The sequence below is a fragment of the Furipterus horrens genome, unplaced genomic scaffold (genome assembly GCF_987537825.1).
Source record: "Furipterus horrens unplaced genomic scaffold, mFurHor1.1.pri manual_scaffold_8, whole genome shotgun sequence".
In the NCBI taxonomy this organism is placed as follows: Eukaryota; Metazoa; Chordata; class Mammalia; order Chiroptera; family Furipteridae; genus Furipterus; species Furipterus horrens.
The window spans coordinates 72230901-72302989 of record NW_028327178.1 but is presented as its reverse complement, the minus strand read 5'-3'; the positions used below and the strand labels follow the sequence as shown (position 1 = coordinate 72302989).

At 42.6% G+C, this 72089-nt stretch overlaps 1 protein-coding gene and 1 pseudogene across 3 annotated transcripts; one reads left to right on the top strand and one right to left on the bottom strand.

Moving 5' to 3' along the window:
- Positions 1-25485: 25485 nt before the first annotated feature.
- LOC150003146 (large ribosomal subunit protein eL21 pseudogene) lies at positions 25486-26042 on the top strand (annotated as a pseudogene).
- A 76-nt stretch (positions 26043-26118) lies between these two features.
- On the bottom strand, positions 26119-59861 carry OVOL2 (ovo like zinc finger 2). Of its 3 annotated transcripts, none has more exons than XM_090286012.1 (4): positions 59329-59849; positions 58453-58673; positions 47164-47353; positions 26119-26797 (listed from the first exon to the last, which is right to left on the bottom strand). In XM_090286012.1, exons 1-4 carry the CDS (start codon positions 59426-59428, stop codon positions 26484-26486), a joined length of 825 nt encoding a protein of 274 aa, XP_090142138.1. In that variant the 5' UTR covers positions 59429-59849; the 3' UTR covers positions 26119-26483. The 3 variants fall into 3 exon arrangements, with proteins under 3 accessions (XP_090142138.1, XP_090142140.1, XP_090142139.1); XM_090286013.1 differs by lacking the exon at positions 26119-26797 and adding an exon at positions 45132-45850 and having other exon boundaries at positions 59329-59861; XM_090286014.1 differs by lacking the exon at positions 59329-59849 and having other exon boundaries at positions 26119-26857; positions 58453-58695.
- Positions 59862-72089: the final 12228 nt, after the last annotated feature.

Genomic DNA, 72089 nt, shown 5'->3' with positions numbered 1-72089 from the left:
AACTCTAAATTAACAGCATATTCAGGTAATTTTTTCTTTATTTTCCTTTGTATGTACATTTTGTATAGTTTTTGGGAGACAAGGAGGGTATCCTGTACCTTAAAAAGTTGACGTGCTAGAGAAAAACCAGTGTCATTTTTGGATTCAGATGCCAAAAGTTAGTCATAAACAAGTGTCAGATCTAACTCAACGAAAATTGTGTTCCCCAGTGTAATGTACAGTTGTGCTTTCTCTGTTTTTGGATTTTGCTTGCTTTGTCTCAACACTTATTTTTGAGATCTCTCCAAGTGACCACTTCCAGATCTGTATTTCCTTATGCTCCATTGTCTCACCATTGGGCTGATAAGCTAATTAACAATATTTTGTAACTATAGACAATGCTGCAGTGAACAACACCGTCGTGTGCATGTTTCCTGGCACCCAGGAGGCAGGTGCAATGTGGTGGAAGCAGGATGTGGATTGTGGTTCTGCCACTTACTGGCTCTGTGACCTTATGGCAAGTTACCTAACCTTTCTGTGCCTAATTTCTTCATTTTTAAATTGGGGAGAAATAATAGTATCTACTATTAGGGTAGAGTAGTACTATGATGAAAGCACTTAGGACAGTGCCTGGCACAACATGGGAACAAAATAAATGTTAGCCATCATTATCATCAAATGAGCACACCTGGATGCATCTTTGCTGGCCTAGGATGTGCACAGCTTAAACATTACTGCCAAGTTCCTCCCCCAAATCAGTGATGTCTGGAATTTTCTTTCTCACGTATTCATTAACACAAGAATTTTAAGGCTTTTCTTTTTTCCAGCATGATGGGGTGAAAACAGTTCATTTCAACTTTTTGTTTTGAACAGCATATTTCCTGAATAAAATCTGCTTGAAAACAGGATTGCCACCCTGGCTGGCATGGCTTAGTGGGTTGAGCACCGGCCTGCAAACCAAAAGGTTGCTAATTCAATTCCCGGTCAGGGCATGTGCCTGTGTTGCTGTCGGGGTCCTTGGTTAGGGGCGTTGGAGAGGCAACCAATCGATGTTTTTTTCTCCCTTCCACTCTCTAAAAAATAAATAAATAAATAAATAAATAATTTGGGGGGAGAAAGAAAACAGGATTGCCATCTAGTGGTGGGAGAAGTAGACTGTAGTTATTGGGCAGAAACCAAATATGGGTAGACCTATATGTGTCTTGGGAAATTGTGGCATTTTAGTTCCTAACACAGATCTGGTTTGAATTAAAGTAAATGCATGAGAATATTTCTGTTATCTCCTCCCAATTTTTAGGCAGCTTGATGACTTTCTTCTCACTTTTCCTAGTATGGCAACATGGAGACCTGTCTGCGTAGCCCTGTGCGGCTTCCTACAGCTAAATGAATCTGGGTCACTGGCTCAGAAAAGAGAAGTGAGATAGATTAGGAACAATGCTATTTACCGGCAGGAGACTGTGGTTCCAAGCAGGGTAGGCTATTCTTGAGCAATCTTAACCCACTACTGGAGGGATGGTCAAGTGCATGTATCAGGGCTGAGCTCAGTTAACTTCTTTCCAAATCATTGGCTTGGACAGTTTGCTGCAAAGACTTCTAAAGTCATACATAGTCTAAAAAGAAATCTAAAAAGATTTCAGGGTGCATGAAAATGTTAGATATTAGTCATCAAAAACATAGATACATTTTTAAGGATCCATACAGAAATGTTCCATGAAAGACAAGAGTGTAAAATAAAGCAAAGTTGCTGAACTGTTATATAGCATGTCTTTAAATACAATCACTAAGTTAATGGGCTATTAAAAGTTAAGAAAAGGAAACAGTCTAAACAAGAAGCAAAGCTCATCCATTCAGACTGATCACAACTCCCACAGCACCAGGCTCTTGTTTATGTTGATGCTTTTGCCTAAAATAATTCCCTTCAACTCTTTGGTCAGCCAAATCTTAGTTTTCTAAGTGCTTGGACATGAACCCTAATCCTACCTTATACTCAAGTCTTTAACTCTGCCTGAAAGGAGATGCTGTAAGTACAGAAGGTAGGAGCCTCAGGATCAAGCAGACAAGGGTTGAAACCCAACCCTGCAATGTTAGCTGAGTCATCTTTCTGCATACCTACTTCCTCATCAGTAATTCGGGGTAAGCACTGGGCAATATTTGTTCCTTCTTCCTTGGAACTGACTCCAATAAGCAGATGATGATTCCACCCTTCACTGACTTCCTAAGGGGCCATTATTTTTACCACCCGCATTGATTCTTGTTTGTATTCTACCTCTGTCACTTAGCAATTTCAGATGTGTATATCATCTGTATATCCCAGTCATTGGGATACATCAAATAGCACTGGACAAATGTGAAATATTCATTACATATACACTGCTTGTTTAAAAAAAAAAAAAAAAAACTGTCCTGCATGTCAATGCTTCCTTTTCCATTACCATAATAAGCAGTTACACATAAATGGTGTTTTTTTGTTTTTGTTTTATTGTAAATACAAGACTTGGGTAATAACTGCAGAACATGATACACAGCACAGGTGGTCACAAATTGAGAGAACGGGTGCATCTTGATTTCAAAATCAAGCAAGTGAAAGAAGGAGACAAAAGACACACAGGACAGTTTCAAGAGAGATAAGTGGGGGGGGGGGGGGGACAACAAAGGGAAACTGCTCTGCCCTAGAAAAACAAAAAGATCTGGGCTCAAACTGGCCCACCAGAGACATTGGTTAGTTCTGGGCAGCCCTTTGCCTAGAGACTGTAGGTTCTGTGAGCTGAGCGATTTGAAAGTAGATACAAAACTAGAGGAGCCAGATGGTGAACCAAGAATTGTGAAATGGGACTTGTGCAGCAGTAGAGATGGAGAAGGTGGTATAAAAAGCACAGTTGTGAATTAAAGGTTATTCATCGCTTTACCCCACAAACTGAGTGTCTATTTTGTGCCAGCTTGTGCAAGATACTGAAGTTCTAGACAGACATGGGACAGACATGGAGTTTATGGTCTAGAGGAGGGGCAGGTGAAAAAGTAGTAAGAAAACTACAGATTGAGAAGCATCATGAAGAACCAGAATCACTGAGTCAGGTAAGGGATGGCAGTTTTGGATCAGGTGGTCAGAGAGGGCTCATCTGAGGGGTGACATGTAAAATGAAACCTGAAAGATGAAAATAGGCCAATGTAAAAAGCCACAGGAAGAATATTCTCATAGCCTAGAAGTAAGAAAGTTTACAGTCTAGAGGAGGGACATCAGTAACAAGACAGGGGAGGTCAGGAAGCAGTGAGGAAAAGGAAGGAATGGCAGATTAGGGCAGGTGGGAAGCCAGGTGATACCAAACTCAATAGGCCATGAAAGAACATTGGATTTATTCTAAGGATGATAGAAAGGCAGGATAAGCAGGGGAATAAAGTCATCCCATCCCCTTTCAAGATCAGTCTTGTTGGGAGAGCAGAAAGCGGGCAAGAGGTGAGGCAGAGACCATGGACAGCTATTGCAATAGTCTTGCTCATGAGTCAGTGTACTATGGCCCATGGACCAAATCTGGCCTGCTGTCTGTTTCTGCACAATCTGTGTGCTAAGAATTATTTTCACATGTCACGTGGAATTGACAGAGGCCTCTGCCCCCTTCTGGTGTAGCTTTCTTTTTGAAAACCTGGGGATCATTAACATAGTTTGGAATTCTAGCTGTTTCATATCACAGATGGCAGCTACCACATGAGTGCAGAGACTGAACTGTTTTTTAAAATATATATATTCCTTTTTTATTTATTGATTTTAGAGAGGAAGGGAGAGAGAAACATTGATTTGTCATTCCACTTATTTATGCATTCACTGGTTGATTCTTGCATGTGCCCTGACCAGGGATTGAGCCCACAACCTTGGTGTATCAGGACAAAGATTTAACCAACTGAACTACTCAACCAAGGCAAGACTCTGAACTGCTAATGATACATACGTGACCCTCAACTTGTATCTGGCTCTCAAGACTCAGCTCATGTTCCCTGTTCTGTAATCTTCCTGGTCCCTTCAGTGGTGATCTACCTCCCACAGAATTTGACACGGACCTCTGCATTAGTGTTCACATCTACTTGTACATCCATCTCCCCCAGTAGACAATGGGCAAGGGTCCAGTTTCATATTTCCTCTGCAAAGGGCCTGACTCATGGCAGACACACAGGCTGTGCTGGTTCATGTAGCAACACTGTCTTGCCCTGTCCATCTCCCATCAGTACTCATTGTTCCAAATGATGGTGCGATGAAGTTTGGGTCCCCCAAAATTCCTAGGTTGAAGCCCCAACCCCAATGTGATGGTATTTGGAGGTGGGGTCTTTGGGGGTTATTAAGTCCTGAGGCTGAAGATTAGTGCCCTTATAAGAAGCCAGAGAGCTACCTTGCTCCTTTTTCACCGTGTGAGGACACAACAAGGAGTCAGTGGCAGTCTGCACACCAGAAGAGGGCCCTCAGTAGAACTCAACCATGTTGGCTCTCTGATCTCAGACTCAGCCTGTGAGAAAGAAATTTCTATTGTTTACCAGATGCCCAGTCAATGGTATTTGTTACAGTAGCCCAAGCTAAGACAGATAGCTTCTTAGAAAAACCTGAGAACTGCCTGAAGATTTTATCTAGCTGCAGGGCAGGCCAAACTTCCACGGACTTAATTCCATTGGCCAATGAAACACAGGAGTTAATGGCTAGAGAACCTAGCTTCCTCACCCCTGGGGTGGGACAGCTTTGGGGCACGTTTTATATAGCTGCCCAGAGCTTCCCAGTTGACTGAGGCCTAGCAGTAACCTGCCCATTAACACACCTATATTGGCTGTCTTCTCTTCCCTGTTTCACTTCCCTGTGACAATATTGGTAATAAACCACTGTCTCAGGGTCTATTTCTGGGGCAGTTGTTGAGATGGTTGGTTGGATGTATGGGTGAGAATGTTTAGCAGCAAAGAAAGAAATGGAAGTCAGCTTATCCGCTGTCCCTGCTACTGCTTCCCCAGTACATCTAGATTACACTGGAGCATGTGCATAGCCAACAATTCCAACACAGGAAAAAGCACTCCTCAGCTGTCCTCACCATCCTACTATTTGCCATGCCATCCATCTGCTGTCTCCATGAAACACTCGCCCACATTAGCTAAAATGGGGCACTGGGCATGAAATTGATTGAGAAAACATCAGGCATATAGGAGAGAACCCAAATAACAATTGTGTGGACCGTGGTGGCAGCCACACAAATCTGCCCCTTGATATAGAAAGCAGGACTCCTGGTGCCCAGAAGTCTCTCTAAAGAAATTATTAGGTAGTGGGAGTGTGGAACAAGCCCTGGGACTCATGAGCAGCTGGGTCAGTGCACTCCATTCATCTCCTCCCTGGTACTTTGTGCTCCGCACCCCTTCCTCCAGCTGGCTTTGCATCAGCTACTTCTTGTCCCCTCTTTGGGAACACAGGCGATTCTCCAAAAACAGAACTGAATTTATTTAAAGTTGCTGTTATTTTTAAGTGTTTATCTGTTAGTTTTCCAGTCAGTCTTCCATGTAGCAGGAGTTCAATAAAAGTGTGTGGATTTTGATGCCTGAGGTTAGTTATAGGATGTTCCTTACAGAACAGTGTATGTCGCTGAGAGATGGGGATTAGATGTTTTTTCCTCAGAGGGAAAGAGTCATTCTAAAACCAAGGCTATCTTGATCTTAGAAGGGTGGATACTTATATATTCATTCATTGGACAAAAACTTATTGAGTGTCTGTTAGGACCCAGGCACTGTCCTGAGGTCCAGGAATAAAGCAATGAGCAGAACAAGCAAAATTCTTCACCACACAGAGATTATAGCCCAGTGGGATAGATGGACAGTAAACAAATGCATGTTAAACATCAGGAAAGTTTCAGTGCTGTGAAGAAAAACAAAGGAAAGGAAATAGCCAGAGGCTACAATCTGAGTTGGGGTGGTCAGGGCAAGTGTTCCCATTACTTGTAGCTATGTGACAAAACACCTCAAAACTAGGTGATTAAAACAAAAATCATTTTAATAGATCTCAAATTCTGTGTACTGACTGCGCTCTTCTAGGTGGTTTTGCTCTTCAGATTTTTGCTGGAGCTGCAGGGTTCTTTCTGCAGCTTTACTGGCCTTGAATGTCTGGGTGACTCATTACACATCTGGTGTCTTGGCAAAGAAGGCAAGAAGGCTGGGCTCCTCTGGGATGTCCATGTAGTCTCAGGACCTTTCCTTCTCCAGGAGACCTGTCTCTTTGGCCTCTCACATGGCCTTTCCAGCAGACTAGTCAGACCTCTCACATTGTAGCTCAGTGCTCCCTGTATTCATAAGCAGAAGCTGCCAGGCCATCGTAGGGCTTAGGCCTGGAGTTGGTCCAACATCACCTCTGAGACATTCTGTTGGTTAAGGTGAGTCACAGGGCCCATGCAGATTCAGCACAAAAGGTGAACCCTGGGAGGCAGGGTTCACCATGCAAAGACCCTGAGACAGGAATGCGCTTGGCATGTGTGAGGAAAGCAGAGTCCACTGTGACTGGAGCTGAGTGGTGAGAGATGAGGTCAGGAGGCAGCCAGGGGCCAGACCCCATCACTGCTGCAGGCCATGGAAAGGGATTTGGAAGTTATTCTTAGTGTAATGGGAAGCCCTGGATGAGCCAGGTTTCACAATAGTCCCTGATCTGGATGCTGCTGGATCCTGAGCGTGCAGGTGGACATTCCCCCTCATCTTGACATTGAGGCCTCCCAAAATCACCCTGTTTAAAATGCAGCCTTCTCTCCCTTGCACTCTCCATGTACCTTCTCTGTTTGATGATTTCCCACAACCTCTAGCATCACCTACATTCTCATATTTTACTAATTTTTTAAATCTATACTTTCTCTCTAGAAGATAAACTCAAAATTGGCAGGGATTTTTGTCTGTAGGCTCACAACTAATATTTGTATGAATGAACTAAGAAGTCACTCTCTGTAGCCCCCACTGGGTGTAACACAATGCTTGGGACACATGAACGACTGATTGATTTGGCAACAAAGTAATTTCTATAGTTCTACTCCTCTTATTCAAAAGTTACATTCCAGTAAGGAATTATCCAGGGAAAATGAAGAAGAAACAACAAGACTTCAAGGCAGCCTAAATAGTGACTAATGGTCACAGGACAGTTCCTTACTTCATCTATAGTTCTAGTGTGCCCAATAAACCTGTTAGCAAAAAAATTGTAGCCTGGAAAGCCCTGGATTAAAGGAGGAGTGGCTGCAATAAAATAAGAAGGAAAGTGACCAGAAACTCAAAAAGAAGACTGAAGGTGCAGAACAGACTGGTCTGTAGGGCACAGGGACAAGCCATGCCTAAAAAAGGGTATGACCATGGGCAATATTTACAATGATGACTATGTCACTTTTAATAGCAGATGGGATTTATTGTCTTGTGTTTAAGATGAGGAAGAAAACATATCTAAGAAAGAGTCTCATTCAAAGCAAACAGCAGGCACCCTAGTGGTGACAGAAAACACCTCTCAAAGGGTGACAGCCCCCACCCTACCCCCAACCTCCTTTTCTATGGCAGCTCCTTCCTGTTCTTCATGTTGGTTCCTCTTCAGTTCCCAGTGGCAACACCAGTCTGCCCAGGGCTCTTCTCATCACTGCAATGATTTCTTCCAGCTTTATGGCTTCATGCCTTCTGTGGTCCAGCAACTACTGGATTTCCCATCTCTACTTCACACCCTATCCCCAAACTCGCACCTCCTACTTAATTGTCGTTGTGCTCACAAGACACTTGGAAATCTCTTAAGCAACTTGAAAAGATCCAAACCAGAATTCCTGATCCCATTTCTCCCCTGACCCAGCTCCTCAGGCACAGTGACTCTTCCAGTTGCTCAGGCCAAAAGCTTTGAGGCCATTCTTGACTCCTCTTTTTCTCATAAACAGTGTGACCATGTCATTCGTTATATAAATTGGAACTGTCCGAGATAAATAAGGTTGTATGATCTGTCCATTAAACCACATCCAGTTCATCAACAAACCTAGTTAGCACTGTCTTTAAAAACATATCCAGCATCTGACTGTTCTCACCACCTCTTGCACTATCACCCTGGCCCAAGTATTCATGGTGTCCAGCCTTTATTTTTGCAATGACCTCCTAACTGATCTTCGCACTTCCACCCATGCCTATTGTCTCTAAATCTGTTCTCACTGCAGTGACAACAAGTCCATTAAAACATAAGTGAATAACTTCTGGCCAGATAGAGACCTAGACAGACACGCTGTGTCTCCCTCCACAACTAAGAAGGAATTAAACTACCTCAAAACTAGAGACAACAAGAAGTTCCAGAAAATCAAGCTGCATGGAAGTCCAACAAACAAAGATACAAAGAAGAAATGCTCATCCAGACAGGTAGGAGCGGCAGAGCTGGGGCAGAGAGGACGCAGTATGGTGGCGGCAGCAGTGGTGGCAGCAGAAGGCTGCAGAAAAGTTCAGTCACACATTTCAAAAAGTCAGGAGGGACACCTGGGGAGTACTTCCAGCACCAGACCAGACCACGCAACTCATGGTCCCTGCACCAGGGAAAATCAAGCCTCATTGCTTCTGACTGTGCAAACCAGTGAGGGTCAGGGCAGAGGAAGAAAGAGCCAGTTTCTCACCAGAGTCCGCTTGTTTAAAGGGCCCCCACAGTACTAGAACATCCTCAGACCCACCCACTCCAGAAATGACAGCCAGAGCAAAAACTAGAGAGGCACCAGTCCCATACAAAGTGGGAGAAGGGCCTGGAAAAGGCGCGAGTGCTGAGCAAGCGACATTGTTCCCTCTCAGACCCCTCCCCCACATACAGCGTCATAACGTGGTGAAACAGGTCGCCCTGTACTGACAAATCCCTAAGGCTCCGCCCCTTACAATGTAACAGGGACGACAGCTCTACCTAAGACACAGAGGCAAACAGACACAGGAGCCTGTCAAGATGAGGAGACAGAGAAGTATGGCCCCCAAAAGGAAATGGATCAAAGTTCCAGTGGGAAAACTAAGAGATGAAGGGATAGTAAACCTAACAGATGCAGAGTTCAAAATGCTGGTGATAAAGATGCTCACAGGCTTGACAGATATGCTTGAGCACGGCAAACACATAAAGGAAGAAGTGAAGGCTATGCTAAGTGAAACGAAGGAAAATCCACACAAAACCAATGGTGAAGGGAAGGAAACCGGGGTTCAATTCAATGATTTGGATCATAAGGAGGAAAACAACAATCAACTGGTACAGAATGAAGAAACAGGAATGGAAAAAAATGAGGAGGGGCTTAGGAACCTCTGGGACGACTTGAAACATGCAAACATCCAAACCAAAGGGGTGCCAGAAGGAGAAGAAGAAGAGCAAGAAATTGAAAACGTACGTGAGAAAATAATGAAACAAAACTCCCCATATTTGGTGAAGGAAATAGACATACAAGTCCAGGAACAAGCTAGACCCAAGACACATCATAATTAAAATGCCAAAGGTTCAAGATAAAAAGGGAATCTTAAAGGTAGCAAGAGAAAAGCAGACAGTTACCTACAAAGGGGTGCCTATGAGACTATCAGTTGATTTCTCAAAAGAAACTTTGCAGGCAAGAAGTATTCAATGTGATGAAAAGCAAGGACTTACAACCAAGATTACTCTATCCAGAAAAGCTATCATCTAGAATGGAAGGGCAGATGAAGTGCTTCCCAGACAAGGTAAGGCTAAAGGAGCTCATCATCACCAAGCTATTATTATATGAAATGTCAAAGGGACTTACTTAAGAAATAGAAGATCAAAATTATGAACATTAAAATGACAACAAACTTACAACTACCAGCAACTGAATCTAAAAAATAAAAACAAAATCCAACTAAGCAAACCAGAGTAGAAACAGAATCATAGGTATAGGAATCATTTGGAGGGTTATCAGCTGGGAGGGGGAATGGGGAGAAATGAGGTAATGGTGCAGGGATCAAGAAGCATAATTGATAAATACAAAATAGGGGTAAGGAAGTTAAGAATAATATAGGAAAGGGTAAAGCCAAAGAACGTATATGCATGACCCATGGACATGAACTAAGGGGAGTGGGATTGCTGGAGGGAAGGCGGGGTACTGGGCAGAGGGGAGCAAAGGAGAAAAGTTTTGAAACTACTGTAACAACATAATCAATAAAATGTACTTTAAAGAAATAAAAAGTAAAAAATATAAAAAATAAGTGAATAAATAAAATCTTTTAAAAGAAAAAATTATAAGCAAGATAACATTACTCCTCTACTTAAAACTCTCAATGGTTTCCCAATTCACTCAGAGGAAAAACCAGTCTTTACTATATCCTGCACTAGTGACCTGTTCCCCATGACCTCTGACCTAGTTTACACACGCTCTCCCTTTCTTTTCTCACTCCATCCTCCTACTCTTCAAATAAGTCAAATGTACCCCTACTTCCTGGACTTTGCCTTTGCTGTTTCCTCTGTCCGGGACACTTCCCCAGATAACCACAGAGCTTATTACCCCTCTTCCTTCAAGCCGCACATCCCTGAACACCTAATCTCGATTGACTTCACATATCCATTCTCATCCCAGCCCTTTTTGCCTTATGTGAAAGATTTTATTTTCTAAAAGTGGCTATATTTTCTCCCTTGAGGCCTTCTTGTCAAGATGGAAGCATAGGTAAGCACACTTTGCCTCCTCGTACAATTACTGCAAAAATTACAACTAGACCACAAAACAAATATCACCCAGATTCATCAGAAAATTGATCTATAAGGAAGTCCAGTAACCAAGGATTTAAATAAGCCACATTCATCCACATGGGGTGGAGACATGGAGAGGCACAGAGAGGTAGAAAGGCAAGAAGAGGTGGTGAAACAGGCAGTCTCACATTCATATGTGGAGAATAAAAATTGAGAAGGATACCCTGCGAGCGAGCAATCCCAGCCCCAGACCAGACCACCCAGCCCAGGGTTCCAGCACCAGGATGATAAGTACCCATAACTTCTGACTATAAAAACAAGTGGGGGTTGGGGCAGTAGAAGAAACTGCAGGATTTCAGGAGACTCTTCTTTAAGGCCCCACAGAGATCTCAGGACTTACACAGACCCACACTTCTGGAATTCAGCACCAGGACAACAGCTGGAAGGGCACAAGTAGCATAGAAGAGAAAGTGAAGTGAATGGTAACAGGGTGAGACTAGGAGACAGCTTTCTCCTGAGCAAATCTCCAGAGGCCAGGCAATGGCACTGTCTCCTCTCCAAGCCCTCCCCTACAGAGCCACAAAGCAGTGAAACGGGTTGCCCACCCCAGTGATTACCTAAGGCTCCACCCCACACAATTTACAGGTGCCTTTTCTACAATAGGCCACACTACTAAGATAGGAAGTCAAAGCAGCTCCACCCAATACACAGGAACAAACACAGAGAGGCTGCTAAATTGAGAAGACAAGAGATATGGCCCAAATAAAAGAACAAAACAACTCTCCAGAAAAATAACTAAAAGAATTAAGGATAAGAAACCTATCAGATACAGAATTCAAAACAATGGTTATCAGGATGCTCAAAGAACTCATTGGATACTGCAACAGCATAAAAAAGACCCAGACAGAAATGAAGGCTGCATTAAATGAAATAAAGAAACATCCACAGGGAACCAACAACAGAGGGGGTAACGCTGAGAATGAAATCAATGAATTGGAATATAAGGAAGAAAAGAGCATTGAATCAGAACAGCAAGAAGAAAAAATAATTAAAAAATAAAAACCACAGGGTAGTATAAGGAGCCTCTGGGACATCTTCAAATGTACCAACATCTGAATCATAGGGGTGCCAGGAGAAGAAGAAGAGGAGCAAGAAATTAAACATTTATTTGAAAAAATAATCAAAGAAAACTTTCTTAATTTGGTAAAGGAAATAGACTACAAATCCAGGAAGCACAGAGAGTTCCAAACAAGTTGAACCCAAAGAGGACCACACCAAGACACATCAAAATTAAAACGCCAAAGGATAAAGATAAAGAGAATCTTAGAAGTAGCAAGAGAAAAACAGATAGTTACCTACAAAGGGGTTCCCATAAGACTGTCAGCTGATTTCTCAAAAGAAACTTTTCAAGTTAGAAAGGACTGGCAAGAAGTATTCAAAGTAATGAAAAGCAAGGACCTACCACCAAGTTTACTCTATCCTGCAAAGCTCTCATTTAGAATGGACGGGCAAATAAAGTGCTTCCCAGACAAGGTAAAACTAAAAGAGTTTATCATCACAAACCATTACATGAAATGTTAAAAAGAACTATATAATAAAAAGACCAAAATTATGAACATTAAAATGGCAACAAATTCACAACTATCAACAGCTGGATCTAAAAAATGGTTATTGTTTGAAATGCTAATGGGAGTTATATAAGAAAAAGAAGATAAAAACGATGGACATTAAAATGGCAACAAATTCACAACTACCAATAACTGAATCCAAATAACAAACTAAGCAAACAAGCAGAACAGGAACAGAATCATAGATATGGAAATTATTTGGAAGGTTATCAGCTGGGAGGAGAAAGGGGAGAACAAGGGAAAAGGTGCAGGGACAAAGAAGTACAAATTAATAGGTACAAAATAGAAAGGGGAATGTTAAGAACAGTATAGGAAATGGAGTAGCCAAAGAACTTATATGCCTGACCCATGGACATGAACTAAGGAGGGGAATGCTAGAGGGAATGGGAGTACTTGGAGGAGGGGTCCAAAGGGGGGAAAATTAGGACAACTGGAATAGAATCATCAATAAAATATATATTTTTTAAAAAAATGGCCATAGCAATTGGCATGGTCCCACAGCCCTTCCAGCCGTAGGAACTTACTTCTAACAGATAAAATGGGGCAGAAGTGATGCTTCAGGAGGCAGGCTCTTTACAGGTGAGACAGCCTCTGCCTGACTGTCCTGGAACATTCTACCTTGGAACACATCACATCAGAGAAAGCCTAAATTATCCCGCACAGAGAGACCATAAGGGGAGCCCCACGTGGGTAAAAATATAGACTCCAGCCAACAACCATCATTAACCACCAAATGCATAAGTGAATGAGCCTTCAGATGGTTAGAAGGGCCCAGCCTTCGATTCTTCTGGCTGAGGCCCCAGATATCGTGGAGAAGAGGAAAACCACCTCCTGTGCCTCTGTGCGGTTACCTGTCCAAACTCCTGACCCGCAGAACCCCTATATTTTAGCACAATTTGTTATAGTCATAGTAAATGAAACACTGATGTGATTTTTCTCTCTAGTTGTTAACATAGTGTATATTTACTTGCTTATTTATTGTCTGTCTGTCCCCAAAAGAATGGGAGCTCCTGGAGGGCAAGGACTTGTGTCTACTCTTTCTGAGCCTTGGTATCTGGAAAAGTACCTGGCACACTGTGGGCATTCATTATATATTCATTCAATATATAAATCTTTGCTAATTAAAGAAAACTGGTCTATACTATAATTTGCAACACCTTCTGCTAAGGATTGTGACCTTTTCCTAAAGAAAGCTTTATCTGATGTGTTTTGGACCAGCTCCTTGTTAAAAAATATCTTCTTGGCAGCCATCTGGAAAATGATAAAGTTGGAACCATACCTCCCACTATATACCAGGAAATATTCCAAATGGATCAAAGATTTATACATGATAAAGTGAAACCATTTAAGCTCTAGAAAAAAAACGACAGAATTCTGATGCAACATTGGAGTGGGAAGGCCTTTCTAACTGCAACTTAATCCCCAGCATCCATAAAAGATTAATCAATTCAAAACTTCATAAAAATCACAAAACTGCTTAGCCAGGAAAAACCAGCAAAGAAACTCCTAGAAATTGGGCAGGAAAAAAAGGCCAACAACCCGCTAGACACATGAGCATTCAAGATCTCAGATCAGGGAACTACAAATGGTCCTTGATCTTAGAAGACATGCAACCTCTTTCTCTCCTATTAATAAGAGAAATATATAATAAAAATACCTGAGAAACAATTCCTCTGCTATGAGATTGGTCCAAATTCCAAACCATGATAGTACAATACTGTCAGAGAGGTGAGGAAGGGGCACTCTCACATGTTGCCATTGGGACTGCAAAGTAGTACATCTCTGTGACAGGGAATTGGGCCAAATCAATCAACACTTAGCTCTCACAATTACACTTCTGGGAACTTACCCCACAGATATGTCTGCACATATGTGAAATAACATGTATAAAGTACTCACTTTAGCATTCTTCATAGTAACAAAACATTGGAAATAACATAAATGCCCATCAGTAGAATATAACTTCTATTATGATATATCCATACAACGCAATATCAGATAGCTGTAGAGAAGAATGAGAACATTATTTTGTTTTATTATAGAAAGAACTAGTAGATATATTATTAAAAGAAAAATGCAAGGCTCCAAACCGTATACATAAAGCAAATTGCTAATTAAAAAACAAAAAACAGCAGAGAACAAGAACTCAGGAAAGTTCCACAAAAAGCTAACAGCGGTTGACTATTAAAGAGAGGAGGGGCTTGGCAGATGAGAAACAGATTTAAAGGGAAGATTTTTTTGTCCACATTTGAATGTATTTTTTAATTCTCCTTTAAATATCACATAATTTGCAATAACCGATTCACTTCTTTAGCTTCAAAATAGGTTCTCTATCTAAATGTAAATATTCCATGGAGAAGTAGCCAGAGCTTAAGGACCCCCAACCTTTTTCTTTTAATTATATTTTATTGATTATGTTATTACAGTTGTCCCAATTTTTTTGCCCTTTGCCCCCCTCCATCCAGTACCCCCCACTTCCTCAGGCAATCACCACACCATTGTTCATGTCCCCAGGTCATGAGTATAAGTTCTTTGGCTACTTCATTTCATGTACTGTACTACTTTACATCCCCATGGCTATTCTATAACTACCTATTTATATTTCTTAATCCTCTCACCAATTCCCCCATTCCCCCAGAGCCCCCTCCCATCTGCAACCATCAAAATGCTCTCTGTATCCATGACTCTGTCTCTGTTCTTCTTGTTTGCTTAGTTTGTTTTCTTAGATTCAATTGTTAATAGATTTGTATTTATTGACACTTTATTGTTCATAGTTTTGATCTTATTTTTCTTAAATAAGTCCATTTAACGTTTCACATAATAATGGTTTGGTGGTGATGAACTCCTTTTGTTATTTCTTGTCTGGGAAGCTCTTTATCTGCCCTTTGATTCTAAATGATAGCTTTGCTGGGTAGAGCAATATTGGCTGTAGGTCCCTGTTTTTCATCATTTTGAATACTTCTTGCCAGTCCCTCCTAGCCTGCAGTTTCCTTTGAGAAATCAGCTGACAATCTTATGGGAACTCACCTATAGGTAAATAACTAGTTTTCCTTTGCTGCTTTTAAGATTCTCTCTTTATCGTTAACCTTTGGCATTTTAATTCTGATGTGTCTTGGAATGGGCCTCTTTGCATCCATCTGGTTGGGACTCTGTGCTTCCTGGACTTGCATGTCTTGTTCCTTCACCAAATTAGGAAAGTTTCTTTCATTATTTTTTCAAATAGATATCTAATTTCTTGCTTTCTCTTCACCTTCTGGCACCCTTATGATGTGAATGTTGGAACACTTGTAGTTGAAGAACCTCAGTCTTTTTCACCCTTAAGGATCCATTACTGATGCTGGCCAGGTAGCTCAGTTTATTGGAGTGTCATCCCATACACCAAAAAGTTGCTGGTTCGATCCCCACACAGGGCATATACCTAGATTCTGGATTCCATCCTGAATTGGGGCATGTTCACATGTAAGAGGGGAAGCTGATCAATGTTTCTCTCTCTCCCTCTCCCTTCCATTCCCTCTAAAATCAATAACACATCCTTGGGTGAGAGTTTTAAAAATTAAAAAATAAAAAAGAATCCACTATTGTGATTTCTTTCCCTTACCTTGGAAATCTCCAAGTGAACCAGACCCCTGCTGCTTAAAGCATTGGCTGCTAAACAGCTTGGTGGTCATGACTATTCCCCTCTCTCCCAGGGGTACCCACAGCCAATGACTGGTCCCTGACCTCAAGGTTAGACAGTGTCTATGGTGTCATTCATACTGCCAGGCTTTCTGTGAGATCAGGCTGAGGCTAAACTGCAACTGAACCTATATCTTTGACTAATTTCTTCCTCTATTATACCTCAACCCTCTTATTGGTTTATCCCTAGAGCCTCCCCCAATAAATCACTTGCCTAAGAATTTTTCTCACGTTTTGCTTATAGGAATTCAACCTAAGAAATCAACCAAGACTTCTAGTCAAGAGAGTGGCATAAGTAATCTTAGTACTCGCCTCCTCCCGCAACCACATCAAAATTACAAGTAAACTACAGAACAACTATCATTCAGAACCACCTAAATCTGGCTGAATGGAAGTCCTACAACTAGGGAATTAGAAAAGAAGCCACATAAAGACTGGTAGGAAGGGCAGAAATGCAGAATGGGCTGGTCCCACTCTTATATGTAGTAGATAAAAATCTTGAGGGATATCTCAGCTGCAGAGGAGCAAAGTGTTCCAGCCCCATACTGGGCCCCTCTGCCAAGGGTTCCAGTGCCAGGTAGAAAAGTCCCCATGATTACTGGCTGTAAAAACCAGATAATTGAGGCTGAGGAAGACTGAGGGCTTCTGGAGAGCAAGGCAGTTCCTCTTAAAGGGCCCACACAAGGACTTATTTGGACTCACTCCATCTGAGCTCCTGCACTGGGGCAGCTGCTTGAAAGGCACCAGAGTCATATGGGCAGGGGTTGAATTGTCTGGCATCAGGGTGGGTGTGGCAGTGGGCAGCTTTCTTCCAGAAAGAAGTGCTGGCAGATGCCATTGTTCCTTTGATGACCCCTTCCCTCACAGAGCCAGCAGATGCCATGTCTGAGACTCCATCAACCTGGCTGAGTTTACTCTGCCCTGGTGATTCCCTGAGGCCTCATCACACACAAAACGGGGGCCGACCTAAACTGTTTCCAGTGGCTTTTGCATACAAATGGTCTCAATTGCCTCACGTGTTGGACCATCCTAAAACCTCTCAAGCAAGCAGCATCTGGCCGCAGTGTGCCCTGTATCTCTCACTAAGTGGCCCCAGGCCTGGCACTAGCAACAGTGGGCACTTCTCCTGGGCACCTCCAAGCTTAGCACAAGTAGCAGCCATCTGCAGATTGCTTTGTTGATTATGCCAGGTGGCCACAGGCAGAACACAAGTGGCAGCTGACCTTGGCCTGCATCTCCCCAGAGGCCCCAGAGTCAGTGTACCCAGTGGACAACTTCAGACCACGTCAAAGCACCACCACCCAACCACCTCCACAAATGACACACTCAAGGGGCAGACTCAGTGGACACAAGAGCCCTGCTGCAGTAAGTCCTGCTCTGTAAAGCGGGCTGCTGCACAACTGATCCTTCATGCTGATCTGTGGTCATAGCCAGTCATTGTAGCTGATCAGCCTGGGAGTAAATCCCTGTCACTGATATGCCAACAGCAATCAAGGCTCAACTATAAAAGAAGGGTGTACACAGTCCACATGGGGATTACACATTGATTGCTCGTCTTAGGTGATCAGGGAGGCTGTGCCACTGGTACCCTACAGGACACCTACCACATTAGGCCATGCTACCAAGCCTGGTAGATGGAGCAGCTCTACCTAATATATAGAAACAATCACAGGGAGGCTGCCAAAATGAGAAGACAAAGAGACATGTCCCAAATGAAAGAACAAAACAAAACTCCGGAAAAATAACAACAAAATGGACACATGCATTCTACTAGGTACAGAGTTCAAAACACTGGTTGTAAGGATGCTCAATGATTAGTGAGAACTTGATCAGCATAAAAAAGGACTAGTCACAAATGAAGGAAACACTAAGTGAAATGAAGAATAATTTATAGGGAATCAACACTAGAGAAGATGAAGCTGAGGGTCAAACCAGTGATTTGGAATATAAGTTAGCCCAAAACACCCAATCAGAACAGCAAAAAGAAAAGAATCCAAAAATATGAAGCTAGTGTAAGGAGCTTCTGGAAAAACTTCAAGTGTACAACCTTTGAATCATGGGGGTGCTAGATGGAGAAGAGACACAGCAAGAAATCAAAAACCTATTTGAAAAAATAAAGCAGAAAACATCTTTAATTTGGTGAAGGAAATAGATATGCAAGTCCAGGAAGCACAGAGTCCCAAACAAGATGAACCTGATAAGGCCCACACCAAAACACATTTTAATTAAAATACCAAAGGTTAAAGACAAAGAGAGAATCTTAAAAGCAGCAATAGAAAAGCAGAGAGTTACCTAAAGGGGAGTTTCCATAATGCTGTCAGCTGATTTCTCAACATAAACTTTGCAGGCCAGAGGGATTGGCAAGAAATATTCAAAGTGATGAAAAACAAGGGCTTACAACCAAAATTAACTCTACACAACAAAACTATTATTTAGAACTGAAGGACCGATAAATAGCTCCCAGACAAGAAAAAAACTAAAGGAATTCATCAGCACCAAGTCAGTTTTGTATTAAGTGTTAAAGGATCTTCTTCAAGAAGGAAAAGAAAAAGATAAAAAAAAAAAAAAAACCCAACAATAAAGTTGTAATAAATACATATCAATAACTGAATCTAAAAAACAAATGAACAAGCTGAACAGAAACAGGAACACAGACACAGAGAACATTTTGATGGCTGCCAGATGGGAGGGTGGTTGCAGGACAGGTAAAAAAGGAGAAGAAATTAAGTACAAACTGTTAGTTACAGAATAGTCAGTCACAGGTGTAAAGTACAGCACATATAGTCAATAACATTCTCATAACCATGTATGTTGTCAGATGGGTACAAGATTTATTGGGATGATCACTTAATAAATTATTTCAGGGGTGTACAGCTCAAACTAATATAATGATGTATGACAACTGAAGTTGAAAAATCAAAAAATGATTAAAAAGCAAAGATACTACCCAATAAACCACAGTGATTGATAACAGATCCCTCTCTCTAAAATGAATCACCAGTAGGCACTTCTGACGAGCATAAGTATTAGTTTCCACACTGCGCTGACCTAATATCAGCCAAAAGCAATGATACCACTGGGTGGACTTTGTACAGGTTAATAAATGGTTTCTAAAGAAGGTTATAAAATACAAAAAAGTCCTGATGAGTGGCTCAGTGAATTGACTTCTGGCTTATGAACCAAAGCATCACTGGTTTGATTCCCAGTCAGGGTACATGCCTGAGTTGCAGGTCAGGTCCCCAGTTGGGGGAGTGTGAGAGGCAACCATACATTGATGTTTCTCTCCCTCTCTTTCTCCCTTCCTTCCCTTCTCTCTAAAAATAAATAAAATCTTTTTAAAAATATGAATAACTCGGCTCTCGTGTGCTCCCTCCATGTGGCTTGGAGAAGGGGTCTCCAGGCTGCTTTAAGAGGCTCTCGCCATGCAGCTTTGAGAAGGAGAGGAGATCCATGCAGTTTGCAGGAAGAAGGCAGTTTACAAGGAGGCTGAGAATCCAGGCGGTTCTGCATTGAGAGCTGGAGAGCATCACAGCACAGGAAGGACCTCCCCAATCAGAATTGAGTGATTTGCAGCTGCTGGTAAAGCTGAACTGTGTTTAGAAAGTAGGGAAACGGTGTTTCTGACCTTCCTAAGACTGGCCAGGTTTGGTAGGGGGGAGGCAACGATATGTGTTTATGGGTGTTTTAAAGAACATAATACTTAACAGCAGAAATCCGCAAACAATCTAAATCTATATAACTTAAACAATTTTTTCTTTTCACTTAAAAAAATAAAAAAGAATAACTCATCCATCTACACTTTTACCACTTATGGACCCAAGGTTCCTGGACCACCAGCCTGAGATCCAGTGCCCTAAGTCATGACCTTGCACACTCTGGCTCAATCTCCCGGCAGCTAAGAGCAGGACAAAAAGGGTTGGGAGGAGAAAGGAGTCAAAAACTAAGGTGGCCCTCGTTGGTTTGGCTTACCATGGCAGAGACTGTGAGTTATCGTCCATCATCCATTTCCACATTCTGGCATAAAAAAGCATTATGGCTGAGGAGACTGCATTTTCTCACCAATCCCCCTGCCCAGAGGTAACGTAGCAAAATCCTTGCCCTGGAATGTGAATGGAAGGGCCATGTGCCATGTCCAGGCCAGCAGCTTCAGAGTGGGTGACCTTCTCACACCTGTACCAGACCTGGTGCCACCCTGCCCAGGTACCCTCATCATTTGATTGTATGTGCTGAGGGCTGCTTATGGTCAACCCATCACTCTGCCTGAGGGCTTTTCCTGGCACAGGAAGCATGCTCAGCTAGTGCACAGGGCAAGTTGGAAGGGTCGAGAAATGAGTGTCCATAATGTTAGCATGTCAACTGAATCCCCAGGGATGGGGAGGTAGTGGACAAATGGTTTCCTATGCCTCTCAAGTGGGGTAACTCTGAGGCCCATCTGTCCTGTCTCCCAGAGATTCCAATTAAGCTCCAGTTGCCCACAGCAGTAACTTCCTTTTTTAAAAGCATGTATTATTATGCTGTTCCAGCTGTCCCAATTTTTTCCATTTGCCCCTCTTACAACTGTCCCATTTTTTTCTGTTTGCCCCTCTCCACCCAGTACACTTTCCCTCCAGCAACCCCACCCTCTTAGTTCATGTCCATGGGTCGTGTGTATAAGTTCTTTGGCTTCTCACTTTCCAATACTATCCTTAACTTCCCCTGTCTATTTTATACCGACTAACTATGCTTCTTAATCCCTGCACCATTTCCCCATTTCTCCCCCTTCCCCCTCCCAGCTGATAACCCTCCAAATGATCCCTGTACCTATGACTCTGTTCCTGTTCTGATTGTTTGCTTTGTTTTTGTTTTCATTTTTTAGATTCTGTTGTTCACAGTTTTGAGTTTGTTGTCATTTTAATGTTCATAGTTTTTATCTTTTTCTTTTACTTAAATGAGTCCCTCTAACATTTTGTGTAATAATGGTTTGGTGATGATGGAATCCTTTAGCTTTACCTTGTCTGGGAAGCACTTTATATGCCCTTCCATTCTAAATGATAGCTTTGCTGGATAGACTAATCTTGACTGTAGATCCTTGCTTTTTATTACTTCAAATACTTCTTGCCTGCAAAGTTTCTTTTGAGAAATCAGCTGGTAATCTATGGGAACTCCTTTGTAAGTAACTCTGCTTTTCTCTTGCTGCTTTTAAGATTCTCACTTTATCTTTAACCTTTGGCATTTTAATTATGATATGTCTTGGTGTGGTCCTCTTTGAATCCAACTTGTTTAGGACTCTCTGTGCTTCCTGGACTTGTATATATAAATTTAGGATGTTTTTTTTCACTATTTTTTTCAAATAAGTTTTCAATTTTTTGCTCTTCCTCTTCTCCTTCTGGCATCCCTATACTTCACATGTTGGTATGTTTAAAGTTGTCCCAGATGTTCCTAAGCCTCTCATTTTTTTTTTCAATTCTTGTTTCTTCTTTCTATTCCAGGCGAATGCTTATTTCTTCTTCTTCCAAACCATTGATTTGAAACCCACCTTCTTTTCCATCACTGTTGGTTATATATATATATATAGACACTTTCCTGGCTGGTTTGGCTCAGTGGATTGAGCGTCGGCCTGCGAGCTAAGTGTTGCTGGTTCGATCTTCCAGTCAGGGCACATCAGAGAAGGAAAACTCTGACTCCAAAAAACCTCCGCTGCCTTGCGGCATACCTCTTCAGGGGAAAGGCTAAGGGAGTAAACCCCGACAGAAAATCTGGAGCTGGAGTCCCTAAGGCGGTTTGACGTTGTAGTCAACACCGGCAACTCCTGCGGCGCACCTGAAGCCAAGCTGTATTGACTCCGTCTTTCCCTTGGACCCTTCAGCTGCGAAGAGAGGGGGGGTCTGCTGCATGGGCAACAGCAGACCCTCCATATCACCCTGCCCAGGCTCTGTAGCTTCAGCTTCACTGGAGAGGACACTCCAGCATCATCGCAAGATGTCGATTCAACACGGGAGGAGACAGATACCGTGTCACTCCCGAGTCAGACTGCACAGCCATTCTCGGCGGTGCAGATAGACTCTTAAGAAGCTACACCATCGTCTCTCGAGACGGACGGCTGCCGATACGATATATAGACACACACACACACACACACACAATTTATTTATTATTTCACTCTGTATAATCTTCACTTCTTCCTTTCTTTTGTAGCCATACTCAATCATTACCGAGCATCCTTATCACCAGTGTTTTGAGCTCTGCACCCAATAGGTTGGCTATATGTGTTCCACTTAGTTATTTTTCTGGGGTTTTGTTCTTTAATTTGGGCCATATTTCTTTGCCTCCTTAATTTGGCAGCCTCCCTGTGTTTGGGTAGAGTTCTTTTGACTTCTTTGGTAGTATGGCCTCAAGTAGTAGGTGTCCTGTAGGGTACAGTGGCACAACCTCCCCCATCATCCAAACTGGGTAGTTGAGGTGCACCCTTTGTGTGGATTGAGTACACTCTCTTCTTGTAGTTACCCTTGATTGCTGTTGGCAGGTCAATGGGAGGGATTTACCCAGGCCAGTCAGCTGCAAGGACTGGCTGTGACCACTGACCATCAACCTCCACCCTCTGTGGAGGACTCACCAGTCAGGGGAAAGGTGGTGGTTCTTGACATGGTCTGTAGTTGCCCACTGGGTCCTATGCCCCAGGGTGTGCTGGCCCTGGTGTTTCTCAGGTGTTACATGCCAAGGTCAGTCCCCACCTGTGTTTTTTCCAGGGTACCCTCCCTGAGCTATAAAGCCATCTGAGATGGCCGCTACTTGTGCTAGCCTTGGAGATTCTCAGGCAAAGCCAAGCTGTGAAACTAAGCTGGCTGATGCTAGTACCCACCCAGGGCTCATTGAGGCTAGCTGTTGCTCGTTTGATGGAAAAGCAGCTTGGATGGGCCTCTAAGTTGGGTGGGGCAGAGTCTCTGGGGATCTCCAAGGCAGGTCAAATATTGTTAGCCAGGCTGATGGAGCCCCAGATATGGCACCAGCTCTCCAGCTCCAACTTTTCCATAGTTGTCAGACTTCCATTCAACTCGAATTCTGACAGTTCTGGTTGATGGTTGTATATTTTAGTTGTAATTTTGATGTGGTTATGTGAAGAGGCAAACCATGTCTGCCTATGCTGCCATCTTTACCGGACCTCAACTTCCTTTATATTCCCTTTTTTGTCTGTCTTCCACTCCCTACCATACTTCCCCACTGCCCTCAGATGCTTCGTGGGATCACCTGCCATAGCAATGAATTTGAATTTGAATTTGAACCCTTGTCTCAGAACCTGCTTCTGGAGGAACTCAAATCAAGATAACTCTCCTACCACTGAAACCCACAGAGACACAGTTTCAACCATGTATATGTTGATAATGTCCTATGGTATGGCAGAGCAACAAAGAGAAGAAGTCTGAGTCCCTGAGTGATGGCATGGAGGAAAGTCACCCATCAACTCAGAACTGCTAGGTAAAAAACAACCTTCTTCTTTAAGCCACAGCACTTTTTAGAAATTTTTGTTACTGCAGCTGCATCTTGTCTTAGCTAGTACACCTGCCCAACATCCATTTTCTGTCTGGTTACAGCACCCTGCTTTTCTGCTGGGGTACCACTTTCCCACCACTCCCAAACCAGAGGTATTGCTGCCCTGCTCTCTCTACCCTTGTTTCACAGGAGGGAGAAAGCACATGACTCAGGCCTGGGTGAGGAGTGGCCCATATCTTGCAGACCAGGGTGACTGGCTCAGGGGCAAACCCAAGAGCCAAATCAGACCAATCAGAGCCAAGAAGCATCAACCCAAGATCATTGGTTAAAAGACAAATCCTTCTCCTGCTAGGCTGCTGCACTATGGGATAGAAGTCCAAGGTGGGTGATCATACAGCTTCCACTTGAGCTAGCCTGTGAAGGGAGCCACCCAGAGGAAACCTGATAAAAAAGAGAAAGATGAAAGATGACAACATGTTTAAGCACCTACATCCAGCCACCCCTGAAGCTGGAACAACCCTAGACTTATTACCTTAAACATTCGCTTTTCTGTTAAAGACATTTTAAACTTTCTGTCACTTTATGTTGTTTAATAAAAATCTGACCCTAAAGCGAACATCGCATCAACTAGTTCACAATTCCCTGTGCAAAACAGCCCATAGGCCAGCTAATTTATTTATTCCTTTATAGGAATGTTCATTTTTGTTGTCTAATGACCTAGATAACAGGAAAGTAAGTCAACCACCTTCTAGCCTCTCTCTCCCCTGTATCAAGTATTAGGAGACACAGCATAATGTCAGCAGTTTGCCCACTGGAGCCAGGGTTGAGCCCTCAGCACAAGCTCTGTCCCTGGAGGCTGCGCCTCATCTTACTGTGCTGCTGTGGGTCCCTTTCTCAGACTACCAAGTGTTGGCCTCTGTTATCACCTCATCTTCTCACGGGTACAGAGAGCTGACCCTTAGTGCTCTGAGGATGTTTCCAGGGAATGTGTACAGGACTCTGCATATTGTAGGTGCCTGCAAAGTGGTAATTTCCTTCCTTTTGAAAGAAAAGCACTGGTTTGAAAGAAGTGTTACAGGACATGGTACTTACACTGTCCAGATAGTGGCATAATGCCTGACCCACACTGTGAGAGGAGAAAGGGGAGGGAAGGTGGAAGGAAAGGAGAGAGAGGAAAAGGAAGGGAAGAAGGGAAGAAAGGGGATGATGGAAGAGGGAGAAAATAAGAAAATGGCCTCATAACACAAATGTTTCCCTAGACCAAGGAGTGACCTGGTCCCAAAGCAAGATTTTCTTTTCTTCTAGGGTAGAAATGCACCTGAGGCATTCAGGCCAGGCAGTGCCCAAGAGACAAGGGGCAGAACAACATGGTACAGCTGATCAGCACTTCACTCAATTCAGGGGACTGGGGTAACTACCTCTCCTGGCCACCATAGTTTCCTGAGGTTTCTGGGCCCTTCCTACCACCTCTTCAGGCATGGAAACACCCTGAAACTTCCTCACCAACCCCTCTTCCTGTGGCCTTCTGCCTTCTTTTTGCCCTCTCATGATCTTATGTTGATTTGTTGTTAACCTCCCAGGCCTCCTAGGAGAGGAGAAGCAGGTTGTTAATGGTCACTGCACTCAGCAGTCACATGCTGCTGCTGCAGTCCCTCCCACAAGTGCACTGTGTGTGCCAGTGAGCGTTCCTCACTCACATATTGTCCCCAGTGCCGGACTCCAGGAAAGGAGAAGTGCCTTCAGCCAGCAAGTCCCAGCCAAGAAAGCCAGAGGCATCTCTGCAGTAACTCCATGGCACAAAAAGTGACCAAAGTATTTGTGAGTTACCTACTGATTTGACTCCAGCCAACTGTGTCCATCAGTGTAGAAGTCAGTTATTCAGTGCTCTCTTTTCATTACCTATCTGTGCTCCTACCCAACACTTAAGATTTGCCTCTTAAAACCTACCCACTGATACAAAATAATCAATCCCCAAATAACCTGAAGTTGAATGTCACACAATAAGCCTGAAACAGGGGCTATATAGCTCAAGGCTCTTCTGTTTTGTTATTATAAGGAAAGTTTCATGAGGACGTTTCATTTATTAAAATAATTCCTGTTGTTTCTTTTTGGCTGGAACCGCCATCTTTCAGTAATTCGCCAAAATGACTAACACAAAGGGAAAGAGGAGAGGTACCCGCTATATGTTCTCTAGGCCTTTTAGAAAACATGGAGTTGTTCCTTTGGCTACATACATGCGAATCTACAAGAAAGGTGATATTGTAGACACTAAGGGAATGGGCACTGTTCAAAAAGGAATGTCCCACAAATGTTACCATGGCAAAACTGAAAGAGTCTACAATGTCACCCAGCATGCGGTGAGCATAGTTGTAAACAAGCAAGTTAAGGGCAAGATTCTTGCCAAGAGAATTAATGTACATATTGAGCATATTAAGCACTCAAAGAGTCGAGATAGCTTCCTGAAACATGTGAAGGAAAATAATCAGAAAAAGAAGGAAGCCAAAGAGAAAGGTACCCGGGTTCAACTGAAGCATCAGCTTGCTCCACCCAGAGAAGCACACTTTATGAGAACTAATGGAAAGGAGCCTGAGCTGTTGGAACCTATTCCCTATGAATTCATGGCATGATAAGTGTGAAAAAATAATAAAAGACTTCTGTACTGATAAAAACAAAACAAAAAAACAATAATACCTGTTAATTCTTTTGAGTTAATAAAATTAATTCTTCCTGCTTAAGTAGCATTTCAAGTGGAAGTACTTTTATTTCAAGGCACCAAAATATGATGGTCTCTCTAAGAACACCTCTGCCTCCATATGTGAAAATCCTAAAAAAAAGAAGAGTCCTGCACAGTGACCACAGCTACCCTTTACATTTCGTTAACATGATTGTGTTCAATAAGACTTGGGTTACAGGGGACCTGACACCACTATTACAATCGACAGCCTTGGAATAGATCCCCCTCTGAGGCCCCAAAAGGACAGACAGGTAAACTGAACACTTGTGTTTAGGAAGAGCCAGTGGGATGCTCAAAATAAAAAATTCATGTAAATATGTCAGCACTAGCATCTTTCTTTTTGTTCTCTTCATTTTTCTTCTTCCTCGCTCAGGTTGGCATTCCCCTGGAGTGTGGATGTTAGCTTATTTTGCAAAAGGGCTGTCAGTTTTTTTGATGTCTTTTTGAGAAACGCACTGCCTGGGTGAACACTGTTCACATGCAGGTACAGGTCCTCCTGGGTGGGGCCTGTGTAGCCACAATCCTCACAGACATAGAGTTTGTCCCGGCGTTGCTTGTAGGCATACTGTTGCTGCACCCCATGGATTTTCTTCAGGTGAGACTCCAAGGAGCAGCGCTGGGTGAAGGCTTTGTTGCAAACATCACATTTGTAGGGACGAATGCCTGCAAGGGTGAGAGGTAGACACATCACTGGTTGGTCATGGCCAAGCCAGAGCCTTCCGACTAGGAAGCCATCAAAAATTATCATGTATAACTCAATAGCAAACAACAACAACAACAACAAACTACCTGATTCAAAACCAGGCAGAGGAACTGAACAGACCTTTTTCCAGAGGACATACGATGACCAATAGGTACATGAAAAGGTGCTCAACATCAATAATGGTCAGAGAATGCAAATCACAATGGCAATGAAATGTCATTTCACATCTGTTAGAATGGCTATTATTAAAAAGATAAGAGATAAGAAGGTTTGGCAAGAATGTAGAGAAAAGGAAAACCTTGTGCACTGCTGATGGATTGTAAATTGGTGCTGCCACTATGAAAAACATTATAAAGGTTCCTCATAAAATTAAAAACAGATCTACCATATGACCCAGCAATTCCACTTCTAGGATATCTATCCAAAGGAAATGAAAACAGTATCTCAAAGAGATATCTGCCCTCCCACATTCGTGGTGGCATTAATCACAGTAGCCAAGATGTAGAAACAGCCTAAGTGTCCATCGGTGAATGAATGAACAAAAAAGATGACATTTATTTATACAATGTAACATTATTCAGCCACAATAAAGAAGGAAATCCGATCACTTGCAACAATGTGGATGGAACTTGAGGGCATTATGCTAAGTGAAATAAGCCAGACAGAGAAAGGCAAATACTGCATTGGCATAACTTACATATGGAAACATTAAACTCATAGAAACAGAGTAGAAAAATGGTTGCTAGAGGCTAAGGTTTAGGGAAATAGGGAGGGAAAAAAAGTCATCATGACCAAGGATTCAAAAGGAAGAAAATGATTAGGGCAGGAGACAAAACTGTCCACAATAGTTTACAACATCCACATGAGCAAACAAAATGGATGCAAACATAGCAAAAGCACGCAACCTGGCTTAGGGAGAGGATTTTCATTCTTCCCACTTGTATACCCTAATGTTGTTATTTTAGAGTGGGCAAAGTAAACATCATTTTATTTTAGTTTGGGTGTTCTAGGAAGCATACCATGCAACAACGATTCCTGTACAAGTTATTTGGGCTGGGACTCCAGGAAGCCACCCTAGGGGAGTGAAGAACTAAGACAGGAATACACAAAGAAGCCCCTACAAGGTAGAGTCATTGAGCCAGTCATTGCTGTGGACAACCAGTCTAATTGGTTGGGCAAGTTGGGAAAAAGCGTAGAACACTCACTTCCAAGTTACCTGCCCTGTGGGACCTAGGTCTTTACCCACCAGCTCCAGCAGCACTGTTGAGGGCTGCCCTTGGGTGGCACTGATCCTCACCCTGTCCCCGGCACTTTTGGCCAGCTTCATGTAGGTAGAGTGGGCTCCAACAAGAATACAAGAACAGGGTGCAGTGAGGGCAGTTGCTGTGAGAATGGATATGCTTAGAAGTGGCATGGTCTGGGTCAAGGGCAGGACACTGATGGCAGCTGCTGCAGTTATGAAAACATTTCTAAACTACATCTCGTGCTGGATTTTGAACTGGGCTAATATTACTGGGGCTTGCCTTCTAAATGAGCATTCATATGTGCCACACATAACAGGGAGCTCAGCTACCAAAGCAATCACTCCTATTTCCACCATCAGTACTCAACCCAATTGTGGGAGGTTGAATGTCAGATAAAGAGACTTAAATAAGGCCTAACTTAGGCTCTGAAGTTGGGGATCCTGGCTGTAAAAAAAAGTACAGTGTCACATAAGCATGAAGCCTGGGAGAAGGTGAATATCATGCTTGGGGTATGTGAAGCAGAGAGGAAGCTGCAACCACAGTCAGACCATCTCAGAGCCCAGAGGCTAGGAGGGTCAGTGCCTGGAGAAATGTCCAAAGTCTTGGGCATAAAATTTAAGGGTACCCCCAAAACTTGGCAATCAAGTAAATATTTAAAAATCAAAATACATACCAAAAAAATTCATGATGACAATTTATCAAAATTTTAAATAAGGACAGGATCCAACAGTGCCATGTAGCCCACACTGGAGACTGAGGTGAAAAAGAAATGTGAACCCCTATGCTGATGCTCTCTCTATATACACTATATTTATCTGTTAAATTAAATGTATTGGGTAAAATGGTTAATAAATAATTTCATATAACTATATAAGATATAACATTATATAACTTCCAGGTATACAATATTATAATTCAATATCTGTGTACTCCATTTTGTGCTCACCATCCAAAGTCTAATTTCCTTTCTGTACCATATATTTGACCCCTTTACCCACTTGGCCCTCCCCTCATCCCTTTTCTCCTCTGGTTACTGCCATTCTGTTGCTGGATCTGTAGTTTGTTTTGTTAACAAGTTTGTTTGATTTTTTTGTTTTATATTCCACATATGTGAAATCATCCAGTTTTATATACTTTACGTTATTTTTTCCTATGATGTTTGAGTTGTTGAAAAAATATTGAAAGATTGAAAATATATGTATGAAATGAAAATGAAAACACAATAACCCAAAAATCTGGGACACAGAGAAAGCAGTCCTAAAAGGGAAATTCATAGCAACAGTGGCCTACATTAAGAAACAAGAAAAACTCCACCCTGACTAGTGTGGCTCAGTCGGTTGGGTATTGTTCAGCAAAACAAAAGGTTCCTGGTTCGATTCCCAGTTAGGTCACATGCTCAGTTGCCAGCTGTTCCTGGTAGGGGTGAGTGCAAGAGGCAACTGATGGATCTTTTCCCTCCCTTCCTCTCTCTCTAAAAATAAATAAATAAAATCTTTAAAAAAAAAAAAAAGAAACAAGAAAAACTCAAATAAATAATCTAGCCTTACACGTAAAGGAACTAGAAAAAGAAAAAAAGCCCTGGCTGGTGTGGCTCAGTGAATTGAGCACTGGCCTGTGAACCAAAAGGTTGCAGGTTTGATTCCCAGTCCAGGCACATGCCTGGGTGGCCAGCCAGGTTCCCATTTCAGGGTGCATGAGAGGCAACACACATTGATGTTTCTCTCCCTCTCTGCCTCCCTCTCTCTAAAAATAAATAAATAAAATCTTAAAAAAAAAAAAAAAGCCCAAAGTGAGTAGAAGAAAGGAAATAATAAAGATCAGTGAAAAAAAGTCTAAATAAATCATTACAAAAGATCAATGAAACAAAGAGCTGGTTCTTTGAAAGATAAACAAAATAGATAAACCTTTAACCAGACACTTCAAGGAAAACGGAGAGGCCACAAATTAATGAAATCAGAAATGAAAGAGAAGAAATGATAACTGACACCACAGAAATACAAAGGAGCATAAGAAAATACTACAATTACAAACCAACAAATTGAACAATCTGGAAAAAAAACAAGGGTAAATTCCTAAAAACACACTCTTCTAAGACTGAATCAAGAAGAAACAGAAAAACTGAACAAATTGATTACTACCAACATAATTGAATCAGTAATCAAAAACTCCCAACAAACAAATGTCCCAGACAGGATGGCTTCACAGGTGAATTTTACCAATCATTCAAAGAAGAATTGAGACTTCTGGCCAAGGATGGAGGCTTAGACAGACACGCTGTTTCTCCCTACACAACTAAAAAGGAATACAGCTATTTCAAAACTAGAGACAAACAGAAGTTTCAGAAAACAGAGCTGCATGGAAGTCCAACAAACAAAGATATAAAGAAGAAGTACTCATTCAGACAGGTAGGAGAGGCAGAGTCTGCGTGGAGAGGAAACAGTGTGGTGGTGGCAGCAGGCCAGCAAAAAAAGAAGGACACCTGGGGAGCACTCCCAGCACCAGACCAGACCACGCAGCTCACGGTTACATCGCAAGGGAAAATAAAGCCTCATTGCTTCTGACTGTGAAAACCAGTGGCAGTTGGGGCAGAGGGAGAAACTACCAGTCCCTCAGCAGAACATCTCAGCCTGTTGAAAGGGCCCCCAGGCCCTTTATCACTGATGATAAAGATGCTCACAGACTTGAAAGATATGCTTAAGTATGGCAAATGCAGAAAGAAAGAAGTGAAAGCTATGCTAAATGAAATGATGGAAAATCCACACAAAACCAATGGTGAATGGAAGGAAACTGGGTTTCAAATCAATGATTTGGAGTATAAGGGAGAAAAAAACAGTCAAGCAGTACAGAATGAGAAAATGAGGATTGAAAAAAATGAGGAGAGGCTTAGGAACCTCTGAGACAACTTTAAACGTGCCAACATTGAATCATAAGGGTGCAAGAAGGGGAAGAGGAAGATCAAGAAATTGAAAGCTTCTGTAAAAAAAATTATGTAGGAAAACTTCCAAAATTTGGTGAAGGAAATATGCATACAGGTCCAGGAAGAACAGAGAGTCGTAAACAAGCTAGATGCAAAGAGGACCACAGCAAGACACATCATAATTAAAATGGCAGAGGTTAAAGATAAAGAGAGAACATTAAAAGCAGCAAGAGAAAAGCAGAGAGTTACCTACAAAGGGGTGTCTATAAGTCTCTCAGCTGATTTCTCAAAAGAAACTTTGCAGGCAGGGGCTGGCAACAAGTATTCAGAGTGATGAAAAGCAAGGACCTACAACCAAGATTACTCTATCCAGCAAAGCTCTCATTTAGAATGGAAGGGAAGATAAAGTGCTTCCCAGACAAGGTAAAGCTAAAGAACTTCATCCTCACCAAGCCATTATTTATATGAAATGTTAAAAGGACTTATTTAAGAAAAAGAAGATCAAAACCATGAACGTTAAAATGACAACAAACTCACAACTATCAACAACTGAATCTAAAAAATAAAAACAAAATTCAACTAAGCAAACCAGAATAGTAACAGAATCATAGGTGTGGGTACCATTTGGAGGGTTATCAGCTGGGAAGGGGAAGGGGAAGAAATGGGGAAATGGTGCAGGGACTAAGAAGCATAATTGGTTGGTACAAAATACACAGGGGGGAGTTAAGAATAATATAGGAAGGGGTAAAGCCAAATAACTTATATGCACGACCCATGTACATGAACTAAGAGGGGTAGGATTGCTGAGGGAAGGGGGGTACTGAGCAGAGGAGAGGAAAGGGAAAAGAAACTGAGACAACTGTAACAGCATAATCAATAAAATATACTTAAAAAAATAAAAAATAAAAAGAAGCCCTGGCTGCTGTGGCTCAGTGCATTGAGCATTGGCCTGTGAGTCAAGTGTTGCTGGTTTGATTCCCAGTCAGGGCACATGACTAGGTTGCACGTCAGGTCCCCAGTTGGGGGTGCAAGTGAGAGGCAACCACACAGTGATGTTTCTCTCCCTCTCTTTCTCCTTTCCCCTCTCTCTAAAAATAGATAAACAAAACAATAAACAAATAAATAAATTATTTTTTTTAAAGAAGAAGTATTAACCCCTATTCTTCTCATACTATTCTAAAAAATTCAAGAGAAGGGAAAGCTCCCAAGCTCATACTACTCAAAGCAATCTATAGATTCAATGGAATTCTTATCAAAATACCAGTGGCATTTTTCACCAACTAGAACAAATAATTCTAAAATTTATATGAAACCACACATACATGCAACACACAAATAGCCACAGCAGTCTTGGAAAAGAAAAACAAAGTTGGAGGTATCACACTACCTGACACCAAACTATACAACAAGACTACAGTAATCAAATTATCATGTACGGGCATAAAAACAGACACATATATCAATGGAAGAGAATACAGAGCCCAGAAATAAACCCATGCCTAGATGGTCAATTAATCTATGACAAAGAAGGCAAGAATATATAATGGGGTAAAGACAATTTATTCAATAAATGGTATTGGGAAAACCAGACAGATATATGCAAAAAGAAAAAAAGAAAGAAATCTGATCACTTTCTTATACCATGTGCAGTAGTAAACTCAAAATGAATTAAAAACTTAAGTGTAAGACCTGAAATCATAAAATTCCACCAGGGCTGGTGTGTCTCAATTGATTGAGCTCCAGTCTGCAAATCAAAGGGTTGCCAGTTCAATTCCCAGTCAGGGCACATGCCTGGGTTGCAGGCTGGGTCCCCGGTTGAGGGTGGGAGAGAGGCAACTGATTGGTGTATCTTTCACACATCGATGTTTCTCTCCCTCTCTTTCTCCCACCCTTCCCATCTTTCTGAAAAATAAATGCGTAAAATCTTTAAAACAAAATAAAAAATAAAATTTTTAGAGTAAAACAGACTGTAAATCCTCTGACACTGCTCTTAGCAATATTTTTTTCTGATATACCTCCTCAGGCAAGGGAAACAAATGAGACTACATCCAACTGAAGTTTTTGCACAGCAAGGAACACCATCAATAAAATGAAAAGACAACCTACTGAACAGGATACATTCACCAGGGATACATCCAATAAGGGATTAATATCTGAAATTTATAAAGAACTCACACAACTCAACACTAGAAAAACCAAATGTTCCAATTAAAAAATAGACGGAGGACAAGTAGAGACACTTCTCCAAAGAGGACATACATATGGTCAATAGACATATAAAAAGTTGCTCAACATAAACTAACCATCAGAGAAATGCAAATCAAAACCACAATGAGATACCACCTCACACTTGTCAGAATCACTATCATCAATAAATCAATAACTCATTAAGCTAGTGTAGGTGAGGATGTGGAGAAAAGAAAACTCCTGTGCAGTTGATAGGATTACAAATTGGTGTAGCCTCTATGGAAAACAGTATGGAGGTTTCTCAAAAAATTAAAAATTGGATTACCTTATGACTCAGCAATTCCACTTCTGGGTATTTGTTAGAAGAAATAAAAAGCACTAATTCAAAACAATATATGCACCCCTATGTTCACTGCTGCATTATTTACAACCCAAGATATGAAGCAACCTAAGTGTCCACTGATAGACAAATGGGTAAAGAAGTGGAACAGCCCTGGCCAGGGTGGCTCAGTTGATGGGAACATCATTCTGTAAACCTAAAGGTCAGAGGTTCAATTCCTGGTCAGGGCATATACCTGAGTTGCAGGCTTGGTTCCTGATGGGGGCGCATACGAGAGGCAACAGATGGATGTATCTTGCCTCCTTTCTCTCCCTTCCTTCCCTTCTCTTTAAATTCAATAAGCATGTCCTCAGGTAAGGAAAAAAAGAAAGGTGGTACACATATACAATGAAATATTACTCGGCCATAAAAAAGAATGAAATCTTTACCATTTGCAAGAGCATGAATGGACCGAGAGGCTAAATGAAATAAATCAGACAGAAAAAGACAAATACCTATGATTTCACTTATATGTAGAATCTAAAGAACAAAATAAATGAACAAACGAAACAGACAAACTCATAGATACAGAGAACAAACTGATGGTTTGCCAAATGGGAAGGGGTTGAGGGTCTAGGTGAAAAAGTGAAGGATTAAGAAGTACAAATGAGTAGTTACAAAATAGTCATGGGGATGCAAATTACAGCATAGGCAATATAGCCAATAATATTTTAACTACTATGTTTGGTGCCAGCTGGGTACTAGACTTATTGTGAGCACCACTTTATAAATTATATAAATGTCTAACCATTGTGCTGTACACCTGTAACTAATATAAATATTAAATGTCAACGGTCATTAAATTTTTTTAATTTAAAAAAGTAGGTGTGTTAAAATTTACATTTAAAATGTTTAGGTCCTGGCTGCTGCGGCTCAGTGGATTGAGCGTCGACCTGCGAACCAAGTGTCACTGGTTTGATTCCCAGTCAGGGCAAATTACTAGAGTGCACGTCAGGTCCCCAGTTGGGGGTGCGAGTGAGAGGCAACCACATAGTGATGTTTCTCTCTCTCTCTTTCTCCTTTCCCCTCTCTCTAAAAATAAAATAAACAAACAACAAATAAATTATTTTTAAAAATGTTTAAATGTTTTATTTACACAATAATAGAACTTTCTGATTTCACTATGCTTGCTTTTTTTAAAAAGTATATTTTACTGATTATGTTGTTACAGTAGTTTCAATTTTTTTCCCCTTTGCTCCTCTCTGCCCAGTAACCCCCTTCTCTGCAGCAATCCCACCCCCACTTAGTTCATGTCCATGGGTCATGCATATACATTCTTTGGCTTCACCTTTTCTTATTTATTCTTAACTTCCCCCTGTCTATTTTGTATTTACCAATTATGCTTCTTTATCCCTGCATCATTTTCCCATTTCTCCCTCACCCCCTTCCCAGCTGATAACCCTCAGAATAATCCCCATACCTATGATTCTGTTCCTATTCTGGTTTGCTTAGTTAGATTTTGTTCTTATTTTTCAGATTCAGTTGTTGATAGTTGTGAGTTTGTTGTCATTTTAATGTTCACAATTTTCTTAAGTAAATCCCTTTGACATTTCATATAATAATAACTTGGTGATGATAAACTCCTTTTGCTTTACCTAGTCTGGGAAGCACTTTATCTGCCCTTCCATTCCAAATGAGAGCTTTTCTGGATAGAGTAATCTTGGTTGTAAGTCATTGCTTTTCATCACCTTGGATACTTCTTCCCTGTCCCTTCTTGCCTGCAAAGTTTCTTTTAAGAAATCAGCTGATAGTCTTAGAAGCACCCCTTTGTAGGTAACTCTCTGCTTTCTCTTGTTGCTTTTAAGATTCTCTCTTTATCTTTAACCTTTGGCATTTTGATTATGATGTGTCTTAGTGTGGTCCTTTTGGGGTCTAGCTTATTTGGGACTCTCAGTGCTTCCTGGATTCCTATGTCTATTTCCTTCACCAAATATGGGGAAATTTCTTTCATTATTTTCTCACATAAGTTTTCAATTTCTTGCTCTTCCTCTTCTCCTTCTGGAACCCCTATGGTTTGGATGTTGGCATGTTTAAAGTTGTCCCAGAGGTTTCTAAGCCTCTCCTCATTTTTTTCAATTCTTGTTTCCTCATTCTGCACTGGTTGACTGATTTTTTTCTTCCTTACGTTCCAAATCATTGATTTGAACCTTGGCTTCCTTCCCTTCACCATTGGTTTTGTGTGGATTTTCCTTCATTTCACTTAGCATAGCCTTCACTTCTTCCCTTATGCGTTTGCCATACTCAAGCATATCTGTCAAGCCTGTGAGCATCTTTATCACCAGTGTTTTGAATTCTTCACCTGCTAGGTTGTCTACCTCCTCATCTGTTAGGTTGACTATCTCCTCGTCACTTAGTTCTCCCACTGGAACCTTGATCCATTTCCCCTTTTCGGCCATACTTCTCTGTCTCCTCATTCTGACAGGCTCCTGTGTTTTTTTGCCTCCGCATCCCAGGTAGAGCTGTCACTCCTGTTATGTTGTAAGAGACAGAGACTTAGGGATTCGTCAGAATAGGACAATCTGTTTCACCACATTGTGGCACTCTATGTGGGGGAGGGGTTTGAGAGAAAGCAATGTCGCCTGCCCAGCACCTGCCCCTCTTCCAGGCACCTTTCCCACTTCCGCACTGAATTGGCACCCCTCTAGCTGCTGCCCTGGCCATTGTTCCCTGAGTGGGTGCGTCTTCAAATGTTCTAGGACCGTGGGAGCTGTTTAAACAAGCAGACTCTGCTGAGACACTGGCAGTTTCTGCCTCCACCCCAACCCCCACTGGTCTGCAGTCAGAAGCAATGAGGCTTGATATTCCCTGGTGCTGGGACGGTGAGATGCGAGGTCCAGTGAGGAGCTGGGAATGCTCCCCAGGTGTCCCTCCTGACTTTTCAAAACGTTTGACCGTGCTTTCTGACGGCCTGCCACTGTTGCCGATGCTGTCGCCACCACGCCGAGTCCACTCCATCCTGCCTCCGCCCCTCCTACCTGTTGGATGAGTATTTCTTCTTTATATCCTTGTTTGCTGGACTTCCATGCAGTTTGATTTTCTGGAACTTCTGGTTGTTTCTAATTTTGAGGTAGTTGTATTCCTTCTTAGTTGTGGAGGGAGATGCAGCGTGTCCATCTAGGCCTCCATCTTGGCCAGAAGTCTCTAGGATCTCACTATGCTTGCTTTAATGGAAGCAGATTTATCAAAGATATTTCAAAATCTACTTTTTTCACTTAACACTGTTCCTGGAGTTTCTTCTTTTTTGATGCTTACAGTTTGATTTCATTCCTCTTTAACAGCACCATGACATTTTGTTGTACAGTTGTACCCAAATTCCATCTTTTAAAAACTATAAAGATTGAGGGAATAGTGCCCCAGCCCACACCCTCACATCATGCCATACTCCCTTGTACAGCCTGGTTCTAATGTGGTCCACAGACCAACCATCAAACTGCATCACCTGCGATCTTATTGGAAATACAAGTTTCAAATCCCATCTCAGACCCACTGAATCGAGTGCAAAAGCTGGGGTTCTACAACCCAGGAGAGGCTTGTGAAAACACAGGTTCCAAGCCCCACCTGTGGTTCTTGGGTAGGGCTGAAACTGCATTTCTGACACATTTCTCAAGTGATGCTGAAGGTGCTTGTCTGGGATCTTTAGCAAATTAAGTGAAAGGCAGTCATGTCCCCAGCCCTCCCAATGTCTTCTCTTCAAGGTTAAATGTCACCAAATCCTTAATGGTGGGTTGTCGATGGGGTAGGGAAGCCAAGAAAGCCCTGTCTGTTTATAAAGAATAAAGATTATTTATGTATATAAATGATAAAAGAAGTCAAAATGGAAAAAAAAATTTCCCCTATCCTTGTCCAACCACCTGAATAAATCAAGCCACTTATTTTTCTTCCAGTCCACATCAAAAACACACATAATTTCCTTTAACACTCTGTGATAAAAACTGTGTTGGAACAGTGTTATGGTGAGATGTTACTCCAGCCTATTCAAACAGAATGCAGGTCTATATTATATTTCACACGTTTTAGAAAAACTGCCAGAGTTTAAGAGACATTTTGAAATAAATTGAATAATGAGAGTTCACACCTTTGGATCTAGTTTTCTACAAATTTAAAGGCTATGAGACCTTTCCAGAGGAATAGTATGCCCACATGGCAGCTGACTCCCCCACCTCTAGCAGATCAAGCAACAAATCTGATTTCAAACCCACAGCCCATCAAAATAGAAATTCACCCAGAGGTCAGTTGCTCCTTTCAATAGTTAATGGAAAAAAACTGTTTAAAAATCTAAACTAAACATGTGGGGAAACCAGCATGCTGACATCAGCCTTTAACTTAGATGCAACAAACTCCAGCTTCCTAGAAATAGATGCTTCCAGACTTAATCATCTGGAAGTGGATGCTCTACTTTGCCTGATCCCTAGGGCCAGGGAGAGGCCAACATGCCAGGACCAATTCCAGTGAGCACAGGGTCTTGCCTCCTTCCTCTCTCCATTCAGTAGGTCAGCCAAGCATCTTCCTGGGGCTGAGCACCTGGCAAGGCCTGCCCAGCAAAGACTACAAGATTTCAGAGCCCTGCCTCTTTCAGACAATGAAGAGAATGGGGGTTATTGCAGCATGGGTTTTTCCCCCCCATGGAGTGGTGGGGATGAGCCTGGCTTGGAGGATTGGTGACTCACAGACACAGAGATGGAAAGGAAACAGTGGTCCTGAAAATTCTAGTTATAGTTATTCTGACTTTTATAAACTGGATTACCCTCCTCTCTCTGTAAATACCGCATTCACACCTCACCCATTGGTATAGGCAGACACTATCATGCAGCAACCCCTTGTTGACCCTCTCTGGAGTTGGGAACAAGCCCTGTCTTCTGAAGCCCCCATCCTCCACAAATTCAGGGGTGGGAGGTAAAGGTGGCCAGACAGGAGCCCTGGACAAGGGGAACGGATGCCAAGGCCTCCCCAACATTGGGGCTTCACCTACCTTAGTGCTTTTGAGCAAAGGCCAGTCTTGTCCATGTCTGGAGTGGGACACTGAAAGACTCCATCCCTGCTCCAGACACCATTAACCTACTGACACTTAGATAGCAAGAGTCCTAGGCCACTGAAAACCCAGGCATCAAACATCTGCTCCTCATTAACTAAGTCAGTGCTCAGATTGTTGGAAACCCCTCATAAGCTTCAGTTTTCTTACCTGTAAAATGGGAATAATATTAATATCTCCTTGTAAGGCTGCTCTGAGGGTTAACTGAGACTTTACAAGCAAAGGTCTGGCACATACAAAGTACTCAATGGGACACAGCTGCAAGAGCTTATAATTCAGCTCAAAATAACACAAATACACTTCATTCATAAGTTGACTGGTAGGGATGTATTTAGTGTTTCTCTTTATTGTACTTATGTACATTGGTACATATTTTGTACATATTTTGTATATGTACATATTTTGTATTTGTATGCACTTTTGGATGTAATACTTATTTCACAGTAAAAAAATGAGGGGGGATAATTTTTTTTAATGGTGGTTATTAGGTGGAGAGAGGAGGGAAAGAAGAGACTTCCTTCATTGTCTGCTCTTCTGAATGTTGTGCCCATAGGCCTATATTACCTAGTCCCAAAAATATTGTGTGTTGGGTTATCAAAAAAGGTTTCTTCTTTTCAAATTTGCTATTTCTACTATCAAAATCAAGCTTTAAATCACCAAAGAAAATTCTTCATTATTGGTGCCTTCTGCTTGCCTTCCTTGCTATACTAAGTTCTCTTTTACTAAATTTGATCCAAACATGAACATCAGTGAGGAACTCCTTACAGGCTTCCTTCTGGGAGTGGATATTTAGGGTAACCTCTCTGGAAAGTACTGTGACAATACCCATAAAAAAATCATAATGTCTCCCCTTTGGTCCACTTCAGAAACATCTACAGAAAGACTACACAGGTAGGCAAAGGATACACAGGAATATTCATGGTAGTTTTGTCTGAAATAAAGTTTAAAAAAAAAGAGAAAATACTGAAATTGGAAATAAGTGTCATCATTTGGGAAAAGGGAAAATGATGGTGCCTCCATATTTGAAACTATATTGTAATCTCATAATTAGAAAATGCTCTGACAATTAAAAAAGTAAGGTGTGTGTCTACCTGTGCAGATGTGGAACGATCTCCAAGATATACAGTACATTAAAAAAGCAATGTGAGCCCTGGCTGCTGTGGCTCAGTAAATTGAGCATCGGCCTGCGAACCAAGTATCGCTGGTTTGATTCCAAGTCAGGGCACATGACTAGGTTGCACCTCAGGTCCCCAGTTGGAGGCGCAAGTGAGAGGCAACCACACAGTGATGTTTCTCTCCCTCTCTTTCTCCTTTCCCCCTCTCTAAAAATAAAATAAATAAACAAACAAATAAATAAATTATTTTTTTTTAAAAAAGCAATGTGGAGGAGACTTCCGGCCATGATGGAGGCCTAGACTGACACACTCCATCTCCCTCCACAACTAAGAAGGAATACAACTACCGCAAAACCAGAAATAACCAGAAGTTCCAGAAAATAAATGGAAGTCCAACATATGAAGTTATAAAGAAGTGGTGCTTGTCTGGACGGGTAGGAAGGGTGAAGCTGGGGCAGAGAGGTCAAGCTGTGCTGGCAGCGGCAGCTGTGGTTACTGCAGCTACTGCGGCTACTGTGGCAGGACGGTGGTAAGCACAGACACCCGTATTTAAGGGGAGGCGAGAAGCACCTGGGAAACACCCCCGACTACAGACCAGACCCGTCAGTTTGCGATTCCAACACTGGGGAAGGCAGACCCCTATTGCCTTGGACTGTGAGACCCAGAGGGGGTGGGGATGGAGGAGGAGGCTCCCAGTCTCTCAGCGGAGAGTGAACAGCAGGAATCCATCTTGGACCCCCACCCCCACAGAAAATGCCACAGCGTGGTGAGAAGGGCCACCACAAGTTGTGACGAGTGCACAGGGCTCTGCCCCCTATAGTGTAGGAGGTGTGACAGCCCCGCCCAGGAAGCAAAAGTAAACACAAAACTGTCACGATGACACAGATCATAATAGAGTTCCCGGTGACGCAGTTAACCAGCCAGGAAATATCTAATCTAATGAAGCAGCAGATAGGAAATCTTTCTGTGGCACAGTTCAGAGCTTTGGTTATAAAAATGCTTACAGACCTAACAGCAGATCTTAAACAAGATGGGGAAGGAATGAAAGTTAGTCCTGCTGAAATGAATGAAAACACATATGAAACTAGTGGTGAGGGAAAGAAAACCAGGGGTCAAATCAACAAATTGGGACATAGGGAAGGAACAAACAGTCAACCAGTGCAGAAAGAGGAAACGAGAAGTGAGGAAAATGAGGAGAGGCTCAGAAACCGATGGAACAGCTATAAGCGGACCAACATCCAAATCATAGGGTTGCCAGAAGGTGAAGAAGAAGAACTAGAAATTGAAAAATTATGTGAAAAAATAATGAAGCAGAACTTCCCTAATTTGGGGAAGGAAATACACTTACAGGTCCAGGAAGCACAGAGAGTTCCAAAACAACTGGACCCAGGGTGAACCACACCAAGATACATTATAATCAAAATGTCAGAAATTAAGGATAAAGAGGGAATCTTAAAAGCAGCAAGAGAGAAGAGAGTTACACACAAAGAGGACCCAATAAGACTGTCAGCTGATTTCTCAAAAGAAACTCTGCAGGCAAGAAGGGACTGGCAAGAAATATTCAAAGTAATGAAAAGCAAAAACCTACAACCACAATTACTCTATCCAGCGAAGCTGTCATTCAGAATACAAGGACAGAGAAAGTGCTTCCAGGACAAAGTAAAACTGAAGGAGTTCATCAGATCCAAACCACTGTTATATGAAATGTTAAAGGGCCTTGTTCAGGAGAAAGAGGATCTTAACTATGAACATTAAAATGAAAACTGTATCAAAGCTAGGGAACCAAAACAAACGCAAAACAAGTAGGCGACGAGAGAATTATAGGTATGGGGGAAAAGAATTATAGGTATGGGGAACATTTTGGGAAGATGTTAGCAGGGAAGGTGAAAGGGGGAAAGAGAGGGAGATGGTACGAGAATTAAGAAGCATAGTAGGAGGGAGTGGAATAGGCAGGAAGATGTTGAGAAGAACTCTATGCACAACCAATGGGCATGGACTAAGGGGGAGACAACTGGGGGTACGGGGGGTCACTGAGTGGAGGGGAACAAAGGGAAAAGAAATTGGGACAACTGTAACAGCATAATCAATAAAGCATAAATATATTTTTTTTAAAAAAGCAATGTGTAGCCCTGGCTGGTGTGGCTCGGTGAACTGAACGTTGGCCTATGAACCAAAAGGTCGCTGGTTCGATTCCCAGTCAGGGCACATGCCTGGTTGTGGGCCAGGTCTCCAGTTTGGGGCATGTGAGAAGCAACCACACATTGATGTTTCTCTCCCTTTCTTTCTCTCTCTCTTCCCCCCTCTCTAAAAATAAATAAATAAAACATGAAACAATAAAATAAAACTTCCGGAAAATTTTTTTTTAATTAAGTGGTGGTTTATTTTCAGGAGTGGAACATGGGCATGGGGAGAGAGGCTTACTTTTTTTCTGTAATTTTTTCCCCTTTCATGTTACATTTTTAGCTAAAAAGGAAGTCAAAATAAAATAGAGGAGATACAATTTGATGGGTGAGAGAGGCAATCTCATGAGACAAAATTCAACTGGCTACAGACAGAGGATACTTTATCCTTTTTCCTCCATCTGCCCCACTCCAAACTTCTCCCAATCTGCATTTTTTCCAATCCAGTCAAGCCTTCCCTTTAGGCTACAAACAAATACACTATTGTTTCCTCTTCAATCAAAATGGGATTTGTTTGCCTTCTGTCCCTCTCAATGTGGCTGATGAAGATAAGGCAGAAGGCAACCTAGGGGGTGGGGCAAATACTCCCTTTCAGCCATTGCCCCCTCCCAAAATCCCTGACCTCAGAATGGGAATTCCTCACTTTCTCCTATGGAACTCTGAAGCCTCCCCAAGAATGGCAGGAACCTTGAACCAACTCCTCTATTACTATCAGAGTTGTAAGGTTGTAACCAACATGGTGTATATCCCCTGGCACCCTGCCTCTGAAAGACTGAGCTTTTACATTGGCTGAAGTCTTTTACAGAATAAGTAGTCATTACACAAAGGAGAAAAATGAAATAGTTTCAATAAAAGCTGTACTTGTTTGATGAGCCTGGCACATCTGGTCATACCATAACCAATGCCCAGTCCACACCTGACATGTGACCCTCAATAAATGTGCTTCTTCAGTTCTAATATGCTCCCAGGGGCTGCTGGTGCTGCTGGTGCATGGACGACATACACTTTGAGTAGTGAGGGTGTAGACAGAGTGCAGAGCCTGGCACAAGCGAGTGTTGGTAGTATTATTTTTTACTCAAATACAGATCTCCTCCCACCATAAGCAAACCATTCCTTTAACGGATGGCTATTCTTAGAATGCATCCCAGCTGGTTCAACCTAAACACTTAAATCCAAAAGAATATTCTCTAAAACCTGGCCCATGATGTTTTTCATGGGCTTTGAACTGAATATGCATTGGTTTCTTTAAAGCTCATGCCTCCACCTGCACCCTGACCCCTCTATCCATTTTGTCCTGAGGTGGATCAACAGCCATAATTTCCTATGTTGGCCTCAGTGATCCTGTCGACTTGTACAGAGCAAGTCGCTCTATTATGTGTGTAGCAGATGCTGTTGGTCCCCACTCCAAACCCCTATTCTGAGCCAGCGCACCGTTCCCCAGTTGTTATGTGCTTAGTGAGCCAACAGTATCTGGCTGCCCCCTTCTCCAAGGAATGGGCACTGAGCAATTGGCCTCCCCGCCCAGGAAAGAGGCAGTCCTTTGACTGACATGGTGTGGAAATGTTTACCGATTGCCTATAGACAGGACAAGGCTGTGATGCTGTCTACACTCAGGAACCACAGCAGGATAAGGCCAGAGCTGGATGCCAGCTGGGGGCACAGTCCTGCTCCGCTCCATCTTCTACCCTGTCCCACTCCCTCTTCCCTTATAGGTTTCTTCTGAGTGATCTCCCTCAAGAAATCATTTTATAAGAATCATCATCTCAGAATGTGCTTTTAGGGAACCCAACCTAAGATAATTTGGATGAAAATAGCCATTTGTTTGCTGAAATATTTTCATAAACTGTTATGGAGGAGGTGTTTTGTTCTAGTTTCTCTCTTCCAGTCTTGAATCAGATATCATTTGCCTAACATCCCTGTTCCCCATCTTACACACACTCCTCTGATTTACTCTTCTCTTGGAGAAGTCACATCCAAAAAAGATGTCTTAATCTTTTCTTTCATCTGCTTAAATATTAAGGTGAGACATTTTTAGGCTCTGGTTTCCCTGGATGTTTTCCAAGATGTTTTCTTGTGTTTTGAGTCTTTCCTTAGTTGCCCTGTCCCCTCAGTAGTAACAGGGCATAGGAAGAGATGGGGGCAGGGGGGATTAATCCTGATTCTCTATCCCACTGTCTTCACCCACCTCATCAATATTGTAGCTATAATCTCAGAAGGGTCCTGGGATCCCAGAGTCGTCTTTGAATCAGTTGTGGCCTGGCTATCCAACTATGAGAAAACATACCCTTCACTCAACTGTCTATTGTATTTGTGTTAACAGTGTTCATATCTTTGCTTTTAGTCTAAATACAGCATTCACTTAATAGTCAAAAGCAAAAATCTGCCCTGGCTGGTGTGGTTCAGTGGATTGAGTGCTGGCCTGTGAACCAAAGGGTCACCAGTTTGATTCCTAGTCAGGGCACATGCCTGGGTTGCGGGCCAGGTTCCTAGGTAGGGGTGCATGAGAGAAAACCACACATTGATTATCCTCTCCCTCTCTTTTTGCCTTCCTTCCCCTCTTTCTAAAAATAAGTGAATAAAATCTTTTATTAAAAAAAAGCAAAAATCCAACATTTACAACTCAATCAAAGACAAGACCAACAAAGAATTCTGGTGAGAACTTTTGGAAACAGGGAGGTTGTTCAATAAACTAAAAAAAAAAAAAAAAAAAAAAAAAAAAAAAAGCCTGAAAATCCCAAACTTTTGCTCATTTTATGTATTATCTCTTTTGCACAAAGCTCATGAGATGGCAGGGCAGGTCTCTCACACCAGAAGGCCAGGTCTGTTTCTCTAGCTCCAGGCACAGCAGCATACCCCAATTAATTTGTTGGTAAACGCCCTGGTTCCTCTTTCTGGTTCATTATTACTCAAAGGCATGTCACCATCAGAAAATAAACCAGGGCAGGGAAAACAGGTTGAAGATATTTTTATAATTCTGTTTGTTGATCACTTTAAGAGTCAAAATTATGATTAAAATTTTCAAAAAGTTATCCGTAGATTTCAATGATCTTAGTGCTATCCAACAGAAATTAGAATACAAGCCACTTCATAATTTAAAAATGTCTAGCACCCTCATTAAAATAAGTAAAAAGAAACAGGTAAAATTAATTTTAATGATTTTGTGTAACCCAATATATCCAAATATTACCATTTCAAAATGAACTTAACATTAACATTAAGATATTTTACATTAAGTCTTCGAAACCCAGTTTTATAATTATAGCATGTGTCAATAGAACTAGCCATATTTTGGCAGGTCAGCAACCACAAATGGCCAGTAGTTATATTGGCCAGTGTGGCTGCAGGTTTTCTCATTCCTAGATGCCTCCTCAATATCAGCTGCTCCCTTTATGAGATAAACTGTGTGAAGCCCTTTGGGAAAGCATCAGATGGAAGGCATTTTTATTCACCAACTTCAATGATTTCAGCCGTTCCTAAAAGTCACCTTTTAGTAGCAGGAGATGGAGGAGTGAGGAGTCTGTGGTGAAGGGAGTATAAGCCATCCCCTTTCTTGCTCACTCTGTGAGCAGAGGACATCTAGACACCATTGAATATACATGCTCAGGCTCCTCTGCAACCTGCTAAACCCCAGACTGGAGTGTGCAGTTTGTACCAGGTCTGAGTTTCCTCCTTTATCTCACCTTCTTGAAGAGCAAGCAGGCTTCTAGAAACTGAAATGGGGAAGGCTGGTGAGGCCCCAGTCTTAGGGATAATGCTAAGGAAGACAATGGGAGGCAAAAGGGGCAGAGAATGGGATTATATAAAAGACACATGAACATGAACTTCAGAACCAGTCAATCTGGTTCCCAGATCCCCCACCTCTGGTTGTTTAGCTCCCTGGCCTGTTCTCATCTGCGAAGTGAGTGTAACTACAGCTCCAACTCTTCGAGGTTGATTCAGATAAGATGATAAACGCTGAGGGCCTGGTATGAAGGAAAGTGACCATTCATGGCTTGCTGCCATCTGGGGAAACTGTGTAACCCTTTGCAGGATCTCCATTCTCTGCCAACCCACTCCCCTCATTTGCTAACCCTTCCAGTACCTGGGAAGACATTATCAACCACCCACCCAAATCCCCTCAGCATACCGAATCCTCCACCCAAATCCCTCAAGCCTCCTGCCAGGTCATCTCAGGTAGTTCCTATAAGGCCAATGGCTTCCTGCATCTCCTGCCTGAGGATGTTCCCCAGGAAACCTAAGAGGCCTGCAAGGGGCTAGAGGTCGAGGGCTGCCTAGGTCTTGAGGGTCCTAGAATGAACCCCCAAGCAAAGAGGGATGGGGGTTGATAGATCAATACCCTAGCTTTCTCACTCCTGGAGCAATTATAGAGTGCATTCTATATATTTCTCAGAGGAACTCCAGTGGAATTGAGCACCAGTTGCCCACAGTGGTAACCTCTCATTAAATCACTCTTATTGGCTGTTTTCTCTTCACTGTGCCTCCTGGGACCATCTCCCAAATAAACTGCTTACATAGTCAGCTAATTCAGATCTAGAGTTCTTAATTACTACACCAGTGACAATCTGCAAACTCTTCCCTGAGAAGCAGTCAGTCCCTAATATTTCCTGGTTAATTCACCATCAACAGGGAATTAACTCAGGCACCGATGAGGCAGCTCCATCAGATGTCTACTCCAAATGTTGGTACCTTCCCAACAGCCAGCAATGCTCCCTGAGCCCTCTTCACTTTACTTAAAGGACAAAATGGAGAAAGTGACCATAGAACAAACCAGGAGAAGAAGAAATAGGCCATGCTCTCAAGGATATCCTCAGACAAAGATGAAAAGCTGAGAAACTCTCCAGGACAACCAATGACAAATGACTGCATAAATGGTCCCAATTCCCACCAGCCCTTGGGTTAGCTGTCTATGAGTTTAGATTTGCATTCACTTGATGGGTCTATTGATAGCCTTGGGATGTGCCCCCATCACAATTCTCAGAACACCTCCAGCCAGTGACTTGTCTTGAGCTATGCTAAAACTTGTATCATTATCCCCATCTTACAGGGGCAAAAACAGGTTAAGAAAGGGGGCTGGCGGGCCCAAGGTGATATAGCTGGAAGGTGGCATAGCCAGGAGATAAACCAAGATGGGCGGGCCCAAATGCCCCATGCCGTGATCTTTCCAGAAATACACCACTGTTTCATGCTGCCAACCTGGTTCTTTGGTGGGGAAGAAACAAGAGGAACTATTGGTCAGGAAAACAAGACTAAAATTAAGCACACACCCCTTCCTCACCTGTATGTGTGCGGACGTGCCTCTTTAGGTCAAAGGTGTCATTGAAGCCCTTGCCGCAGAAGGTGCACAGGTGCCTCTTTACCTGGTTATGGCACTTGAGGTGACGGTTGAGCATACGTTGTAGGCGGAAGCCCTTGCCACACAGGTCACAGCTGTGAACTGCCAAGTCGCTGCATGTGCCTGTGGTGAACTGGGACAGAGAGAGAGGCTGTGAGGACCACAGTGCTGGTGGCATATCCCAGGAGCTTACTATGGGAGTCTACCTCCCTAAATCTTTAGGGTTGGTCTGGCTAGGGCTTCTGCCTCCTAAAAATTCCAAGCAGGTTTTGGCTTTGGGGAAGATGGAACAACTGGCAGCTCCTCCCAACATTTATTCTCCCCTTCTTCCTTAGAACAGACCTCTGATTTCCAGCCCCCAGACAAACATCTGCATTTCCCAGAAAGTATTGGCTCTTTGACTACCTGGCTAATGAAATATATTCTTTGTAAGGGGTGGGAGAGAGATGTTTCCTTCTCTCTCTTTACTCTTTCCCTGTACCACAGAGGAAAGCCAGTGCTGAGGATGGAAGAGCAGAAAGAATGGAGGAGTCTAGCTCCTGATGACATGAAACCTGTGGTTGAAAGTCCCCAAAGACAGTCATAGTCAATTCCTTTCTTCCCTTGCCTGCATGCTGCTATATCCATCAAGAGATGGGGGCTATTTCCTCTCCCCGTGGACCAACAGGGATGTAGAAATAATGTGTCAGTTCCAGGTATTAAGAGACCATGCAGCTTCAACATGGTCTCCCTCTAGGAAGCTAGCTGCCTTGCTACAAGTCCAAGACCACCATGCTGTGAGGAAGCCCAAGCAGCCATGTGAAGAGCAAAAGGACCCATGGAGGAGCACAGAGGTGCCAGGTATGAATAAAGCTGCACTGGACCTTCTAGCCAAGCTGTGGCTGCCACCAGCTGAGTGAATGACCTCAACCAATGCTGCCTGGAATAAAATTGACTAGCTGAGGCACGCACAAAATCATGATGCACAAAATTATGAACAAAAAAAAATAATTTTGGGAAGTGACTTGGCAGGGATCCCACAGCTTCATTACCAGTAAAACCACAACCAAATTGCAGGCTCTGGGCTTCCACTCCAGTATGCTCTCAGCCATGTTTGCCAACTCTTAAGAAAGAAAACTGAATCTATAATTATATAGTGAAAAACACCAGATCTAATATATTCATCAAAAGTTCCCTAGTTACCAAGTCAGATCCTTTAGAATGACCCAACTGCTCTGCCAAAATTCTACTCATAAAAGAGCCTTAAAAATGTATTTTCAGAGAGATATCATTAGCAAGAAGAGTTGGGCCTTCCCTGGCTTGAAATCTTCCTAGTCTCAAATACCCTCCTCCATTCGTCCACCTTGGGTGTTGCCCTCCACTGAGACCCAGTTCAACTGTTGCATCCCTGACGCAACTTCTTTAACTACTGCAGCCCCTGCCTGCACTGTTGTCTGACCTGCAAGACCACTGCCTCTCAAATCCAGAGTGCACATGAATCCCCTGGGGGTCTTACTAAAACATAGGTTCTGATTCAGAAGGTCTGGTGGGGTCTACACTCTGCATTTCTAACCAGCTCCACTCTTGAGATATGAGGCTGGAGCACTGGCCTTCACGCAGTTCAGTACTTCATTCCACCTCATTCCAGAAGGTTTCATTACACACAAATGCTTCTTCAGAGTTCATCAGTTGTCCTCAGCTAAGTGGCCTGAGCCTAGGAGCTTAATTTGTCTCAGCTGACTGACTAGTGCCTGATCTGTAACAGGCCCTGTGCTCAGAGTTGGAGGGAGTACAGTCACAGGATAACTTGTCTCCAATAAGTTGCCAGTCCACCCCTAGACAAACATCTACAGGCCAGTCAACAGGCCATTGACATCTGGGAAGCCCAGGTGCAACAATGCACACCTCAAAGGGGCACCTACGCCTGACATACAGCAACAGGGAAGGTGTCTCTAGAAGTGAGCTCCTTAGGCAAAAGTGAGGAGAAAGAGAGGAGGGATGGCAAAGAATATTCCAGGAGAGGGCGGCATGGAACGGGGGGACAGTATGTGGTTTCATACAGCTAGCTTGAGTCCCAGGAAAGCAGTTAATGAAGAGAGCTGTGGTAGCAGAGAAGGGCAGGGTGCACCTTAGGGCTCTACCTTGGAGGGAGGTGAGCTGACTCTATTCAAAGAGGGGTGGAGGGGCACTGGAAGAGGACAGGTACAGGGGTTGAGTTTGATGACTCAGATGGGTGGTCATCCTAGGCCTCCAACTGCTTCACACCCCACCTCTGCCATGTGTTCCCCAAAGGGGCAGGACCTGATACTCAGCCTCAGGGAGACCGAGCTATGCCCAAGGCTTTTGTATTCCCATTACCTTGTTGGGTAGTCCCCGTTCTGATCTTGCCTCCCTGAGTACTTTGAGCTTCTCAAGGCCTAAGCTACATAGGATGAAAGTCATTTGAGAGGTAAAGAGGGGCTAATAAAACAATATAGACAATTGACCCTGGTAAGTCTGATTAAAAACATGTAGCTAGAACTGTCTTTTGAAAGTCCTTGTAGAATATGTCTGAGCACTCACCAACTATAGTTCAAACCTGACCTCTTGTTTATGTTAATCCTTTTGGTAAATTCCTATTTTTAAAATGCTTAGCATGTAATTTAGATACCTTCTAATATAGTATAGGATTTTAAAAAATGACTGACATTATTTTCTTTGAAAAAAAATAAAATCTTGAAGGGCAGAAAGAAGGGAGATTAGGGACAACTGAAGCAAGTCCAGTCCAGTGGGTCATCTGACAAAGATAGAGAATTTTTTAATACAAAGAGAAAATGACAATGGGGAGAAGGGATGGAGAATGAGAGCACCACACTCCCAGGGAGAGTTTTCCTCTAGTTTACTTGGAGCCAAAAGAGAAGTTCTCCAAATATGCCTCAGCATAGGCAATTTTTTTAGTTTCTCCACCTTCAGACACACCCCCACTTCATAGCATGGAAAACTGAGCACAGAGTGGCTTATTTAGGGAATTCCCCTAAAGTACATGCTCCGATTCATGAAGTCCTACTTGCCACCTGTACACATCTATGACCAACCTAGCTACCACACAGTAAATTATATATTCAAAGCTTTAAAAGAGCCTTGTTGAAACAAGATGCAAAGCTAATTAAATGGCAAAAGATCATGGCTGATGAAGCCAGCTTCTGCCAGACTAGTTCACAGCTCAGAAAGAAAGGAATGGATGTGTGTAGGATAAATCTCTACATGTGAAATATATCTCATAGAGTGAATTTCGCGTTTTCTGCCTTGAAATGTGGTCTGTAATAGCAAAAGACTGGAAACTACCTATGTGTCTATCAAAAGGAACTTGTTTAAAAAAAAAATAAGAATCATTTAATCAAAGCAGCTGGAAACAGGAAAGAGTATCAATTGCCAGCCATGTGAGTGAGCCCTGTTGGTGTCCAGCCCAGTCCAAACCCTCCGAAGAGTCCAGCCCCAGCTGACATCTAACTGCAATAGCAAGAGAACCCGCAAGGAAAACCTGCCCAGCAGAGGGGAGGCATTCCACAGAACTAGAAGGCATAATGATGTACATTATTCTAAGGTGCTAAATTTGGTGTGTTATTTGTGAAGCAGCAATAAATTAAGTGGAATAGTAACAGATGTACCACATACTCTCTACAACACAAGATCTGCCACATTTCTGAATGTTCTATCCCAAGATGGGCTGCATAAGACAGAAGACACATTTGATTCCTGAAATGACATCCTATGAGCCAGAGGACCAGCAATTCCTCCTGGGGCTCATGTCTGCTCACTAGGTCATCTTTACCATGTTTACAAAGGTTTATACCTAACACTCCATGTTCTAAAGTTTCAAGATAGGGTTAACTAATCGTACTTTGTTACTACTGTACTCTGCAAGTAGACCAAAACTAGTTATACTTTAGTCATCATAGTTACAGAATGAGAGTGGAATGTTGAGACAGAAATGCTGAGGATCAAATAAAAACCTACTCCTGGTTAGCTGTGGGATGTCATGTAATATCCCGGGCCATAATTTCCCACATGTAAAAATAACAAAATGGTATTGGGTGAACTCTACAGCAGTATAAGAAGCCAAGAGCAGAGTCTATTTTCCAACTTCCTAAGTTCAAATCCTGTTCTGCCATTTACAGACTGTGGGATGTAGACAAATTACTCAACCTCTCTAAACTTTAATTTCATCACCAGTAAAATGTAGATAATAATGATTTGCCTCATGGGATTATTAAGGAATTAAATTTACAAAGCTGCTTTAAAGAACATGGTGTTGGATAAGTCCTAACTCTTAGTTAGAGCAGCTCCAAAATGCTGTGATCCTAACTAAACATCAATTGGTCAAAACACCTTGTTTATCCATTTGGCTTTTGAATGAAAGAAAAAGGGGATTAACCTTCAGTGTGAGCCACAAATCCCTAGTCCTTCATGTGAAACAGAGGTCCAAAAGGCTCTAAAAAATGACATTCTCTCCCATCTCCTTTGGCAATGAAACCTGAGCTAAGAGGACATGGAACTACACACAGACTCTATCCCATTTGGTGTCAATATTCATGTGTTTTGATACAGATATTATCAATGTATTTAATTACAGGGTACTGCTCTAGACCTGCCAGGGGTGGTATTTATACCATGCTACCTTCTGAAAAGCTTAATAGTCTCACTCTTAACCAAAATTAACACTTTGCAAAGGTTTATTAATGAAGTGAGGAAGCTACCATGGAGGGTGGGAGATAACATAAATCTGGAGATTAATTTAGGGCAAGAAAAATGAAGACAGAGCAAGCAATTCTTCAACCCCATAGCTTGGTGCTATCTTGCTTGCTGTCCTGTTTTCTGCAGGATCTCGGCTTTCACACAAAGTCCCCTCTAGTTTTTCTAAAACACAGGCTTCTGCAACAGAAACAAACCAATCATTGTATCAGTGCTGCTGAAAACTACAGGAGCATTTGGGGAGGTAGAGACTTCACCTGGCCCTCTGACCAACTTAAAAGCTGGCTAAGGTCACTTACCTATCAAACTTCTAAAGTAAAAATAAAAAATCATTTATTTTCTCTTGATGCTTCCACCAAACAAATTCATTAAATTAATGGTCCTATTTTCTATGGGAAGGTATTGTGAGCCCAGGCTGCCTTCTGATGGTCAAATGGACAAGATTTCCACTGACACATTTGCTATGCTAGAGTACTTAAAACATATTTGCCTAATTTCTCTGGGGTAAAAATTCCTTTTCTGGTTCCATGTACCATTTCTTTAGGCTTCACCACCCCACTACATGGCAACGGAGAACCTTCTCAAATTCAGAGATGATGAAGGGGATATATCCTTTATAATCCAGAAAAAACTGAGGCTCAAAGAGCTGTAAACTGCCCATGGCCATATGACTTACAGGTGCCTACACTGAGATTTTGAAAGTGGTTTGTCTGCCAAACTTGTGCCTACAGTTGAACTTAGGGGAGAGGGAGGGAAGAACCTGGTTGTTTGCTTCATACGGTGAGAAACAGCTTCAAATTCTTTTATGTCAGACTGTCAACGCTAATGGTTAAAGTGTTAAAAGATACCTCCCACAATGCAATACAATAACATTAAAAGACTAAGGATCCTTGGGTTGGCTTTTGTGACTAACGACTGTGAGGAATTCAACAAAACCTCTCTAGTTTTTACCTTTCTCCCCTTCAAAATAAGGAGACTGGACCACATAAACTTTAAAGATCCCTGTAGTGGATCCTATATATACACATTCAGCCTCTATTCCTACTGTTCTGCTGAGCTTTCCTGTACTAGAGAGGCCAGTAAGATAAAAACTACATTTCCCAGACTCCTTAGATGTAGCCCAGTAGGAACTTGAATTACACGAATTACATGCATTATCAGAAGATTTAAATTTGGACCTGGGTTAACTGAACAGAGGAAGGCACACGGTAATTGTTTTACACTCTGCATTAGCAGAAGCATCAAGATGCATGAGCAGACAGCAGCTGCAGCTCCCTAGGTTGCCTAGTTCTGCAGTGCAGCTCAGCCTGGTCTTTCTTTAGTCCATCTAGTACCCTATAATTAACCATTCTATGCTTAAGCTAGCTACAGTGGATTCTGTTTTCTGTAACTAAACCCATGGAGTCCCTTCTAACAATAAAAACCCACTTCACTTCACCTATATTTGTATTAGAAGCTGATGCAGTTAACATGTATTGTTCTCCTATTCCTCCTTTTTTCCCCTTTAGATTAATTTAAACCTTTTCTAGCATCCCTTTCAAGCATTTCCCCAAGATCTCCCTTTTCTTCTTGTTTCCTATTTTCCTCCAAATATTATCACTTACATCTAGGGACTGTTGACTCCTTCCCTGCCTATACTTTTGTTCTGTGTTGACTTATGTCCTCCTATGAATCAGGCATTGCTGACCGGGTGCTAAAGATACAAGCCCAGTAGGGGCTTGCTCCTTCCCTTTGGTGGTTTGAGATCAAGAGGAGTCTGGCCAGCCAAATGTGCAGTTAAGGAGATGATCGGTGTCTTACAATGGAGGCAGGAAAAGGGGCATCGAGTTCTGTCTTGCGAGAAAGAGGACAATTAGGGACAGTGCTTATATTCCCTTCCAAATATCAAAGGGATGGGTTTTTATAAAACTACTTAAATTCACGATTTACAACAATATTTAAAAATAAATTAATTGGCCATCACTAGAGAACCTTAGTGAACCGATTATCCTGAAAACTGGTAAATAAAGGAAATCTTATTTTACCTTTCCTAAATGAACTGTCTCACTGGGAAATCAAATAGTAGACAAAGAGAAGTATCTCTCTACAGAAGAATTTCAACTAATAAATAAGGGACAGAATTAGAATATTATTCTACTAATAACCTAAAATATTTAGACCTTGAGTATCAATAGTTGCTAACATCACCAAGAGACAACCAAACATTATGTACCTCTTGATGGAAATAGACACCCCCCATGGTGACAAATTTTAGTTAAGATAAGCCTGATCAAGCATCTAGTTGTCCAACAGAACTTTCTGTGATAATAGAAATGTTCTAACCTGCATTGTACAATACAGTATGCAGTAATCAAACATGGCTACTGAGCACTTAAAATATGGGTCATGCAACTAAGGAATTTGATTTTCAGTTTTACTTAATTTAAATTTAAGTAGTTACATGTGACTATGGCTACAATTTTGGAGGTGCAGCTGCAGATCCAACTACCATTTAAAGAAAAGTTAGGGGAGTAGGAAGCGTTAGACACCACAGTGATGCATTCTGCAAAATCCAGATTGCTGGAAACCCTACCAAGCAAATAGCCATCTCTTCAACAGTTAAATAAGAAAGAGAGGGAGAAAAAATATATATAAATTAAAATACTTGAAAGCTATATCAATCAATTACAATGTTTGGACATTATATTGACCTGATTCAGTAAACTGAAAGAAAAAGCATGAATTTATGAGACAATTAGTAATGTGAACAGCATTGTTAATGTGGTATAATAATGTATTTTGGTCTTTATCTATTAGAGACACATTCTAAAATATTTATGATGGCTGAAAGTTATTTCAAAATAGTATCAAGGGGTGGACTGGGCATAGATGGACAGGACTGGCCATGGGTTCATTATTGTTGGAGCCAGGTGACAGGTACTCTGCCTTTGAAAATTTCCATAATAAAAACAAGAAAGACTACATTCACACATCCATCACTACTGGAAAACTTGGGCTACAGAGCCACATAAAAGGCCAAGAATATTTTGGAAGAATTCTAAACTCATTTCTTTTGATGACCCCTTAGGAGAAACCAAAGGAAGAAAGAAAAGAATGGGATGGTGTAAGAAGACATTCACTTCCCAGTCCATACCTGCACCTGGGTCCCACCAACTGCACTGAGTCAAGAAGAAATAACATTAGTCAACTAAAAGACTTAACTTCAGAGTTACTTTTGTTTCTGATAAGCCTTGTAAGGACAGTGGTGATTGGGACTGGAGGGGGGTGTCTCTACCCCACAGCTGGAGACCTGCAAATGGGTCCAGCACAAAAGGGACTTAAAGTGACCTGAACCTTTGGCATGAACATTTTCCCACACCAATCTGTTTTGTAAATTAGAAAATCCTCAGTAGTAAGGAAACAATTTCATAACCTATCCTAAGGCACGGGGTCAAAGGACAGCTAGGCTAGGACAAAAACAGTTTTCTTAACTGGCACCTATTACTTGTCTGCTCTCCAGATCAGCACAATCAGATTAGCAAATCCCTTGTTCTTACTGTATAGCCAACAAAATACTGCTATAAATCATGCCATTGTCAGCTAACTTCCTACTGGGCAGTAAATATATACACAAAAAGTGCTAAACATTTTTGTACCCATTATCTCATTTAATTTACACAAGATTTCTGAGAGACTGATTCTATTATTTCTCCATTTTACACATCAGGGACCTGAGGCACAGAACAGATCACATACCCCCAACCACAGCTGATAACATAGACCTAACAGAGGTTTTGCTCCTCAAAAACCTTTCAGAGACCCTCCCACACCCCCAAGGGAACTTCCACACTTCCTGGCTTAGCCTTCATACCATTCCACCCTGTACTAGCTACATTTCAGGCTTCTCATCTTCAGCTTTCTCCAACCCCAGCAGTTTCCCATCCTGCAGCCACCATAGCAGAATCCTTTCCTTATTCAAGTTTTGGGCTGACCCACACCACCCTGAAGCCTGCTTCTCCCCTTCTCTGTAGGCCTCAAATCCACTCTAAGAAACCTTGCCCCACTCAGAATTTATCACATCTTTGCTTGTGCTTCTGCATTAGCATTCACATTCCCATAGTAGAATTAATAATTAATATTTGAGTCTCCCCACCAACCCAAATAATTCTAGCTCGAGTTCCTGGGCACCTACATCTTCCACTCATAACTCATTTATCTTCATTCTATAACTATCATTATTATCCCCTTTTTAAATACAAGGAAAGTGAGGCCCAGAGGGATTAGCAATTTGTCAAAGGTTACATAGCTAGCTAAGATGTAACAAAGCTAGAGCCTAGAAGCTTAACAATTACTGTCCAAAGATTCTGGAACACTAGGGTGGGAGCATCCTGACTTCCTGGTACACAGCAGGCACTCCATACTTGTAGATGGAATATTGCTGCTCTCTGCAGGTCACACTTGCCCTTCGTCTGATCCTAACATCCAACTGCCAAGTGTCTTCAAGTCATTGAAAAGTCATTAAAATAATGCATCATGTACGAGCCTCCTCCTCCTCTTTGAGAAGCTTTTGACTTCTGGTTAGAAAACTATTTCTTAGAGAGTTCAGTGTGCTTTGCATAGAATTCTAGAGTTACACGATATGCTAAATCAGAAGCAATTTGGCCAGTCCATTGAAAATGGCCAATATCACGCTTAATAATTCTGGAGGCTCGAAGCATCCTGATGCCAAAATGTCTCCTATTTGTGGGTAGAAACTGAGAGGGAGAAGAAACCTGACTGTCCTCAGTAAACAACCGAACACTCCTCCTTAAACTATGTTAACAGTTGAGGGGCAAACTCTATGCCCAACCCCCTTCCCAGGACAGCACATAGGCAGTGATCAAGGAAATAAAATCAGTTTATTCATTTCCTTAAGCCAGAGCTTAAATGGTGCTGTTTGGCTGGGGTAGCAAAAAAAAAGAAGCTCTCCTGAATGTTTTTCCTCTGCCACTTTTTCTAGAGGGTAATCTGGACATCCAGGGGCAAACTGTCTACAATCCATTCCAAAACAATGTGGCAATTGTCCTCCCATTCTGGTGATAGATATGCAAGTGGGACACAGTAGAATTTCCTGGAGGGCAGAGCTACCAGCCTCAGGCAAACTGAGCCCACCCACTTAACCCCATCTAGTCCACAAAAGCCTCAGACTAGCTTACTTTTGAACCTCAGCAGAACCCTTAACACTAAGCAGCATGCCTTAGTCGGCAGCATCCTTTAAATATATCTTCACTAAGGATTCCAGAGCAGGCCTCTAGCCTCAATTCATAACCAAATGCACCCCAGCCCACCTCCAGCCAAGCCCTCTGTGCAAGGAATCAGAAATATGTATAGGGGAGGGGTGGTCTCTCCCAGGTAAAATAACGAGACTTTCCTAAAACACAGCAAACGCTAGGGATCTTCCCCAGGTCACCACCCCCGAGCCAAGCCCCTGGAGCCTGGAATATGCACAGGGGAAAGCAGGCCACTCCAGAGAAAAATAACGGAAGCTTTCCCAATCCTAAACAGATGCTAGAGTTCCTTCTCCCTATCCTCCTTCACCCCACCCCAGACAGTGGGACAGCAGGAACGCCCAAGAATTATCACCTACACCGAGGGCCCGGAGCCTGCAAAGGGTCCCATTCTAGCTCTTCCGGCTAGGAACTGGGTTTCTGTAATTCTTAAAACACCACTCCCTGACTCCAGCTGGCTGTGAATCAGTGGAATGACATTCCTTAACCTAGGGGGTAGGGGATACCTTTGAGCAGGCAATCATTGAATCTCAGATGGGCGTCCGGGTAAGATGTTACCAACTATTCTAGAAGGCTGGGGTACGGGGGAAGTGGAGGGTGAAGCGCAGTGATAGAGGGGAACAAACACTCGAAATCACTGGGGACGCAGCATTGAGGCAATTTGCAGTTGAACTCATTTAGCTATTATTTTAATTCAAGAAAATCTGAGAGACAGAACAAATTTAAAGTGCCCAGCACAGACCTCTTTTTCTAACGGGCACTCCATGATTGGCACTGGGAATCGCTGTTATTGTGAGACGCCCACTGTGTGCCAAGCTGCCGCCACTGCCTCCAAAACGCAAGAAAGGATGTAATGTTCAGAATTCACCTAGCGCTAGGAGCTGCGCCCCAGCGGGTGGAGATCCGGTGTCTGGGTCCCTCCTTTCCGACCACTGGAACCCCGATTGCCTGATTATTTTTCGGGCATTGCTCACAGAATGAGAGGAAGGAAGCTACGCTTGAGCCTTTCAGGTAGCTCCAGTGGCCAACCGGCGTACCGCTGGGGACGCTGGCCCCGGGGCTAAACAGCACAGACAGCTGGCTTTACTGTCGGCGAGAGGACGCGCAGAGGCGCCTGGCCACAGCCCAGGGGCAGGTGCAGGAACGGTGGGGCAGGCTCGCTGAATGCCCCGGGGCCCGAGTGCGAGGGCGGGCGCAGCAGCGAAGGGCGCGGCCCTCGGGAGTCCGACGCCAGGGTGTGGTGCAGGTGGCGGCGGGGGTAGAGGCGGCACCGTACCTTGATTTTCGACCTAGCGACCGGGCGTTGCTTCGCCGCCAGGTGTCCACCGGCGCCCTCGGCGTCTCCAGGCTCCAGAGTTTCGTGCTCGGGGACACGCAGGGACAAGTTGCTCTCGGTGCCTCCAGGCTCCCCCGTGCTGCTGCCGCCGCCACCGCTGCTGCTGCCGCCGTCGCTGCGACAGTCCTCCGGGGGGTCGCAGAGCAGACGGTCCAAGCTCACTGTGGAGGGAGGGGCCGAGCCGCAACACACAGACACGCGGCGTCAGACTAGGGCGCCCGTCGTAGTTTGACCTTCGGGCCGTGCCGCCGCCGCCCTGCCCAGGACATGGGCATCTCGCCAAGTGGGCAACGCCGAAGGGGTAGGCGAGTGAGCCCCCAGGTCGGCCTCCCGAGTGAGCCCGGGGTTCTAGGGGCCGCTTCTCGGTCCCGGACCCCGCGCCCACGAGGTACTGAGGGACCCCGCGCGCCAAGTTTCCTCTCCCTGGGATGGGGGTGGAGGGGTCTGACATCCACGCACCCAGCCCCAGAGGGGACCACGGATCCTTGTGCAACCCCATGACGATGTGGACTGGGGGTAGCCCCTGTTGGCTTTCAAACCCACTGCCCTCCTGGGCCACCTCGGCCCAGGCTGCAGCCAACGGTTCCCGCCGCCAGCAATTAGAGGCGCCCACTAGGTGGAACGCGGAGCACGATGCCCCGAGCTTCCCAGACTCTCACTCTCGGTCTTCCCGAGTCCCAGAGACCTCCTACTCCCTCTGGAAGAGAATCAGGGGGTAGGGATTCCAGCCCCTGCCGGTGAGCAGAGGGGATCCGGTCACGTCCGCCCGCTCGCCAAGAGCCCGGAGCTCAGGCCCGGCCCCCGCGCGGTGCTCACCTGGGATGTAGGTATCTGCCCTTTCCTCGTCCGGGAGCTCATCCCAGCTGCGGACCAAGACCCCCGGGCTCCTCCTTTTTACCAGGAAGACTTTGGGCATGGTGGGGGCCCTCCCTAGACTGCGGCCCCCTCTTCCCGGCTGCTCCCCGCTATGGGCGGCGGCGATGGCTGGGTCCCTGGCTTCTGGCGGCCAGAGCCCACCTTCCCGCCTAGCCGGCCTCTTCCTCCTCCCCCCTGCCTCAGCACGGCCCCGGTCTTTCTCCTGCACTTAGGGCAACTCCCAGCTTCCCGGCTCTACGACACCTATGCCTTAAACCGTGGGTGAGACCACGCCGAGGAAAAAGTTTCATAAGGTGAAATAGAAAAGGCACCAGGAAACTTGGGAGTGAGCATGCGCCCTGCAACATAACGGTGTCAACAAGCTCGCTACCTGTCCGACCGGTTCCGGCGGCCGTGGCTGCTTGTTCCAGCCCTTCCTTAGGCATGAATGTTTGCAAAAGAATTTAACGTCTGATTCTTCCCCCTCCCCTTAAAAAAAAAAAAGGTAAGGACGTTTTTTTGATCAACCCTCAATACCATTCCCCATCACAGGCACCTCGGGCGCGAACTCTGAGGTAAACCCCAGGTCCGCTTCCCAGGGCATCCCTACAGAAAGTTGGGGCCTCTTGGGAAAGCCCTCCCCCTACGCCCCCCTCCCGAGAGTTTTTGTCTCCGACAAGCAAGCCAGAAAATGGCTCAGTTCCTCTGGACCTGTGGATCGTTCCCGGGGCTTGTTGAAATCTTGGCGGGCGGAAGGGAGAGGCCGTGGGGAGACGCCCCAGGACTGTGATCTGGTAAAGGGGGAACTTGGGAGTTTAAGCTCCCATAAACTACAACAGTCCCCTCAAATAAACACAGTAATACTAGGCTAAAAAATTCATCTTTAGAACACATTTTGTGCCATACAATGAGAGAAAAATAAAAAATCAGCTTGTTCTACCAAAGCAACTTCCATCCCAAGAACTTGCACCCCAAGAGCACCATCACCTCCAATTATAGCACAGTGGGAAAAAAGCCAAGTGCATGTTATGCAAACGCAGCTTGGAAACGAATTTCTTATCCTCGCCCACTCCCATTATAGCCTCCCCTAACCGCTTGCTCCCCAAATTCTGAGGCTGGGAAATACCTTTTCAGGAAGCGAGTAAAGATGGCTACATCCTCTTACTGCCCCGGCTGGGGAGGTGGCTGGAGAATTTGTATTTATTTTTTAATTTTGGATTTTCTTATCTACCTTTATAACTGGAGGGGGAGGGAGAGAGAAAAAGATACCAAGTTTCTAAGAGCAGTTGGCTCGCGCTGGGGAATATGCTACCGTCCACGGCCTCTGCTCCGGTGCGCCCAGGGAGGCACAGCACTGCCTCCGCCGCAGCGGCCGGTGCACCCCTGCAGGGGGTGGTCAGGTGCGTGCCAGCTTCAGGGACTGTGGGGGTGTGTCTGGCCGGGGCTTCCCCGGCGTCCTCAGCGTGCCCATCCGCCAGACTCACCTGTCTGTAACACGGCTGCTGCGCACCCAGCCCGCGGGCCTGGGGGATGTACACGCGGTTCCCTGTCCTCTTCCGCCCCGGAAAAGCCCTTCGGGCCGCAGCCGCCCGGTAACGGATTTCTTGGTTCGCCAGGCCTGCTCCCCGTGAATGTAGAGGGGGCGCAGCTCTCTCGGGACTTCGGAGGCTACAGACACGCGTTGCCTCCGAGTCTGCCCTCAAGCGGTCGCCTTCTCTGGACTGAAACCTGTCTGGACTCCAGATTTTCTGTGAGAACAACCAAGAATGAAAAAACAAGACTTTGATCTGGGTAGCCGGAGCGGGCAACGGGAGGGTGGCGTAGGAAGACATTTGTACAGCAGCATAAGGAAACGAGGCTTCCTTCTAACCTACGAGGCTGATGGCGCAGCTTCTGGGAAACTGCGAATGGATTTTTATCTGCCAACAAACTGTAGGTTTGCTAGAAAGAAGGCGCTTGGTTGAATGAAAGTATAAATAACGCAAAACTACAAAATCAGAATTATTCCTCATCTCATAAAAACTTTAAAACGTCAATCACTTTGTTCAAAACTCCTTATTTTACAAATACATCAAACCTATTAACACCTTTTTTTTCTTTTACTGGATTTCAAAGTGATGAGTGATTGAATCATTTTGTCCGTTATTTGAAAAGATTATAGTATAATCAGATATAAAGCTAGACACCTCAAAAATGCAACGTTTAGAGAATTGGGGATGAAAAAGATTACGGATAACTACAGTTTTATTGAACAATTGTATGCACACCAACTATGATATTTGCTGGGTGTTTCTGAGTGAAAGGAATTTCAATGTGTTATTTTTCTGTTTATTGATCAGGCTTGATAGGAGTTTAACAATATTATTAACATTTTCAAAGACGCTGTTTTGCCTTCGATGACTTTTCTCTATTTGTAAAGTTAGATTTTTAAGTATTATGAGAGGAGTTCATAGAACACCCCCTAAAAGTGGGATAAGAAATAAACCAAATTCTTTAAAAATCTTAGTTTGGAGATGGAAGAGATGGATGACATTATATGGTCCACACCCCACCCACTACTGTGGAGAGAAGATGGCCCTGCATAGTATCCTTGGCAGGTGTGTATCCACTCTTGCTAGAATATTCCAGTGCTGGGGAACTTACTTTTTCAAAAAGCAGACTATTCTCTGATTAGACAACAATAATGTTAGAAACCTTTTTTTTCTTCTTTATGGGAAATCTGTTTCCCTATATTTTCATCTCTCCTTCCCCATTTTGCCCTCAGGGACAACTGAGACCCCTCTCCCTGGTAGTTCTTGAAATGCCTGAAAGTATCCATCCAAGTTTTCACTTAAGACTTGTTTACTCCAGTAATGTATAGTCAGGTTGAAAATAGACAGGTACAGACCTGCTCAGTGCCATCCTTAGAGCATACAGTTATAAGAAAAAGCTGGGGTCAACTGTAATTGAAAACTAAAAAATATTTTAAAAATAAAATAAAATGAAACCTAAAAAAAGGTTAGGATGTTGGGGAAATATTCTTAAATTTAAACATGTTTTTTTATTGATTTATAACATAGTGTTAGAAAAAAATGCATAAATCATAAGTATACAGCTAGATAAATTTTCACCTGTGGAGACAGTACCCCAAAACAAGACGAAGTTGCCGCTCTCAGCACGCCTTTAAACATGAGGCTGACTTCCTTGCAGGTATGATGAGACAAAAAAAGAGAGAGAGCGAGAGCTCATATATAAAGATTATAATGAAAACTACAACTCTCATTATTTGTAGGTAACATGATTGTCTATGTGAAAAACTCAAAAGAATCTATAGATAGACTATTAGAATTAATAAGAATTTTGCAAGGTTGTATAGAAAATCTGTGCGTGTGAGTGTGCATGTGTCAACAGCATTTCTACGTCAGTAAGAAAAATGAAATCTAATGAAATCAGTTGTCCCTGAGGGCAAAATGGGGAAGGAGAGATGAAAAAATCTAATGAAAAGCTGCACCCAAAATTCAAAGTGCTTTTTAAGAATATTTTATTTATTTATATATATGTATATATTTTAAGTATACTTTATTGATTTTGCTGTTACAGTTGTCCCAACACTTATCAATTTGTCACCCTCTGCTTGGTACCCCCCTTTCCCTTCAGGGACCTCCCCTCTCATTAATTCATGTCCATGGGTCCTGCATGTAAGTTCCTTGGCATCACCCTTTCCTACACTAGTCTTAACATTCCCCCTGTCTATTTTGTACCTACCAATTATGCTTCTTGGCCCCTGCAACATTTCCCCCTTCTTCCCCTTCCACCTCCTAGCTGACAACCCTCCAAATGATCCCCATATCTATGATTCTGTTCCTGTTCTGGTTGTTTGCTTAGTTTGTTTTTGTTTTATTTTTCAGATTCAGTTGTTGATAGTTGTGAGTTTGTTGTAATTTTAAAGTTCAGAGTTCCGATCCTCTTTTTCTTAAATAAGTTTCTCTAACATTTCATATAATAATGGCTTGGTGATGATAAACCCCTTTAGCTTTACCTTGTCTGGAAAGAATTTTATCTACCTTTCCATTCTAAATGAAAGCTTTGCTGGATAGAGTAATCTTGGTTGTAGGCCCTTGCTTTTCATCACCTTGGATACTTCTTCCCTGTCCCTTCTTGCCTGCAAAGTTTCTTTTGAGAAATCAGCTGACAGTCTTATAGGCACCCCTTTATAGGTAACTTTCTGCTTTCCTTTTGCTGCTTTGAAGATTCTTTATCTTGAACCTTTGGCATTTTAATTATGATGTGTCTTGGTGTGGTCCTTTTTGGGTTCAACTTGTTTGGGACTCTCTGTGCTTCTTGGATTTATATGTCTATTTCCTTCACCAAATTAGGTAAGTTATCTTTCATTAATTTTTCAAATAAGTTTTCAATTTCTTGCTCTTCCTCTTCTCCTTCTGGCACACTTATGCTTCCAATGTTGGTATGTTTATATTTGTCCCAGAGGTTCCTAATCCTTTCTCTGTTTTTTTCAATTCTAGTTTCTTTTGTTCTGGGTAAATGTTTATTTCTTATTTTTGCTACATATTGTTGATTTTAATCCCAGCTTTCTTCCCATCACTGTTGGTTTCCTATACATATTTTTTTATGTCACTTTGTATACCTTCACTTCTTTCTTTATTTTGTGGCCATACTCAATGAGTTCTGTGAGCATCTTGATCACCAGTGTTTTGAACTCTGCATCTGATAGGTTGGTTATCTCAATTTCATTTAATTTTTTTTCTGGGGCTTTGTTGTGTTCTTTCATCTGGGCCATATTTTTTTGCTTCTTTATTTTGGCAGCCTCCCTGTGTTTGTTTCTGTGTATTGAGTAGAGCTGCTTTGACTCTGTGTCTTGGTAGTGTGACCTAATGTAGTAGGTATCCTGTAGAGTCCAGTGGCACAGCCTCCCCTATCACCTAAGCTGGGTACTGTGTACACCCTCTAATGGGGGACTCAAGTGTTGGAAAAAGTTTAGGTTCAGGTAATAGCTAATAAGTTTAGTAATTAATGTATGTAAAAAGCTGTTGTTTCCGAAACTAAAGGTATGATCCACCTTGACTCCAGGAGACCATAAGCAGTTCCAGCTTCTGCCACAAGATTACTGCAAGCAATCAATATGGTATCTGAGCCATTGTACTCCAGGCACAAAGACCACCACCCAGGACACAGATGAAAAAATGCTGCACCTTTAATTTGATTAACTTTTTCCCTGAATTCCAAACCCCTTACCTACACTTTTCTTCTCCATATATAAGGGTCCATTTATAATGGAATTTAAGATGGTCTATTAGGGTACAAACCCTCTATCTTCTCAGATTGACAAGCACCTGAATAAAGGCAACCTTAAAGATTCAATCCCTGTCTCTGCATATTGGGTCTCGTAGGTGACAGGCAACATGAACACTGGCTTTTCTGGTTTCAGCTCCTCTTGTAGTAGAGTCTTGGTTGCCATTGGCAGATCAATGGGAGGAATTTACCCAGGCTAGTCAGTTGCAAGAACTGGCTATGACCACTGACCACTAACCTCTGCCCTCCCCGGAGGACCAGCCAAGCAGGGGCAAGGTGGTGGTGCTCTGATGTGGTCTGTGGCTGTCCACTGGGTGGGCTGTCCCTGGGGTTTCCTGGGTGGTTCAGGCCAAGGTCAGACTCCACCTGTGTTCTGCTTGGGACACCCTGCCTGAGTTGTAAAGCAACCTGAGATGGCTGCTACTTGTGCTGGGTTTGGAGATTTCTAGGCAAAGCCAAGCTATGACTAAGCTGGAGCTCACTGAGGCCAGCTGTTGCTTGTTTGATAGGATTTAGGAAGCTGTGAAGCATGAGCCAAGACCAGCCATTCATATGGAAAAGCAGCTTGGGTGGCCTGAAAGCTAGGTAGGGTGGGGATCTCCAAGGCAGGTCAAATAGTATTAGGCAGGTTGATGGGGTCTCAGATATGCACCAGCCTGCTGGCTCTGTGGGGATAGGTTTGGAAAAGAGACAATAGCACCTGCTGGCCTTGACGCTAAACACTTCAGTTTCTCCCTGTATACCACGAGTGCCTTTCAAACTGCTACCCCAGAACTGGAGCTCAGAGGAAGTGAACCTAAGTAGGTGAGTCCATGTCTCTGTTCTTTAAGATGAACTGCTTGGGGCTCCAGTAGTTTCTTCCACCAACTCAATTCCTGCTGGTTTTTGCAATCAGAAGTTGTGGGGACTTGTTTTCTTGGCATTGGAACCCTGGGCTGGGGAATCTGGTATGGAGACAGACTCCTCACTCCTGAGATATCCCTCCCAAATTTTTATCCACCACACAAGGTTGAGAAACTAGACCAGTCTGCATCTCACCCTTCCTACCCATCTTGATGGATATGGTTTCTTTAATTCCAAAGTTGTCAGACTTCCATTCAACTAAATTTCTGACACTTCTGGCTGATGGTTGTTCTATATTTTAGTAGTAATTTTGATATGGTTGTGCCAAGTGGTGAGCCATGTCTGCCTACACTGCCATCTTGACTGGATCCAACTCAAAGTGCTTTGAAATAATAATTTAAAAATATTGTGCAAGCTTTTTGTGTCTTAGTTTAGACAATGTTTTATTGGAAGACATTAAAGAAGACACTAATCCATGGAAATTTTACCATATTAAAGACTGAATGAAAAATAAGTTAAAACTCATCTGTAAATTTAAAAATACTTGAAAGATATATTTTTTGTGGGATGTGACAAACTTGTTCTAAAGTTTATGTGAAAGAACAAACAAACATGCCTGTAGAACAACCAGATTTGGAACTCACTCTGTAATATATCAATAGTAATCAAAATAGTGTGTCATTGGTGCACAGCTAAACCACCAGTAGAGAACAGAGAGCCCAGAATTAAACCCACATGTGTGGACATTTGATTTATGAAAGAGGGCACTTCAGAGCAGTGGGGAAAAATGTGCTACTACACAATGTGTGTGTGGAACTGGTGTGGACATTTGATTTATGAAAGAGGGTCCTTCAGAGCAGTGGGGAAAGATGTGCTACTACACAATGTGGGTGTGGAACTGGTGTTACAGAGTGAAAGGGGATTCTTTCACATGGTGCCTTGATGTAAAACCCAACAACTAGTGTTGAGGAAAACAGATCTTTATTTACAATATTCCAACCTGGGAAGGGCAGTGAGCACTTCAACTCAGAGCCCTGTTCTCCCATGAGACCCAGCACTTCCCTTGCTCCCCAAAAGGTTATAAGCCAAAAACATTCCCAGAAGTTTCCCATCTCTTACCTGTCAGCTCTCTCCTTCAGGATCTGGGGTGCAATGTCATCAGCCTCTGTGTAACAGTCCAGGAAACCATGTGCTATGTTACACTGGATCATGCATGGTTCTTTCTCTGCTTTTCCAAAGCTGCATGGATCTTTTCTTCTACCTCCTTGCAAACTGCTTGGATCTCTCCTTTTAAAGCCACATGGTGTTCTTCTGCCTCTGCAAACCACATGGATCTCACCTCTCTGCAAACTGTGTGGTTCTCCTCTCCAAAAGGGCTACCACCTTATTTTGAAATCCCTGACCTCAGCCTGTGATGCAGTGGGTGTGATAACAGTTTCTTACCATTCACAGAACCTTGTGCAGACCCCATACGTTCTTTCCTCACCATTCTATGGTCAAAACCCCTTCCATCTCCTTGGGGCCTTGGAAGAACTAAAGCCATTGAATAACTAAGATACTAGCAACCGGCCATAGATATGCAAAGGCATCTTGAAAGCTGACCCCTTCACCCATCCCCCAACAGCAGGCTCTGGGGAATTTTGGGGACCCCACTCTGTAACACTGAAACACTTGGTTATCCATTGGGTTGAGGAGAAGAAATTGTATAATGCACACACATATCAATTTCTGGTGGAATTAACATTTAAATGTGTGTATATACTGAAAGAAAAAATGAAAAAATAAAGTCTGTAGAAGAATATCTATTTTTTTTTGTAGAAGAATATCTTTATATGTATAAGATAGAGGAGAATTTCTTAAAACAAAAAGCAAACCATAAAAAATTGATAAGTATCACTACAGAAAAATTAAAAATGACTATCAAGAGACACAATAAAGAGAATAGGTTAAGCAACAAATTGAGAGAACTTTTTGCAGCAATTCATCTTACAAATGATTAGAATCCAAGATATATAAAGAATTCTTATACATAAATAAGAAAAAGACCAACTCAATGTAAAAATGGCAAAGAAACATTAATAGGCATTTTTCAGAATAGAAAGCATGAATGGATCATCAATATATAAAAAGATGCTCAATCTCATTAGTAAACAGGAAAAATGCAAGTTATAAAAACAAATAAATACTAGTTAATGTTTACCAGACTGGCAAAATTTTGAAGTCTGACAATACTAAATATTGATGAGGATATGGAGCAATGAGACTGTTCACACGTTGCTAATGAACATATAGGTCGAGTCAAACATTTTGGAAAATAATTTGACTTTATCTAGCAAAAGTGGATATACACATATTAAATAAGCCAGAAATTCCACTCCAAGTTTTGTAATCTAGAAAGTCTTGAACTTTTGTACCAAGACTCACAAACAAGAAAATTCATAGTAGCATCATTCTTCACACTCAAAAAAAAGAAATTAATAATGCCCATCAATAACTAATTGTATTAATCAATAACTAATTGTATTAATATGTGGTAATAAATTCATACAGTGAAGATGCATGGCCCACAGCCACACACATTAATAAAGGTAATCTCAAAAACATATTGTTGAATGAAAAGAAAAAGCAAGCTACAGAAGAATTGTACTGTGAGATTCAAACTTTTTTAAAACAGATCAAAGCAAGCAATATCTTGTTTAGAAATATAAGCCCATATATTAAAACTATTAAGCAACAAGCAACAACTTGGAGGAATGTCTATAGAGCTCCACTGAGTAAAAAAAAAGTTCAAAGGTTACTAATTGTATGATTCCATTTAAATAACATTTTGAAATGACAAAATCATAAAAATGGAGCAAAGGTTAGTGGCTGTCAGAAGTTAAGAATTGTTCCATATCTTTGGTAGATAATACATGAACCTACATATATGATACAATTGTATAGAATTAAATACACACACACAAAATCAGTACAAGTAAAACTGAGTAAATCCAAATAAGACATACTGCTAGTGATACCATACTCTAGTTCTGAAAATTCTACCACTGGGAAAACCCCATGAACAGAACATAGCTGCATGCAAACCAGATGACTTTGAGACCTTCCCCCTGGTACTTCACCAAGTCCCCTCCTTTAGAATCCTGGCAGGCTCTGTGGCAGCTTTAACCAATAGAATACATGATATGCCAGGTTCCAGGCTGTAAGAGATAAGAAGTTTTCACTTCCTGTTTCCTTGAATGCTCACTCTGAGGGAAGCCAGCTGTTATGTTCAAAGTCCTGAGTATCCTGAGAGGAAGGCCAAGCTAGCTATTAGGTTGATGACACATGGAAAGAGGAGAGAAAGAGAAAGAGAGAGAGAGAGAGATGCTTGACCAGCTCCAGCTGCTCCAAAAACTCCAGTCAAGGATCCAGCATGAAACTGAAGGCAACTGACAGCAAACATTCAAGGCATCCCGAAGAAATAGCTGCTCAGCTGAGACCATCAACTCCTAACAACCATAGGAGATTATTGTGTGTTTTAAGCTTTTCAGTTTTGCAGTGAATTGTTACACACCAGTACCCAGGAGAGGTTAAACATTTTTTTTTAAGTTTTTTAATTTACTTTTAGAGAGAGGGAAAGGAAAGAGAGAGGGAGAGGAACATCGACTGGTTGCCTCTTGCATGCCCCCAACAGGCGCTCTGGCCTGCAACCCAGGTGTGTACCCTGACCAGGAATTTAACCAGTGACCTTTTGGTTCACAGGCCGATGCTCAATCCACTGAGCCACACCAGCGAGGGCTAGACACTGTTCTTATTGTCATTTTAGAGAAGGAGAGGTGGAGAATGGGAGTGCTTTTCCAGTAAGATCAAGCCAAGATGTGGCCAGCCTGATGTGAATCTTTGTTACCTGACTCCTGTCATCTTGGTTTGAAGCGAGTTTGAAAAGGTGGATGTGGCCAACATTGCCATGGGAGTTGAGAGCAGAAAAGTGTTCCTTGACTACAATGTCAGAACACAGAGGCAGCTAGAATGCGCACTTTGACTTTGGATATGTTGATGGACCTAGCTCATTCCCAGAGTATATGTTAACTAACCTGGTGTCTGTGTGGGGGAGCAATGAGATGCAAATGACCTATTGAATATGTTGATAAGCAAACCCACCCTCACTGAAATGTGTGGTTGACAAGCATACAAAAGGCACCTGGAGAAGTGCAGGTGGAGAAAAAAGGCACCTGGAGAAGTGCAGGTGGGACTCCTACTGGCTGACAAAGAGGATCAGGAGTCCCCATTCTTCATTCCCCATTCCCCTTGCTCCTATGGGCCCTTGACTTAGTCCAGGAGTTGCCTCTCCCCTCCACCCACTTCCCCTTTTCCCCTCAATAAACCTGTTGTGTGAATCCCACAGTTGTCTCCAGGTGATTTCTCAGAGCAAGACTGCCTTGACACAGAGGTCCTAGGGAACTTAGGCTGAGCAACTCTAGTGAAGAGACCTGGGCAGATGCAGGGCTTCATGGTTAGAGGCATGAATGGAAGGTAAGGAAGTGAGACAACAACAGAGATAATTCCTTCCAGGTGTCTGTCTATGAAAGGAAGGAGAGAAGCAGGTTCTTATCTGGAAAGAGTATCCAGAATAGGAAGAATTATTATTATTATTTTTAATAGTTTTTCTATTATAGTTGTCCCATTTTTCCCCTATTGCTTCCCCCCACCTCAACCACCCCTTCTCCCATAGATAATCCCCACCCCATTGTCCATGCCCATGGGTCATTTATATATGTTCCTTGACTAGACCTTTCCCCTTATTGCCCTCCTTTTCTCCCTCCCTTCTCCCCCCTTGTCACTGTTAGTCTGCTCCTTGCTTACATCCCTCTGGTTCAATTTTGCTTGTTGTTTGTGTTGTTCATTAGTTTCCTGTACAGTATTCCCTCATTTATCCTGAGTATTACATTATAGACCGCTCCCACCCCCACAAAGTAGGAACCTTACATTTATTCTACACTCTTAAAACTACATAACTTTAACAACATATGTATACAGTACTGCAAAATCCCGCAATATAGCAAAAAATCCGAGATAAATAATTAAATATAACATTTTAAAAAATCCCATGATACAGTGAGGCTGCGATATGAGAACCACAATATAGAGAGGGACTCCTGTATTAGGTGATATCATATGGTATTTGTCTTTTGTTGCCTGGCTTATTTTGCTAAGCATAATTCTCTCCAGTTTCATCCATGTTGTTGCAAATGGTAGGAGTTCCTTCTTTCTTTCTGCTACATAGTACTTCATTGTGTAACTGTACCACAGTTTTTTAATCCACTCATCTACAGATGGGCACTTAGGTTGTTTCCAGCACTTGGCTATTGTAAATAGTGCTGCTATTAACATAGAGGTGCATAAGTTCTTTTGAACTGGTGTTCAGGATTCTTTGGGTATAATCCTAGCAGTGGAATTGCTGGTTCAAAAGGTAGTTCAATTTTTAGTTTTTTGAGGAAACTCCATGCTGTTTTCCATAGTGGCTGCACCAGTCTGCATTCCCACCAGCACTGCCCAAGTGTTCCCTTTCTCCACATCCTCGCCAGCACATGTTGTTTGTCGATTTGTTGATGATGGCCATTCTGACTGGTGCGAAGTGGTATCTCATTGTGGTTTTTATTTGCATCTCTCTGATGGCTAGTGATGTTGAGCATTCTTTCATATGCCTATGGGCCCTCCGTAAGTCCTCCTTGGAGAAGTATCTTTTCAGGTCCTTTGCCCATTTTTAAACTGGATTGTCTGTCTTCTTGGTATTGAGTCATATAAGTTATTTATGTATTTTAGAGATCAATCCCCTGTCTGAGATATCACTGGCAAATATGTTTTCCCATACAGTTGGTTCCCTTTTCATCTTGCTGATGTTTTCTTTTGCTCAGCAGAAACTCTTTAGTTTGATGTCGTCCAATTTATTTATTCTTTCCTTTATTTCCCTTGCCTTAGGATATATATCAGTGAAAATATTTCTACGTGGGATATTTGAAATTTTCCTGCCTATGTTTTCCTCTAGAACTTTTATGGTGTCATGGCTTACATTTAAGTCTTTAATCCATCTTGAGTTTATTCTGGTGTATGGTGTAAGTTGGTGGTCTAGTTTCACTTTTTTGCAAATCCCTGTCTAGTTCTCCCAAAACCATTTGTTGAAAAGGCTCTTTTCACTCCATTTTATGTTCCTTCCCCCTTTGTCAAATATTAGTTGACCATATAGACCTGAGTTTATTTCTGGGCTCTCTATTCTGTTCTGTTAATCTATGTCTGTTCTTATGCAAGTACCAGACTATTTTGATTACAGTGGCCTTGTAGTATAGTTTGATATCAGGTATTTTGATTCTTCCTACTGTGTTCTTTTTCCTCAAGATTGCCATTGTTACCTGGGTTCCTTTTTTTTTGTTCCATATAAATTTTTGAAGTATTTGTTCTAGGTCTGTGAAATATTTTGTTGGTATTTTAATAGGGATTGCATTGAATCTACAAATTGATTTGGGTAGTATGGACATTTTAATGATGTTGATTCTTCCCATCCATGAACATGGCATATGCTTCCATTTATTTGTATCTTCTTTAATTTCTTTCTT

Excerpts from the sequence above, each read along its gene's own strand:
- OVOL2 (XM_090286012.1), bottom strand. The coding sequence starts at position 59,428 with ATGCCCAAAGTCTTCCTGGTAAAAAGGAGGAGCCCGGGGGTCTTGGTC. Across the intron at positions 47,354-58,452 it reads TCGCTAGGTCGAAAATCAAG|TTCACCACAGGCACATGCAG; the intron begins GTACGGTGCCGC and ends TCTCTGTCCCAG. Across the intron at positions 26,798-47,163 it reads GCACGTCCGCACACATACAG|GCATTCGTCCCTACAAATGT; the intron begins GTGAGGAAGGGG and ends TCACCCTTGCAG.